At 40.4% G+C, this 72,089-nt stretch overlaps 4 protein-coding genes across 10 annotated transcripts in view; 1 reads left to right on the top strand and 3 right to left on the bottom strand.

Annotated features, from left to right (window-relative positions):
• The window catches only part of wwc3 (WWC family member 3), a 53,331-nt gene extending 50,934 nt beyond the window's left edge, over positions 1–2,397 (bottom strand). For all 3 annotated transcript variants that reach the window (XM_072684223.1, XM_072684224.1, XM_072684225.1), the window contains exon 1: positions 2,020–2,397. In XM_072684223.1, coding sequence (XP_072540324.1) covers positions 2,020–2,165 — 146 coding nt within the window. In that variant the 5' untranslated portion in view covers positions 2,166–2,397. The remainder of the gene's footprint in view (positions 1–2,019) is intronic.
• A 5,235-nt stretch (positions 2,398–7,632) lies between these two features.
• Positions 7,633–8,954, top strand: cldn33b (claudin 33b). The gene has a single exon (XM_072683007.1). The coding sequence runs from the start codon at positions 7,865–7,867 to the stop codon at positions 8,531–8,533; it is 669 nt and encodes a 222-aa protein (XP_072539108.1). The 5' UTR covers positions 7,633–7,864; the 3' UTR covers positions 8,534–8,954.
• A 16,508-nt stretch (positions 8,955–25,462) lies between these two features.
• Positions 25,463–28,711, bottom strand: cldn34a (claudin 34a). Its single transcript, XM_072683005.1, has 2 exons — positions 28,648–28,711; positions 25,463–27,580 (listed from the first exon to the last, which is right to left on the bottom strand). The coding sequence occupies exon 2, from the start codon at positions 27,488–27,490 to the stop codon at positions 26,735–26,737; it is 756 nt and encodes a 251-aa protein (XP_072539106.1). The 5' UTR covers positions 27,491–27,580; positions 28,648–28,711; the 3' UTR covers positions 25,463–26,734.
• Positions 28,712–31,476: 2,765 nt separating this feature from the next.
• On the bottom strand, positions 31,477–68,460 carry shroom2a (shroom family member 2a). 5 transcript variants are annotated; one of them, XM_072684218.1, is made up of 13 exons: positions 68,367–68,460; positions 67,209–67,866; positions 56,455–56,603; positions 46,356–46,457; positions 45,714–45,731; positions 45,286–45,408; positions 42,647–45,191; positions 42,202–42,284; positions 38,302–38,886; positions 36,970–37,548; positions 36,299–36,479; positions 33,592–33,864; positions 31,477–32,767 (listed from the first exon to the last, which is right to left on the bottom strand). In XM_072684218.1, exons 2-13 carry the CDS (start codon positions 67,449–67,451, stop codon positions 32,495–32,497), a joined length of 5,154 nt encoding a protein of 1,717 aa, XP_072540319.1. In that variant the 5' UTR covers positions 67,452–67,866; positions 68,367–68,460; the 3' UTR covers positions 31,477–32,494. The 5 variants fall into 5 exon arrangements, with proteins under 5 accessions (XP_072540319.1, XP_072540320.1, XP_072540321.1 ...); XM_072684219.1 differs by having other exon boundaries at positions 68,413–68,454; XM_072684220.1 differs by lacking the exon at positions 45,714–45,731.
• Positions 68,461–72,089: the final 3,629 nt, after the last annotated feature.

The raw sequence follows: 72,089 nt of genomic DNA, 5'->3' as shown, positions 1-72,089 counted from the left end.
ACAAACAATTAGTTGCAATACGTTCCAACTTTCTCAGAGGCTCCTCTACTCATTTCACGCTGGGGCGTCCAGTGAACTCCCGTCTCAACGAGGCCAGCTGAAAGCCTGGTTTCAGCCTGTTTCTCTGCTGGTGAAAATACAGACCTCACAAAGCCCATCCACAGTGCTTTCCCAGTGGCCCAGCTAGCATTCCTCGCATATTTGCACATGGAACTCTGGGAGCTCCACTTCAATTCTCTCTTTCATTTGCACTCTGTTTACATTATGTGGCCTTACTTTTTTCCCCCGAAAAACAGAAAGAAAAAAACGCAGGTCACTGGTATGACAATGGTACCCAAAGACAGGAAAATGCAGTTTGTATGATTTGTTATGGGCAATAAGGTGGGCAGCTGCTTGGAAGGGATGGTACAACGATGGCACTAAATAATATTTACCCTTTAATTGACAAAGTTTAATAAAACTCCATTATTCTGATCAGTGAAGAAGGCCGTCATGACCTCAGCCTTTTCGAGATGGATACTGAGAGTGCCTTTCTAACTTATTCTGAAAGAGTTCAGATGATGAGTGTGGAGCTGTCCTATACAGAGTCAGGGAGGCCTACAGCAGCTCATGCACATTCACCACTACAGTCTCAATGAAACTGAAGGACTGTGCCATCACGGACACAGACTACATCTAGTACTCCCTGAGAGAGCGAGAGAGATAGAGAGAGAGAAGGAATGAGATAGTGATACAAATACAGATAGAGAGATAGAGGGACAGAATAGAGAAGGGCTGCCTAAAATCTTGCGATGGACATTTGATTTGGCCCACCTAAAAAAAAAAAAAAACCTCTAACCCCACCTCCTCACCCAATGTGAAAGATTTATACAGTGTACATCTTTATACTGTTCTTTGAAATGTGCATTTTATTGTATTTTAATTACAAAATATAGTATAATATCATAAAATATCGTATTTATTGGCATCAGGACATTAAAAACATTGCACTTTGGCCCCCCAGGACTAAAAATTTGGTATAGTGTAATGGTATAGGGTTCATATTAGTGCATAACACCAAAACTTTGCCATGTATTTACAGTATTATACAACACAGACTAGTTTTCTTAAGAAAGGTCCTCAGTACTGATTTTCAGGTACTGAGTCTCTCAGAAGACGCTGACTTAGTCTACATTAGCTTACTTAGTTCTTATTCCTCAGAAATCAGAAATACAGACACATTTATTAAGGTTTACAAACTCATTTAAGGGCTAAAATATCATTAGTTGTGATTTTTTTTTTTAGTCTAAATTGACTGATTTTATGAAACTCAAGTGTCATTACAGTCCAATGCAGCACAGTTATATTAGATTAAGGGCTTAAACTGATAAGGTTGTTGATCAAATGATCGTAGGAAGGTAGCTGAAGATCAGTGTTCACTCTGAAATGCACAGCAGGGCAACATCCACCTCTGCTTCCCCCCAAATCCAGGAGCTCTCAGTGGAGCTACAGGTCAGAGGAGTTAACGCCACTCTGACGGGTCGACAAAACTGACCACTAAAATGACCCCAAAGTGATTTCACAACCCCACAGAGGTCACTGGTTTTATTTTAACGCTCATCTGAAAGCTGTGAGCTGCCAGGTCTTTCCATGTTAACGTTAGTTAGTGTATCAGTCTGTCAGAAACTGAGCTTGCAGAAACCTGCAGTCAGGCTCCTCCGGAACAAAAAGCGCTAAAACACAAATCAGGACAAATAAAGTTCATCTAACGTTAAAACACAGCCATGAACAAACCTGTCGTAGCAACAGAGACGGGTATCCCTCCTAACACTCTGTACACTCTGTAAAAGCTGGTATAACAGAGAAACGGAATCACATAACCCATGTTTTGTAGCGCTTTGCTAGCTTTTGTTCATCGTTTAAGGCTCAGCCTCCGCCCTCCAGCCAAACGTCTGGCGGATGCAACAGGCTGCCAACCCCGAGGGGTATGATCCGACTTCGGCCCCGCAACGACGGAGACCGTCCGCGGAGTCTGTTTACCTGTCTCTCGGGTCGATCCACGAGGTCTGTCTAGTGTTGTGGTCGATGTAAAACACCCTGCCGTCGTAGTCCCTCGCCTCCTCCCAGCCCGCGGGCAGCGGTAGCTCCGAGCTTTCTCTCCGCTTAGCGCCGCTCTCCCACGGCATAGCGCACGGCTCGCCTGCGCCCTCTTCCCACCCCTCCCCGGCCTTTTCTCCACGCGAAAAATGTCAACTTTTCCCTCTACTGCATTACCAAACGCGTGACTCCCATCGACTCTCGAAAACGCAGAAAGAACAACAAGCCAGGCGCCACAACTCGGGAACCGAACGGCGTTAAACTCCTGCATCCACTTTGCGAAAAGTTTGCTCCTCCATGTTCGCCTCTCCCGCCATGTTTCATTCCACACTGGGGATGTACCGACTCGCGGGCGAATCGGTTCTTTGGAATGGTTCATTCCAAGGCATCAGACGAAACGATTCACAAGTCCAACTGAGTCGAACTATTTGTAGCGTCAACGCAGTGAGTTCATTGCAGCGACCACATGCGGACTGTAACACAAGTATCGATTAGTATGTTAACATTAATTAGCATGTCGATTAGATGTCTTTCATAGCTTAACCTGCTAACAACAAGTTCACTGTGTTTCTGAAGTCACTTAGCTAGTTACTCTAGCTCCCCCATATTGTGGCCCGCATTGATTTAGGCTACCAGAAAGCTGCCCATTTCAAATCGTATCGTTTAAGTAATAAACTGGAAAATGAGGGTGTGATGCTATTAAATTAATATACTATTTATGAAACCTACATACAAAACGCCTTTATTTGTATGTGGTTTAGTCTTTGCAATTTGGCCCCCAATTTGGCACCCCTGCTGTAGACTGCAGCTAGCTGTCTTTCTGCGATTGACTCTTTTATTCCACAGGTATTTCAGACATCAGACTTACCAAATCAGCCTGTCATTATATATGGAGGAGGTGAGAATTAAGCTGTCGTGACTCAGCACTGTGGACTCACATTAGACTCACTCACTGAAAGTCATTCTGTGCGGAGAAAATGAGAAATGAGCCAACTTGATTAATCAGGAAGAAAGCGAATCGTTGTACGGATCGTTCGATTAATTGAACGGACTGTTCAAAAAGAATCGGTTCGATAAACTGAATCGAACTTTCCATCACTATTCCACACAGGCCATATTCGGGCAGAGCTCATTTACATGCTGTACGCCTATAAAAGCTGACGCGGTATTTAAATAAGTCCCGTCTGACCAATGGCGGGGCAGGATTTTACCTCCTCGCTGCTGGAGCTTTAAATGGCCACTCCCTCACTTAACTGTAAACGCACTGCACACTTTCTCAAGGTCCCTAAGAGAACTCACAGAACTCCACAAAAACGGGTTTCCTGGAGTTTTTTTTTTATTTATCGTTTTGTGAGTAGATTAGCTGAACATGATTATAGTTATTTTTTGTTAACTCAATAAATTAAAAAATAAATTACTGTCATGTGTCCAATAGTGTCCATTTGCCTGACCCATTTGCCTCGAACTAATATATACGCGGCCGTAATGGCGTATTGTGTATAATACAATAATATAGTAGCTTTATACAATGCTATAATAATACAATATATATAATAATATGCATATAACAGTTGAGTCTGGCAGGGCATAGGTGTATGTTTACTATAGTAACAGAGCGCCATCTCGCGGCTGTAGACAACAACTGCATGACCATCTGCCACTAAGGAGGGATTTACACCTGCATCCATACGCAGCAAGCAGCTATAAAGTTCAGTGTTCATTAGGATCTTATTAGGCCCAGTTCCATTTATGTCATTCAATTAATTAATTAATTAATCATTTAATTAATAAATAATGGCAAAGTAATCGCCTCAACCAAGTTGGTGCTCTAATGTAGACTAATGTTTACAAATGCAAAAATGGCCATTAATTATGCGAAAGGCCTCCAGGTTGCCCCTTACAATGCACTGTGATTGCTAATACTATAATACTCAGTGCTCACCAACTCTCCTCCTGCACATCCACAAAATCCAGAGTGTGGTCAATACTGCACGGGATAGACAACATATGCCACCAGTCCTGCAGGTCCCGGCACTGCACGTCTTGCCAGATATTACCATTGACTAAACTGCCAAGCAGGTGGAGTACAAGACTAGATGTGGGAAACACTGCTGTAACTAGAAACTGGCATAAGACTCAACAGGCAGGTTAGAAATGGGTTGTTTACCCTTAAGATGAACTCCACTGCAGTATGATGGTACCTTGGCTGTTTCTGAACTTTGTAGGCCCGGAGCAACTTCAGAGCCCCTATATAATAATGTGATCTTTCACCTTTTCCACCAGTAAAAAAAACATTTGAAGAAAACTGTATGTGATGTTTCAATAGCAAAGGCTCAACAGTCAGGTTGTAAATGACCGCTTAGATGCGCTCCACTGTAGTATGGCAGTACCAGAGCTGTTTCTGAACATGTGTGGGCCCAAAGGAACATTGACGTCCCCAATGCCCAACATGCTGAAGCTGGTATTAGCACTTTAGCTGTCACACATACTGTTGTTCAGCGGTATTGTCTTAAGTGCTGATAGATAGGACATGTTGGAAATTACACTAAATAGACAAAAGTATTGAGACACCTGCTAATTCATTTTTGGTCTTCTAAAATCAAGGGTATTAAGAAAGGGTTAAAAAGTTTATCCTGTTTTTGAGTTTTCCCATTTGAATGACCAAGAAAGTCATATTTACTGGTGGGAAATTCTTGATAATATATGAGTTTGCGACATGTACACCAATCAACCATAACATTATAACTACCTGTCTAATTTTGAGTAGGTCCCCCTTGCGCTGCCACAACAGATCTGACCATTCAAGGCATGGATTCCACAAGACCTCTGATGGTATCTGGCACCAAGTTGTGAGGTGGAGCCTCATCATCATGGATGGCATCAGTGATTCTTAGGTGCCCCTGATCATGTCGCTGGTTCACCAGCTGTCCTTTCTTGGAGCACTTTTGGTAGGTACTGACCACCGCACACCCGAAAAACCCCACAAGACCTGCCTGATATTTGGGAGGTGTTGTGATTCAGTCGTCTAGCCATCACAATTTGGCCCTTGTCAAAGTGGTTCAGTTCCTCATGCTTGTCCATTTTTCTTGCTTTTAACGCATCGCCTTTAAGAACGGACTTTTCACTTGCTGTATATATCCACCCCTTGACAGATCCCACTGTATGAAGATAACTGTTTTTAGCATCACCGGTCACCAGTGTTAATGTTATGGCTGATCGTTGTATAATAAGACTTACTGAATAGTTTGACCTTCCACCTTTTTCCCCAGTTAAACTGGTAAACTTGGCCTTGAAATCAAGGACAAATGAAATACAGGAAACCACAAAACAGGATGGCTATTCTCTGGACCTCCATGCTTTTGTTTTTTGTATTGGGGGTGTATCTCTTTGAATGAGCACCCAAATGGAGTTTTAGTGCTTCTCCAGCTCTTAGCTCACTATACAAACCCTTCTTTGAAGTGGGTGCATTAGAGCAGGGATACACTGCAATTTGTAGGACAGGGGGTGCTGTGGGAGCCTGTGGCCTAAGGGCACAGTGTGTACATTTGCTTTAGCCTTCACTGGCTTCCTACAGTCGCACGCATCAGATGCTTGTCTGCAGTGCAGTAAATGGACCAGCCGTTCTCTGCTTTATGTGAAGGTCAAACCCTGATCCGTACAGAAAAAAATCTTTTAAATTTTTAAAATGTAAAAAAAAAAAAAAAAAAAGACAAGGGCCTAAGCAACAGGTTTGAGCACCATTCACAGTCAGTAGTTAATAACACATCCTTTAGCAAATATCATATCTATTAAAATGCTTTTGGAGGCGTTCAGCTTTTGCCTGTTCATGCGTGCAAAAGGCTTTTAGTTCTGTGGGATTCTTGGGCTATCTTTCAAGCACTGCTCCTGTGAGGTTGATCCACAGTTTTACATTTACATTTACATTTACTTATCCAGAGCAACCTACAAAAGTGCTTTGCTATTTACTTAAGAAAAACCTCAGCTAGTTTGCATAGACTAAAAAATCAAAGATACCTCTAAGCTTAGACACTACTAAACACAAGTCAATAAGGTGACCTACTATTTGCCCAAGTATTCTCGGAAGAGGTGGGTCTGCAGTCTGCATTTGAAGACAGTGAGCTACTCTGCCGTTCGGACACCCAGGGGAAGTTCGTTCCACCACTTTGGTGCAGGACAGAAAAAAGCCTGGACGCTTGTCTTCCGTGGATTTTAAGGGATGGTGGGTCGAGCTGAGCCGTACTTGAAGCTCAAAGGGCTCTTGGTGCGGATCGGCTTTTTCACCATTGCCATCAAGTATTGCCATCAAGTACAGATCTTTAATGATGTCTAGATTGAGGAGCTGTGAGGGCCAGGGCAAAACCTTCAGCTTGCGTCTCTTGAGGTCATTGTGTATTTGGGGTGTGTTTGGAATCATTATCCTGTTGAAGAAGCCATCCTTTTCATTGTCAGCGTTTGTCAGTCAGTGTGATGTTTGCTTCCAGAATTTGCTGGTATTTAATTGAATCCGTTCTCCTTCTCTCTGCCAGTGAAATGTTCCCAACACTCACCCAAAGCATGCTAAAATCGCCCCTGTGCTTAACGGTTGGAAAGGTGTTCTTTTCAGGAAATTCAGCACCTTTTTTTCTCTAAACATGTTTTTGCTCATTGCAAAGTTCCATCTTAACAGGATCACAGTGCATCCGGCTTGTTGTGCTAGATGTAGCAAAGATGCAGGAAGGGTTTTCTTCTGAGTGATCATCCGTGAAGGTCTTAACTGTCTCGGGTGTCGCTGACTTCAAAAACTCCTACCAGAAGATCTCTAAGAAATTCTTGGTCTTCTAGACCTCGACTTGACCTCCACCGTTTCTTTCAATTGCTGTTTCTTAATTGCATTGCAACACTTTGCGACCTTCTGACAGCCTTCTCCTGCTTTGAGGGCATCTATCATTTTCATTGTCATTGAGTGCTAGGCAGCTGCTTAGAGAAGCCCATGGCTGCTTATTGTTAGGACTTTTTCTAATCATGACTGAAAAAGCTACAGTCCTAATTTTTTTTACCTCAAATGAGAGCTCAAATGTTTTAAGGTGAACAAACTTTAAAGTTGAAACCAGACAAATGTGCAGATGATTGCAAGCAGCCCTCAAATGCTTCTGTACAATTAGCTAGTTCCTGGTGTGTAGGACAGCCTGCCAGGCATTCAAAGCAGCTTATCTCCTACACTCCACTCTTGGCAACATGGCATGTTTTCCCCCTAGCTCCCATGAAAACCCCTTTAACCATCCACTCCAGGGCGGGGAGAAAATGTTTTGCCGTGGAGAGATGCAAACAAACTGAAATGGGGCGCTGAAAGCGGTCACTTTCTCCTAAAAACCACAACAATCCGCATTTTAATTGCATCCTGTCTAGGCTTTTATGGTATCCCATGCAGTGTCCTGCCTGGGACGGGCGGGGTGAGGGCCTGCACGTGTTTTTTCCTCTCTCTCTTGCTCTCTCTCTAGGATGGAGCCTAGAGGGCAGGGCTAATGTCAAAGTGCCTTCTCTTGCTCACTCCCTCTCTCCTCCTCCTCCTCCTCCTTCTTGTGTTCTAGCTCTCGAGTTGAGATGATGTGGGCTTCTTTGAGTGGAGACTAACGGGCTGTGAAGTTAGCTGGAGTGGACGTTTGCTAATAGATCCAAACACAGCGTTGCTGTTTCAGGGCCTTGTTGCTTCTCTCTCTTTCTCTCTTCCTCTTTTTGTTCTACACTTTCTACCTCTCCTCTGTCTCCCTCACCTCAGGAGGTTCTTGAGGTGCTAGTTGGGCAGTTGGCCATGTCTAACCCCTGCATCAGTCTTCTAGAGGTGCTGGGATTGGTGGTGGGCTTCGGAGCCTGGTTCTGCTCGCTGGCCGCTACGCTCATGCCACAGTGGCGCAGCCAGTCCACCGAGCTGCTGGCCATTGAGAGCTACGAGGTGGGCCTTTGGGAGACCTGCGTGGTGCAGGAGGTGGCGGGCACCGAGTGTCGTCCATACGACAGCATACTGGGCCTCTCGCACGACATCATGCTGGCCCGCAGCCTCATGTGCTTGTCGGACGCCTTGGGCCTGCTGGCCCTCATCATTGCCATCCCCGGACTCAAGCAGGTGAAGAGCTGCCGGTGGGAGGAAGGCTGGCGGGTGAAACGCGGGCTGAAGATCGCGGCGGGGGTCCTGTGCTGCATGGCAGGCATCTTGGCACTTATCCCAGTCTCCTACATGGCCCATGATATGGTGGTGAAGTTCTTTGACCACTCTGTGCCAGAGGTGGTGCCTCGCTTTGAGTTCGGAGACGCGCTCTTTGTGGGCTGGGCAGCAGGGTTCCTCCACGTGGTGGCGGCGTTTCTGCTCTTCTCCTCCTGTTTCGGGATGGGACGCACCGAGCCAAGGCTGGTGTACCACCGGCGCCAGGATGAATACAGGACTACCAATGAACATTCAGGAAAGCGCACAGAGTATGTTTAACAGACCTTCAGTGAGTCCTCCTCAAGCTGTTTCTAGTGCTGGAACATTGAATCTCTGACAGGACAGTAAAATTGATGGCATTTTAAATGTTTGCTGAATGTGTGATTCTTAAAAGCTTGATTGATGGTCTTCCCTCCTGAATTCACAGTTCTCTGGAAGCTACACAGCTACACTTTTTTCTTTGCCTTCTACAGAGCAACAGGTAAACTGTTTGATGAACCTGCCAGAATGTGGTATGCCAGCACCATTGGTTGTTCATTTGTGCTGTGTTCCTGAGTACAGTGTTCTGTAACTGCTCATATTCATGTGCATATCTTTTCCTGGATAGACGCCAATATCCTTGCTTTCCACATATTGCTTCAGATCTAAACATGTATTTAGTGATGTGTATAATACTTTACATTAAAAGATTTCTTTTTTATATTTATTGATATTTTTGGTGTATTGATACATACAGGTACAGTGCCATCAGCCAGTGTAGCATTGTACACCCATTGGAAAAGGTGCTTTATGTAGGTTCTTATAAAGATTACTGAATGTCGCTAATTTGTAGCTATGCAGGAGATTTCAGGCACTCTTTACTTCATCAGTGGACCAGCATAGCAACAAATGGGCTATTGGCAGTGACTGTATGCTGTATATATCTAGAGTGTATACAGGGCTGGCAAGTGTACAGACAGAAAAAATAGAAAATGTCCCTAAATAAAAAGTGAAAGTGCACACATTTAAACCAAAAAATACCAAAAATAAAAACGTAGCATAGTAAGAAGTACAAATAATTCATTTCATTACATTCGCAGTACTTGCAGAAGCTTTAACTTGTGCTAACCTCTCTATGTCACTTACAAAAGGAACATATGTTGTTAAGTGACTGGGAGACAACAGCACATCAAGGACCTGATGCTTATTCACCAACACAAACACACACACATTTCTGTCGAGGTCCCGCACGTGTCAGCTGTTAATCTGTTAGTGTAGGAAATGGGTTAAATAGCTGTAGATGAGGTTTAGAAGAAGGTGAAGGGCCAGCTTGAGTCTAATTGTGTCTGATGGCCTCTCCATCAGCATGTGGATTAAGCTGTTCTTAATGAAGGCCCTAACGAGAAGCATGTCCTGCGAGGAATGTCATGCAGAGACTGCCCCGCTGCCTCCTCTTCACAGTTATTACTTTGATTTGACCTGGTCAAAAGTACGGGGGGTCAGTTCTACTCGGAACTCTGAAACAGTAACAGCAGAAGGCACAGGTTCCACAACGACGAGATACTGGTAAAACACAGCAGCAGTGGCTTGTCTTCAAGTTTCAGTGCCAATTTATTGGTGCTCTAGAATGGAATACTGAATTTTCCTTGGCACAGTTGAATAATAAAAGTTTGGTACATGGATGTGACATACTGTGAACCTCTTACACTGTTGTCTTTTTATTGAAAAGCAAATCTGGCATAACCAGCAAAACAGAGCTAAAAAACAGGACAATTCCGGTTTGCATAATGCTCTTGGCTCATTTTATGTACAACCTCAAAATTGACATACACCCAGCCCACTAGCAAAAAGCCTTTTGAGGCTTAACGCAATGGCTACTTTGGAAGAATATGTAAGCAAGGCTGAAAAGGCTAGTGGTGGCTCAGCGGTTAGAGCGCCGGGATATCGATAACAAGGTTGTGGGTTCAATTCCCGGGCTCGGCAAGCTGCCGCTGTTGGGCCCTTGAGCAAGGCCCTTTACCCTCTCTGCTCCCCGGGCGCTGGAATTGGCTGCCCACCGCTCTGGGTGTGTATGTACTCACTGCCCCTAGTTCACTAGTGTGTGTGTGTGTTCACTACCACAGATGGGTTAAATGCGGAGGACATATTTCGCTGTACAGTGACAAATACGTGTACCTTTAAAAGCCAACGCTAGCAAACTAAATCGCTGCTGGGAGTCGAGTCATGGGGAAGCTGATGAAGCTAGCTCATGTCATGTCTGAGGCAAAATAACAGGGTTGTAAATAGGCTTGCAAAACCACATTTGAGCTTTTTTTTACCCCAACCAAGTCTCTTTCTTACTATTTATACATCAAATTAATAAACAGCTTAATATACTCAATAAATGCATTGTTTGGCTTACTTGTTTAAGATTAGGGCTGTGTCCTGTAAAGCTACAAACAGTTATTAATGTTTTTAAGGTAATTGTTTCACACACAGTTGGTAATGTTACTGTAATTACTTTTAAAGATACAGCTTACTTCTGTGGGGGAAGGGTGGCGCTAGTGAGATACGTACACCTAGGGAGAACATACAGTACTCCTCAACAAAGGAGGAGCTAGAGGACAATATCGGCCCCACCACACTTTCAGGAGACCTGTTGTTCAGTAAATGGATGAGTGCTTGTGTACACCATACAAATACATACTGACATACAGGTGTCTTTCTCGTCTGGATGTGACTGCGCTATCCCGGCACTATCTAGCATGCATGTCTGCGTTAAATCATTGAACACAGCAAACTGCATTGCAGACAATAGTTCATTTTTCAGCTTTTTATTGCAGTTAGGCTTTGGATACTAGGGGGGAAAAGCCCCAGCTGAGACCAGAGGTTCTCAGACTAGAAGACGCCAGATAAATGGGAGTGTGCCCTTATGACTTCCTGCGATGGATAATGATCAGAAAAACGGAGGCACAGAGTTATCGTGAAAACGAGCACTGTTTAGACCTTGCAGCAGATTGCGGCCTTTTTTTGCCCAGCTGTGGGAGGAGAACGCCACGTATCTGCAGAGAAAAGGGAAATGAGATTTCAGCACATCATTAGCAGCAACATCCTAATGCAATGGCCTATAAACAAACAAGTGAAAGCAGCAGATACTTAAAAACATGAAAACCTGAAGTCCTGCAGTAAACAGAGCACAGGCTAATCTATGCATGCGCATAAGACTACAGTGTTGTCTCTTTGACAATGATCACAGAATAGGTTGAATATTCCTAATTGTAGTAGAATGGCACATAATGCCACAAAATAAGCAATTTTTAAATCCCCGTTAGTCATTAAGTTAACCCCTCCGTACTTGATCTCGGGTAAAGACAAGCATTCCTCCAACCGTGCACACGGAGCTTGCCACTGCATGTTGTTGAATTTCTGGATATGCAGCTTTATTGCAACACATAATACAAAAGACAGTAAAAACAGCTCCATATACTTCCTTATTTTTGTATAATATGGACAAAAGTATTGAGACACCTGCTCATTCATTGTTTCTTAGTAGATTTTGGAGCATGTTGTGAGGATTTGATTGCATTATGTGACAAGAGTGTTAGTCCATCATTCCAAAGAACACAGTTCCATTGCTCCACAGGTCAGTGCTGGGTGGCTTTATACCCCACTAGCCAACGCCTGGCATTATGCATGGTACCAACAGATTCAATGTTTATCTGTTCCAGAAAGTCCTATTTTATTGGCAATACATCTCTACATAGATTAGACAGGCATTTGCTGCATATCTGTGTCATAACATAAAGTAGCTGAATGATTTATTAGAAAGAGAGTTTACAAACATTGTAAATGTAAATGTAGTCAATTACATGCACATATAGGTTCATAAGTATTTTTATTTTTTCTCTGTGGACCACCAAAATGGATTTGAAATGAAGAAGTCAAGTGTCAGTGTTCTGCTTTAATTTGAAGAGTTAAACAGAAAATTAAAATTACAGCTATGTTTTACTAAGTCAATTTATTTTCACATTGTCAAAAGTAATTGGACAATACAAGAATGAGCCAGGTGTGGTCTGCTTCCTCATTATTTGGCAAAAGAAAGTCTGGAGTTGATTTCTAGTGCTGAACTTGGTAGCTGTTCATTATGGGCAACACTTCATATGCAGTCCAAAGAGGTGGTGGTACAAGTAATAGAGGCCATCATTAGGGTGAAAAATACAACAAAATCAAAAAAGATGGCAACACTGACAATATGCTACATTCCTAAAAGAAGGAATGCACTGGTGAGCTTAACAACACTAAGAAAAAACTTGATGAACAAAGTCGGAAGGAAGTAGGTGCGTCTTCATCGAAGTCTACAATCAAAAAATTGTTTCATGAAAATATTAGTGATATTGTACTTTTCAGATGTGTTCAGATGTGTTGCACCTGTGTTAACCATGGTTTTATGTGATTTGATTTGATATGGCTGATAGAAACCATGCCTGGCTATCCAGACTGAGGTACAGCCTCCACACGGCTACAACTAAACCTCTCCAGAGGAGAAAAGTCCATGTCCCCATATTCAATCACTTTGGTGGACAAATTCATCTAGTGACTGTACACTGGACAACATGGCTTTGGAAAATGTGTGTTTACCACAGGGCGTGACAACAGTTATTTGAGTTACTTAATCATGTGAAGCTGTTGTTTACTTGTGATGACCTCAGCAGAAACTTTAACATGACACAACCTTAACTGATTCCGTGTGAATTGAGCCAGCCAGTGCTTTAACATCAGGTGGGCAACTGAAGTGAACTCTTTCAGAACTTAGAGGTCTCAGTGAGCTTCCAGGTGAGGCCTGATTAGGTTCACTGCAGAAAATACCACATCAACAACCTGACTGGTTAAATTAAAGTTCTCCAAAGTGTCTCCAAAGATCCAGCTGTAAAGATCCTGAAATTTGCAGATGACTCCACTCTGGTGGGCCTCATAGCCAACGGTGATGAGTCTGCTTACAGAAGGGAAATTGAGCAGCTGGTGTCCTGGTGCAGCAACAACCACCTGCTGCTAAACACAGAAAAGACTGTAGAGATGGTGGTGGACTTCCGACGCAATCCACCCACCCTTCCCCCCCTCCACATCAACAACACTGCAGTATCAATGGTGGAGTCACTCAAGTTCCTGGGCACCACCATCTCCAGAGACTTGAAATGGGAGAAAAACACCATCTCCATCATCAAGAAAGCTCAACAAAGAATGTTCTTTTTGAGACAGCTCAAGAAATTCAACCTGCCACAGACCCTGATGATCCAGTTCTACACAGCGATCATCGAGTCCATTCTCACAGCCTCCATAACTATCTGGTTTGGTTCCTCCACCTCACAAGAAAGAACCAAACTCCAGCGCATCATCAGGACAGCAGAGAGGATCATTGGATGTAACCTGCCATCACTTCAGCAGATCTACACCAGCAGGGTGAGGAAGCGGGCTGGCAAGATTACATCTGACCCCTCACATCCTGGACACCTCCTCTTCCAGACACTCCCCTCTGGTAGAAGACTGCGATCCATCAAAACCAGCACAACACGCCATGCTAACAGCTTCTTCCCCAGAGCTGTAGCGCTCCTCAACCACAGTGGACACCTCCCACTGTAAACCTCAAAACATACAACTGAACTGTACCAAACCGGACTGAACAGCCATTTTGCACTCTGCCTATCTGCACTATGACTATTTGCACACCTGTACAGATGTTCTTTTCTGTAAATATATTTTCAGCTCTTTATTACCTTTAGTACTTTTTACTTTTTTTAATTTATCCCCTACCCTATTTATTGTTTAGTGTCTTATTCCTTTAGTTTAAGACTGTATTCTGTGCTTTTTTGTTACTTGTCATACGTGTTGCTCTCACCAAGACAAATTCCTTGTATGTGTAACATACTAGGTGAAATAAAGAGATTCTGATTCTGATTCTGATTCTGATTCTCAGACCAAGCAGTAATAAAGTACAGATCAAGTAAGGTTTGGTTTACTGTAGAAGTGGGTAGTTCAGAAGGTTCAGAAAGTAACACTCATCCTCAGGATTTTGCTCCAAATGTATACTGCATACATTTATAATACTAGTGTATGGAGAAAGGGGGTTTATTCAATTATAGGCTAGTGATCCTCCTGGTCTTCCAATCCTTAAGAATAGTTTTCTTGGCTATGGCAAAGGAAATGAGTATGGGGTAGTGTGATGGATGTGGGGTTCATAATTATGTGGTCAGTCAGCAAGCATAGCATGGGGGATAGTGGAATGCTATCCGTAAGCACTGGAAGACTAGGAACTGCATTAATATTACACGTCACTGGAAAGATGAAATGCTGTAGAAATGATATTCAATACTTCACAACTGTACACATGCCAACTCACACATACATACAAATTACATATACGCACACACACATACACACCCATACTGTTCCAAATGTTTTCTTACTGTCAAAGCCCTTTTAATGCCTTGGTAGTGACCATGATTGTCTACAGCATTTAACCCCAAGAGCAATATACCTCCTGTTAAGCATGGTGAAGGTAGTACAATACTCTAGGGCTGTTTTGCTAAAAGTGGAACTGGTAGATTTCACAAAGTGAAAGTAGAAAGGAGGACTTTTGCAGAATTCTTCAGCATAACCTCAAACCATCTGCTGGATGGTTGAAAACTGGGCACAACTGGATGTTGCACCAGGACAATGACCCTAAACACACATCAACGGTGGATGTGGAATTGATAAAGCAGGATAACATTAAGCCCATACCATTTTGCCCTTCCCAAAGTGCTTAAACTAATAATACACATATATTTTAAGATATTTAGGCCCCTTAAAGCTGTCACTAAATGTTACAAAACTAAAAGTCTGACTTTAGCAGCTAACAAAATGTAAAAACTGCCTAAAAATGAGCATTAATTGGCTTTTTTTATGAGTGAGTGTTCCTGAACCCAGGTCAGCGCTAACTGCTGTTTCTAGCTTTTAATGCTTTACTGTGTAGGCTTTTTGTCATCAGATATATTAGCTGTGGTTTCAAAGTGGTTTCTGTGAAGTGGCCTGTCATGCTGGGAGGCACTGCAATAATCAACAATGCGAAACTTCAGAATGTGTTGAGATTCCTGACCTAAGGCTACATTTCTTGTGTGTGGCTGTACGTCGATCAGCTATAACATTAACACCACTGACAGGTGAAGTGCCAAACTTTGATTGGGCAAGCATAAGGATCTGAGCCACTTTCACAAGAGCCAGATTGTGATAGTAGAACATCTCCAAAACATCAGGCAGGTCTTGTGGGGTGTTTCTGGTATGAGGTGGTCAGTACCAACCAGAAGTACTCTAAGGAAGGACATCCCTTGATCCAGCGACAAGGCCAAGGGCACGTAAGACTCATTGATGCGATCCATGGAGGCCCAACCTTACAACTTTAAGGATCTGCTGCTAACATTTTGGTGCCAGATACCCCAGAACGCCATCAGAGGTCTTGTGGAGTCCATGCCTCAAATGATCAGGTCTGTTGTGGAGGCAGAAGAGGGACCGACTCAGTATTAGGCAGTGTTCGGAGGTGTTAATGTTATGGCTAATCTGTGTAGATAATGCTCTCTGTCTGCTTTACGTTTGACAAAAACACAGGCTTGTTTTGTGGGCAGTGGCTTAAGTGTGTAACGAGGGATCACTGCAAAATGTGAGGAAGTGGAGGGTTGGGTCCCCTGTGTCCCCCCACGGCTGCTACACCCTTGGTCTAAGGGTGACTGTTGTCAAACTCTGAGGTTACATGAGGAGTTTATGAGAAATTATAAAAAATTCCTTAGTGACACAGACTAGTAACAGAGGGTGGAGTTGTTTACAGCTATATGACAAACACTCAGGGTTAGGAGGGTTACTTTAACCCCTTAAACAGCTTAGGGCCTGCCGGTGGACCGAGCATGTTATTACAAACCAAAGAAAAGCCTCACCAGTATGTACAGAAGACCCTATATTTACTGCATAATACACCTTAGTGTGCAAAAAGCCAATTCCAGTCCTGAAGGGCTCTGTTTTGGGGCTATTTCTGCACAAACACTCATGATTCAACTCACTTGTCACTTGCCAGGGTTAGTAGGTCTGTTAGAATAAGTGCTGGCTCTAGTCCCTGTTGCCTAGCCCTGGTCTACACCAAACAATCTTATGTCCACATGGAACACATCTCCTGTCTAATACACATTCATCAAGAAGGGTTTGAGCGATGTAGAACCATTATTGGTTCCATAAAGAATCTTTTTTGTTAATGAGATGTGAGTATGAACTTTTAATAGATTTAAAGATGTCATAGGCGTTAAGAAACAGTTCAGTTAACATTCCCAGAGGAGAAACGGTGGCATTTGATGATTTATCCTTCCTTATCCCTGAAATAAACTTCATTACTGACCATATTCATTCCAGTATATCCATATATTAGACACATTAAATATCACATGCAAACCGTATGCGTGAAAACTGGCAACGAAAATTTGCAATCAGTTCAGGGTACAATGGTTCATTTGGCCATTAAGACATTCAAACAGCTGGATCTGTGTAAATCTGCCTGGAAGAGGATGTACCTGGATTCTTCCCACACACACAATGAAGAGGATGCTTTGAAGAGCAAGAATTCCTCACAGCTGGACAATGGCAGGAATTGCTTACATCCTGGAGTCCCCATGTAAGACTTACAAGATGCCCCTCCGTGCCAACAAACTAAACGAAAAGAAAGCTTCTGCTGTCGTCAAACTACATACGTAAGAGACAGGATTTTGCTAAACATTGCTTTAATTGCAGCTGGGGTCTATGGTCCACTGAGACAAAAATAGACCTGTCTGGCAGCAGAAAGACGGTCTGTTGTGCTTTGGGAAGAAAGAGTGAAGGTCTTTGAAGAGTGCTTCAGTGCAAAGTGCTTGGCCTCACATAGCACTCAAACAGCACTGCAGTAAAATACTTGGAAATGAGGCTCAGAGGAGAGATATACTTTTTATTGATTGTCCTTGTCTGTGAAGGTGAAAAAGTGCGTCAAGAATCTTGGCATCATTTTGGATGATGACCTCTGTTTCCACATCCGTAGTGTGTGTATGAAATGATGTATTATCACCTCTCCACTGTAACATTTCCCTCCATTTAGTGAAAAGACAAATTGCATTGGGAGACTTCTCAAGTTGGGCCTTGTGCCATGTGTCATGCCTCAAACAAAGGAGAGTCCAATACAACCTTAAAAAAACACAAAAGAAAAAAAAAGATTTATCTTATCCAGGCTGGATAAGAACGCAAAACCGTTTGTTAAATGTTTGGTCTCCACTGATCTACTGACACACAGATACATACAAATGAAAGGAATTTAGCACCACTGTTACTCTCCCAAGGATTATTCTAAACAACACTCCAAGGACACTGTGAATGAGAAGTCACAAGTAACACCAGGGGCACATCTAAGGACCTTGCATTGAGTAATGTCAGTGTCCGTGAGTTCACCCTCGGGCAAACAAGGATGATGTGCATGGCATGCATTTTAATATAAAAGCCTCATCTCAACTGTGTAGTACCATGCAGTAGCATGGCTTGTGGCTTTCTGTTTGGCTCGGGTCCAGGGCAGCGTGCCATCATCAGTGGACTTATGAATTGTGGATTGTGCCTACAGGAAAATATCAGGGTATATGTCTAGGAGCTGAAGCTTACCCATAAATGGGCCATGCAGCAGGACACTGAGCCTAAGCCCACAAATAAATCCACTAATAAATGTTTTGGCCAAGTCACTGTTTAAACCTGCTGTAGAATGACCTAAAATGAACATCTCACAGAAGAGGTTCCCAAACTTTCTGGCAGCACAGTGATTTACCAAATGTATTGTCCTTTAGTTTGTCCATTTGTTTCCTTTTTTGTTTGCCATTTTTATTATATGTGTATTATGACCTCCCCATTTGAAAAAAATGTTCAAATAACAGGAAATCTTAGATAAGAATATGCTGCCTCTTCCAGGAGCTGTAGTCTGGGACTTGTTCATGTAGTACATTAGGACAACGACCCACAGCAAATTTCTTAATACACGTCACTGTTTATTTAATTTAGAATGAATTTATTATCAGATAATTTATTATCAGATCTGCTGTTTATTACTGATGGATATCTTTTAATGGCAAGAAAACAACTAAAAAGTAATGTCATACATGCTGTGTCTAAAAGCCTACTGACCACCATCCCAGTCCTATAAATCCAAGGGCATATTTTTGGGTTGAATTTCAGTAGGATTAAAGGATTATCAGCTTCATTGTTTACATTTTGACTGTTTAATAGAAACGGTCAGTAACTAGTCATGTAAACTCAAAATTTATATAGTTAGTTATAGTTATAGTTAGGTTAGAAAGGTCTGTTAGTGGACGACAGTCCCCAGGTCTAATCAAAGTTACGTTTACTAAAAAATTCTTCAGCAGTCTCTTCCATATGCGGTTTGTGAAATTCGCCTGAAAGTGAAAATGAGAACTACTCTTATCTCAATAGACCTGTATTAGTGAAATTTGACCTTTTCAATATGGCGGCCACACAGATGCATTGCTGCGCCTGAACAGCAGCCAACTACTCAACAGCTGCTGCTAATTGCTAGCTGCCACAAGCACAGATCATGCTAAAACGAAAGCTTCCACCTTAGATGGAGCACTAAATACATTTTACATTTTTGTATTGATTTACATATTTTAATACACTAATATGCCAAGCTTCGCCCTAAACAGATGAAAACATGACAGAGCAGCTCTTTAAGACAAGCCTGCCGAGGGAACTTCAGTGTGTGTTTTAAGCTCCTGTCTCCTTGAAGTGTAAGAAAATACCAATATATCTAAATTTCAGTTTTATGTTTTGCTATATTGTATCGGTTCTCAAAAACACTGTAAATTTTTTTTATTAATAATAAAGATGGGGCTGTGCAAAATTTAGAATTCCAGATTTGATTCAATTTAATGAATGAATTTGAATTGAATCCACCCTACAGGATGTTAAATTGAATTTGAATTGGATTCCCGGGAAGTTGAATTGAAATCACTGCAATTTAGAGAAATTCATTCTTATCACATATCAGTGTCAAAATGATGCTTTTAACATTCATTTTCTGTGGTTTCCATGTGTTGTGGGAATTGACTCACCAAAATGAACGAGCACAGTACAAACCAGCTCTGACCCTCAATTAGCTCATTTTACAAGAAAGTATTCAAAACCAACTGTGCTAAATATTTGGGCAACCATTTTAAAGACTTGGATAAAGCAAGCTATTCTGGAAAGTGAAGTGCTGTCCTATAATTTCCCACAATTTATAAGTTATTACAATTTTAATGATCTGTTTTATAGAGTATGTTTTGAATAGTAATTATTAAAAAAAGGCATATTTACTATGATAAAGTATTGTGTACATAAAGTCCATACAATAATATCTGTATGAAATTTATGTTGTAATCATATGTAATATATATGCTCTAAAGTTTAATTTTTAATATACCTTAATAATGTATTATGAATTTCTTTGAATTTCATGGAATATCAATTCTACTTCTTGCAATTCAAAAAATCTCAATTCAAATTCGAGAATTGAGTTGGAATTTAGGGGTCTTTCTCAATTCAGTTGTTCAATCATGCTACATATCTTCATCCTGATGTTCTGATTGCATAAAAAAACATTAAAAAATCTTTTGATACAGATATTATGCATATGATAGTGTATTTTTATACTATGACAGTTTTCCCAAAAAGTTTCTTACCAATACACAGCTTTCCTGCTCTGGATAAAACCAAGTCTTTGGAATGAAGGGAAGAAGGAACAAAATAATGTTTATTAAATCAGTGACTAATGCTAATAATGTGTGGTTTATTGTATCAGCCACTATTGTGTTATTTTGTAATTGTAATTACTGGTGGTTGTATGGCTGTTGCCATAATTGATGGAAAGGTTAATCCCCTGTCCTCCATTGAAATAATGCCGGAATTTCCTTCAAAAACCTGTGGACTCCTGAGCTGTAGGATCTGGAGAGATTTTTAGGGAGGAATGGCCTCATAAGCTGTGCTGCTATCTCATCAAAAGAATGTTACACAAAGTTCTGCATGCATGGACACCAGTGTGGAACTTTGCTTGTTTTTGTGTTGTTTCAGTACTGAGCAAATCCCACCCTCTCATTTCCAGAAACATGCCCAGATTTCCATTTTAACAGATGTGTTCAGTGTAATGCTATCTCAGTCATTTAAGAATCATTTTTGTGCTAAGCTGCTTTTGGAAAACTCACACTCATTAGCTAAAAAATGACCACGGCCTGCTTTCAGCAGAGCTACTGACAAAGCCTCTGCTAGTGGATTTTTAAAAATTTGACTCTGAAGAGTTTCGGTGGGGGAAATTTGGCTTCACTAGTCACACTGTTTTAATTACAGCAAACTAAATCAAAAAGCAAGGGTGAGAAAGACTGCGGTGAGAGTTTTACCGAAATAATAACTAGTTCCCCTTATTGAAATATTTTGTTTAAAGGAATCTCTTTCATGGCCTCTGGAGGGAGTGTAGACGCTTGTGCAGACTAGCACTCAAGGCCAGATACCAGCATGTGTACTGCAACCAAACATGGAAAACTCCCTTCATTTCATAATCACTCACCACATATTCATGCCATTCCTCTCCCACTCAGACCAACGTACTGTACATACTTAGCCCAAGTCTACTTTATTGTCCCTCTGCTCACAGTTGTATGCAAAAAAGGAACCCCTGATTGTTGGCAAATGTACAGTTACTTAATATTTGATTCAATGGCAGAAGTTGCTTGTCTGGGCTAGCTTGCTTGGGTCATCTTGGATGCACATTATGTTTGGGATGTCCAAGTCCAAGCTTACAGATTATATTTCTTGCAGTAGTTCCTGGTGGAGTTGGAAGTATTGTGGATCATTGTCATTCTGTTGTAGAAGCCAGCTGCTTTATAGCCTCAGTCTTTTGACTGGCTGAGTCACATTGCTTCCAGATAATGCTGATATATTAAGTAAAATCCATTCCTCTGTCTACTCTTGCAATGTTTCCTGTGCCACAGGCTACCACACAATCATCATATTATCAATCCCTGTGCTCAACAGTTGGCAGGGTATCATTTTTACCAAACATACATTTGGTGGATGCGGCCGATTCAATTCAATTAGCTTAATTTTCAGGTCCTCGGCAGCTGCTTGGAGGAGGTCATGGTAGTTGAGCTTTAGCACAGGGTTTAGAGAGTTAGAACATTTATTGCACTCTGTCATTTATTATCTTGTCATCAGCTAATGTTTGATGCTCTGTTCTGGATCATAACCACTGTGAGTCACCCTAAACATGTGGTTTAATGATCAGCAATTCAGTTCACGCATGGCTCTGATGGTAACTGATAACCGATGAGGTTTTGGCCTACAGCTAACCAACGCTGATACTGAAGGCTCAGGCAAAGATTCTTACATATACACATTGTGGTTCTACTGATATCAGCGCTTTCAGTCTTACTTAGCATGACGCACCACAGACCCTGCTAGTAATGCAACAAACGAAGCATCAGAGCCACAAGGAAAATTCTAGCATACTTCTTGCATAATCCTAAATGTGCCTACAGTCAATTATCAGTGATTGTATCTTTCAGGCTAAATGGTCATGTTGGACTATATCAGTCTTTACCCTTTGATCTTATCATAAGCTATATGATATGGAAAAACTGAGTGTGTGAGTGTGTATCAGAAGAGATGGTGGTAGTAAACTGCAGTGGCTGTAAATGATTACTTTATGCACAGGCTCCGCGTATTACAGGTCAGACATCTGATCACAACCAGCATGAATCTTGGACTACTTCTACTTTTCTGTTCTTATATATATCTTAAAGGGAACCCTGAATGTTAAGACTTGCCTTTTTTAATGATGTAGATGTCTACTAAATGATGTAGATACTACTAAAATATGATATATAAATCAAATAGAAAGTGATGAAATAGAAAGAATGTTTTGCTTATTATAGCAAACATGGCAATTAGTAAAACCCAGTACTGCGGAAAATAGGACCATCAGTAAAGTTTGTCTTGGATAAAGAGCTCACGCTGTATCTATATTTAAGTTTAATTCACTTTTTAGCTCACTGGTCCTCACACAGCTGACAAGAGAAAGAACACAAAAAAGACAGGAATTACAAGCCTTACATCCCCAAGCATGCAACCGCTGGATAAGTTTGATGGACAAGTCTGAGTTTGATGAATGCTAGAAGGATGTTTCCTGCCTGACTGCACTGTGCCAACGGCAAAGTTTGGTGGAGGAGGGATAATGCTATGGGGTTGCTTTTCAGGGATTGGAGTACAGCAGGGTACCAAGAGATTTTGGATGATTGCATGTTTCCAAACTGTGTGAAAACAGTTTGGGGAAGGTCCTTTTCGGTTGAATTTGGTGTGGAAGGACTTGACTGGCCCGCACTAGAACCAAGATTGTGAGCCAGGCCCTCTCGTTAAACATCAGTGTCTGACCTCACAAATGCTCTTCTGGATGAATGGGCAAAAATTCATGTAGAAAGTCTTCCTAGATGAGTGGAAGCTGTTATAGCTGCAAAGGAGAGACCAACTCTATATTAATGTCAACGCACTTGGAATGGGATGTCATTTAAGCACCTATAGGTGTAAAGTGTAGGTGTCCCGATACTATTTTAGTGTATGATAATAGTACAAGCCATACACACCATAGTGAGGTTCACATTTCTCAACAGTGAGAGTTCCCTTTATAAAATAACTTAGATGTACATTTCTATGAAAAAAACTTTATATGGTAGAGGTGCTGTACATTCTGCGGATGTTCTTTAAAAGTTATTAACTTTAAAAAGCTTTAAGAAGTCCTAATGGTTAACAGGGTAACAGGCTGGGTGGGAGATCTCTCTGATTCACAAAGGCTTTATTAAACAGCCCTGGTTCTGTGTGCTGATCAGTCAGAGTTCAATACACAGCTTCATCAACCATCCTCAGCCTCTGCTTTTCAGTCACAGGTGGTGAAAGGCTTAACGGTTGCTGTAAACAGAAGAAACAGAGTGAAATTAAACCAGACAAACACAAACTTCTACAGTCATTTAAATAACAAATAAACAGAACCTTACTGATTCATGCTGGTTATTTAAGGTTACACCATTTTTTTAATTAATAGAAATATCTGAATAACACATCTACAGTGACATGCAAATCCACTTTAACTGATGCCCCTCGCTATTATGCATGTCATGGCCATAAATTCCTGCTCTGCTTATTTTTTATCTTAAGTTGTTTTAGGGAGCCACATGCTGCCAGTGCTGCAAGTTTTTTTTTCATTCTGGTGTCCCAAACACTTCCTCTATTCAAAAGTACAAAGCAGACCCAAGCACACCACAGTGCTAACATGGAAAACAAAATCAGATTAAATTGGCAATAAATAATTTCCCTTTATCATGTAATCAGGGGGCTTATGTGGTTTTATAACAAAAGAAAATCATGTAATTCACAGTGGGATTTGTCAGAATTAATATTCAGTATTAACAAGATTAAATTTCAGCAAGCAACCAACTAGAGCTGCATGCAAGGCTGATAAAACACCATAATAAGGGGAGGTTTCATGCTGTGGGCTAATGACAAAGTTCATTCCACTCCTAGCAGGGATCACAAAAGCCACATACTTAGGCTAGGAAGTATTTTATCCCTCTGTTCAAAAATCAGCTTCTGGAGAGCCAAATTCCAACCCAAGCCATAATTATGTAAGTGAGGACCGTGCTTAAATCTTCTGATCTTTATCAACAGCAATTGTGGACAAGATACATAAATAACCCAATATGCGTCACTTCACATGGAAATGATGTTTGTTGGCCAATGAATGCAGACAGATAAGCAGGCTAAAGGTCACACTGCTAGTTAGGTTCAATGATAAAAATCATCATGCAAATGTGTTCATAAAGCTAAACATTGATCACAGTGACAGGAATAAATCACAGCGAAACAACATCATGGGTCTATCTATATTATATGTGATAATATATAATATAATGTTGGTTATAGATTTAGATTAAAGAGCTACAAAAGGTGCTGTAAACCGCTGCATGAGATACCAGCTCCACTACATGAAACACCTGTGTTGAAGAGCCCTGGTCCAACTCAGTGCGTTTCTCTGATCTAGAACAATTGAATATCCTCTACTCCACCTTTGAAAATAATTGAAAATGTGGTTCAGATTAAGAAAAGAAGAGTCATGGCCTAAAAATTGGAGACTAATAGCTTGAATCAAAAATGTACGAGTCATGGTCTAAATCGTGAATTGAAGAGCCATAGCGAACACCAAGAAATGAAAAGGTGCTCTTCCAAATTAAGCATTAAAGAGCCCTGCTCAAAATAAAGAATTGAAGAGCCATGATCCAATTTAAGAATTGAAAAGCCACAAAAATCAAAGAATCCTGATCCGAAATTAAAAATATGAAAAAATATTATGAGTGCTTTTCCAAATTAAGATTGAAAGAGCCATGGTTTAAATTAAAAACAGTCATGGGCTAAATCCATTACCCTTATCCTAACAAAAATTAAAGACCCAGATCTAAATCAAGAATTAAAGACCCGGATTCAAAAAAGGTAGAAAGAACTCTGGTCCAAATCAAACATTGAGCCATGATTTAAATGAAACATTTAAGAACCACAATCTAAATCAAGAATTAAAGAGCTATGGGTCAAACTAAGAACTTAAAGAGTCCTTTTTTAAATAAAGAATTAAAGAGTCCTTTTTTAAATCAAGTTTGGAGCACTCTAACAGTCAGAGCTTCTTAGAGTTCTTATCGCATTAAAACAGTGATCACTGTGCAGCTGAGAATAAAAGCAAACACCATTTATAAGATATATTCAATACAACCTTTTCTTTTCCACTTCTTTAAAGCTTTAGTTGCATTTGCTATGTCTCTCTGCCATTCGCTAGTGAGAGGAGTATAGTCAATAGATGAGTTAAGTTTGCCCGCTAGACTAAATAAAAACTACACCCAGTGTAATGGCACATCCTGTCATTTTACAGCACAGAGGCCCCAGCATGGGACACACTAAAATGCTGGTTTACGTGTTTGGCTGCTTGGCCTGTATGGACAGAAAAACAGAAGAAATGACAAAAACATGTCCCACTCAGACCATTATACGATTACAATATTCACACAGTGTAAAGAGCAGCGGCTGCAGTCAAATAAAATGTAGGAAAATGAAAAAGAATAAAATGTTACATGGTTTTCATGACAGCAATAAAATGCTTTATTACAGTTTCTACAAGAAAGATCCTATTTACTAATGAACTATAGCTTCATAACACACTTTGGCTTGAAGGGAGCTGTTTTAAGCAATTAAAGGGTTCCCCAGTCATCCCATTCAGTTCAATTCCATTTTATTTCTATTGCACGTTTTTTTACACAAGACATTGTCCCAAAGCAGCTTTCCAGAAATCTGTGTGCAGAGCTGTAAGGTGAGGAATCTGTGCTCCTCTGAATTGCAGCAGGCGGTGGATTACACAGCTTTACAAGTGGATTAAAAGGAATACAACTTTACAGGGAAAACAGCAGCACTCAGGTTATATAGAGGACAGACCCATGAGAAAAGCCAGTGAGTAGTGTTAAAGGTCTGTCAGAGCCACCAGGAAAAGGGACTGCCTGGTGCGAAAAGAAAAGCCATGACAAATAGTGAAGCACTGAGTGTACTTAGTGCGTCAACACACTGCTAACAGTAAATACAGTTTGAGGTGAATGTTGCTGTTAAATAAAAGGGAAATAAATAAATAGATAATTATAGTTCATTTTTGTTTTTTCTGATTGAATAATCCTGTTCTGGCCAAAAATGCTTGAAATACTGAATATAACATCTAAGCCTACCTTTGTTGTCTATTTTGGAGCATTTCGATCTGCATTGTAATTCAGTGTTGCTGTAAATAAAATAGCAAAAGTGATTCCAAACTTTTGAACAGATGACCGTATGATCTGCTTTAAAAAAAACAAAAACAAATAAAACACCCTTTTTGTAATTTGGAATAATATCTTTTAACTAAGGCTGAGAGAGCACAACTAGCCTTGCTCTCTAAGGGTAGGTTGATGAAACTTCCTCCCCACATCACTCCCAGCACAGGCACTGTTGTATAGGAGCTGGGGAGCCACGCTTTCCTCCAAGCACACTGGCTGCCTTGCGACGCTGCATCACCGGCAGTTTGAAAAGAGCCAGTGGCTGGCTTCCTGTCGGATAACCTCCTAGTGATAGGAGGAGGTCACATGAACACATTGGGTAGAATATGTGGTCAAATGTAACTTTCAACTATAGAAGAGAAATGCTAAAATGTATATAAGCTGATAAATGCTCAAAAATGATTGCAATTGGACAGATGATTAGAACGGAGTGATATTTCAAACCAGTATTTGAGGATACATGTATTGTTCTTATCAGTGTAGATGTAGGTCCAGTTTTTAAACATTTATATGTTGGAATAGGTAGATATGTACAGGGGAAAGAGAGATATCCCATATCACAACATCTTTAAACTTTGTCCTCAGCCTTGAACACTGGGTTATCGATTCCTTCCTCCCCAGTCTCTGCAACAGCACCCAGAAAGTCATCAGTCCTGGGGTTTGTGACGCCTGGCCCTTTCCCCACTGTACCCTCAGCCTCAGTGCTGGGTTTCTGGAGTTTAACTCGTTGCCTGTAGACCAAGAAAAGCAGCCCACTGACAATAAGCAAGGCAGAAGAAACGATCCCCATTACAATGCCCAGGCCCACTTCCTGTCTGTATGGAGCAGGGGGCATAAGGAACTCTGGGGGGAAATCTATAGTACGATTATCCAGCACAGAATTTATATTCCAAATGACAGGAACCAGTGAGCATGTTGCCGTGAAGAGGTACAAAGCTCCAGCCAATGGGAAGGCCCATGTGATGCGGCTTGCATTAACGTTGAAGTACACATGCCTCACGGCGTATCCTGCTACCAGGTTTCCTGCAATTCCCATAGGAATGGCAGCCATGCACAGCACCTGCGCTGCAGCGATCTCCGGAGGAGTGAAGGAGTCTGTGATGCCGATGTTCTGGCAAACCTCGAATGTGTCATGAACGTGGCTGTAGAAGCAGGCCCTCCAGACACCCACCCAGGCCATGTGGGAGGTGATGACGGACTGTTCGTCCATGTACCACACCCGCCAGTCGTTCATTCCACTAGTAGCGGCCGTCAAGATAAGTCCAAGTACTGCCAGCACCAGACCCAGGAACTGCCAGTGGGCATTGCCAACCAGGGAGGCCATGACTCAGTCACTGATGACCACACACTGCCATCTGGAACATGGCTGCCATGCAGTCATACAGCTTGTGCCACCGCTTAGTGCAAGGGATACCTAGTAGAGGGCAAGAGGGGAAAATGTCACTCCTGATTAGCTCAGATGTTACAATCCCTGGTAGAATATATCTACAGTTCTTAAGTTAACATTAGCTACATTAGTTATCTCCATCTACAGTGAGTGTCCAGTGTCTTCATCTGTCAAGGGGTGGATATATTAGGCAGCAAGTGAACAGTCAGTTATTGAAGATGACACTTTTACCAGAGCCAGACTGGGAAGGCTACACGACTGGGTCAGCTTCTCTAAAACATCAGGCAGGTCTTGTGAAGTGTACCCAGTATGCAGTGGTTTAATACCAAGCAAAAAGAGTCCAAGGAAGAACAACCAGTGAAAGGGTCATGATGGCTGAGGCTCTTTGATGTGTGTGAGGAGTGGAAGCTAGACTGTCCAGTCTGATCCCACAGAAGAGCGGCATGCATTGCTAAAAATGACTCAACAGTTCAGAACTGTTTTGGCGACACAATATTGGGCACAAGAAGTTTAATGTTATGGCTGATGGGTGTATTCAGACAGTTTTCTGGCTGAAGGGCTGCACATGTTACCATGCTGGTTGGCGAGCTGATCCAGCATAAACCAGACCAGCATAAACCAGGATAGACCATTGGAATGACCATCGGACTGTGCTGGGATTCATGCTGGTCTAAGCTGTTTTTGTCAGCAGGGATGTAAGGAAAGGCTGAGGGATCTTTAAGCTTTGATAATATTGATAATGATAATTGATAATATTTAAGATGTGATCCTCTGATCCTCTTTAAGAACGGACCCATCTGCCATACGGTTTCTTTGTTGCAGAAAAACAACAACAAAAAAAAAACTACATTTGTATCATAGGCACTACTTCTGCTTCTGTCTTGTACCTCTGAGGGAATGACAATTTCCAAGTATCATTCACACTAAGATCAAAACAGCAGAGTATGTGAATATGATTTTTATTTCATTCTTAGCTCAATTATGTCCAGATATCCACTTCGGAAAACACTAAACCTCTACAGGTTAGACTAAACCAGTACAAAGCCACTGTATTAAGTGACTATCAAAGTCTATACACTAACAGAAAGCTTTACCTGAGTAAGTGTGGAGGTCTGCAGAAGCCACAAAAATCCATCAAATCCACTGCTGTGCTGAGCTGAGCTGAACTGAACTGAACTTCACATCACCTGAAGTTTAACAACACGCCTCTCAGACCTGATATGAAAAAGACAGTTAATGATTGATTCACCATACCCACTACAGTCAGTCAGGAATGGAACTCGGGAATGCAGTCGAGAAGGAATGCTCACATGAGTCTAGAAAATTCTGTTAAATACTACAGCATTTATAGGCCCTGTAGCCTTGAATGAGGGAGACTTTAGAGAGATATAGATGTATGCACAAAGCATTTAAGAGTTAGAGGGCCACTCAGTGCCACTGTCACAACAAATGATTTTACACTCGCACAAACCAAGTTAAAAATAATGGTGATTCAAAGGGTTCTTTGAGCGATGCCATAGGAAAAAAACACACTTGGTACGATTAAGAACCGTGTTCATAACAGAGATGTGAGTGTGAGGAACCTTTAACTCTTTAAAGCCATGTGTCTCATATTTGAGTATCATTTACACTGAGTTTCTAAGACCTCGGCCATCTCAATGTAAAAATGACAAGAGTAAATAACTTAAATTAATGATTAATTATAATATATAAACAGCAAAAAGAGAATGAGGAAATACATTTATTTTAAGTTAGAGTATAAGAGGTTCAGCATTTTATTTTTCAATAACCTGCTATGAACACAATTTTTTGATTGATCAACTATGGTACAGAATGAAAGTCATATCTGCAATTTCTTCTTTTTTAAACAATTGGTCAAAAGCTCAAATAAACTTTTTAAATAATTAAAAGAAATCTCTGGCAATTTTTAAATGGTTCAAGCTGTAAAGGGTTGGTAAAGAACCTGAACACCTTTAAAAGGCTTTTCATATATTTTCATTTTCACATATCTCTATTTTCTGGCAGTCACGATGTAAAGTCTTCAGTATTTAGCAACCTCACTTTTCCTTAATCCATCACTTCCTCTTGCTTGTTTATCCACTGTTTTCTGTAAGATAACGATCTCTTGTAACACCCCCTGTTATTTGAGATGTCTCTGGTATGGCACTCCAGAGCTCAGAGAGCTTGAAAAGGTGCTTGGGTTAAACACTGCTCTGAAATGACTTGGCATTTCCTATCTGCTGCTTCTGCACTCCAGCCACACATTAAAAGATTACGTGGACGCATCCTGCAGATTTCTGGAAAATCTGAAAATGACCGTGCTTCTGTCTGCATATGATGAGGATCCTTCCACATGCCATGTCTGCAGTGTATCATTAAAAAACAACTCAACATCCATCGTATTCCTCTCTTCACACATGAACATATTCTTCTTACTTTGGTAGTGTGGAAAACAGGCTGATAAATATCACAGAACACCAGTAGATCCTCTGGTTCTCTAACAGTTTGTTAGGCATCTCCTTGTTTAAATGACAAGGTTAATTCCATCAGGTAAGAATTTCACCAGTCACCAGAAGTTACGTCCATTTTAGCCCACTCCTCCACTAACCAAGTACACACAGAGGCTACCTGGATTTCACCTGCTGTTCCAAATAGAGAAGTGGAATTGGGGTCTGGTTATTCTGCTGGTAGGTCAAGAAATCCTAGCGTTCGACCAGGTCTGTTAAACTAATTACACAGATATGGACCTGTGCATCCTACAGGGGTTATCCTGGAACGTGGGAGTGTTCATGTTGTGTTCTGCTTGGACATGGAGAACAAGAGTGAACCGTGATTGGCTTGGTTCCATCATTAAGGAAAGAGAACACGTGCATGTTCAGTATGTAGTATCACCCTCTTGGCAAGGATCATTGCTTGTAAACGCTTTTTGTAGCCAGCAAAGAGTTTTTAATTGTTTGGGGGATTTCCGCCTATTCTTCTTTGCAAAAGGCTTTAGGTTCTAGGAGATTCTTGATGCTGCACCTTTCTGAGGTCTATCCACAGAATGCTGTGAGGGCCATAGCAAAACCTGTAGCTTGTGCCTTTAGATGGAGTCCACAGCATATTTTAACACGGTGTGTTTAGGATTATTATCCTGCTGCAGAAGCCATCCTCTTAACTTTTTTTTATTGTAATGTTTGCTTTCAGAATTTGCTGAATTCATTTTTCACCCTACCAGTGAAATATTCCCTGTGCCACTGGCTGAACCACAAGCTCAAAGCAGGATTCTGAGGTGAGGGCACAGGACTTTTCCAAGGAGTCCATATTCGTGCAGATGTTGCTGCACAGTAGAACAGTGCACCACCACTCATATGTCTGCTAAAACATCCTTAAAAGAATGACAAAAGAGGATTCTGTTTAGCCTTTCTAGCAATTATACAAGCAGTTTTCTTGAACAAGCTGAAATCAACTGCCATTTCTCACATACTTTACAAACTGAGGAAATGGCAACCTCAAAACACCTTGCCATCTTCTTAAAGCTTTCTCCTAGCTCCTAGTGCTAGGCAGCTTCTTAGACGGTGATTGCTGATTGTTTAGAAGGTTTGAAGGATTTTAAAGGTTTGAGGAGTCAGGTTATGAGCTTTTGAAAGTTGGCCATTTCCTGACGAGGTTTGTGAGCTTTTGAGCTTATAAAGCTAATTATGGTCTGAGGAGCTTGGTACAAATGATCTGAGAACAACAATCTCTTGGGGTGCCCAAACTTTGCACTGTGCAGCTTTGCTTTTTTTTCTTCCTACTTAAATTGTATAAAAATAAATTAATACACCCATTCAAAAGGATAAAATGTCTATAACTTTAAAGCTTTTCAGGGATCACTTCATCAGTGTGTGTATAAAAATATATATAAAAAAATAAATAAAATAAAAAAAATCACAGACACAAAATTGAGCAAAAGGCAGCCAGTACTTTATAGACAAGCGTTCAGTCCTCAGCAAGCAAATCTTGTATTGCTCAGGCAAGTCTCTCAGATACTTTAAATGAAGCAATATGTTGAGGCAGCTCTAAATGTAAATGTTACACTTCAAAGTGCGGAGATACATTTCTATATTTAGGGGGAAAAAAAAAAAAAAAAAAGCATGTAGGCTAAAGGGAAAGCTTAAGCAAACGAGTAAAATACTAGCCTACCCTAGCTTTATTTACAGATTTAAAGGCCTACAATAAATTACTAAAAAACTTCATGGAATTATTTTCAGCATTACAAGTACAGGAACCAATGCTATATGAAATAATGCACCATAATAAAAATCATTTGAAAGTTAAAACCTCCTGAAGTAAGTGGAACTTCAACTTGAACAAATGAAACATAATGAGACCAATGTTACAAACATAAGCTGTAAATGGTCAAGTTAGAGTCCTATAGGTTTATGCTACTGTGGGAGAGAGGAGTAAAAAGTAGTTTGTGCTATGGGTTGAGGCAAAAAAGAATCAAAGAATCATCTTTGATTGCCCACTAGTGGTTAAACAGAGACACTGCAGAAAGAAAGACAACGTGATTAATATGTAGTGGACTGCCCTGGAACACCATACAACCAGAACCATGGTCTCAACATGGTCCATTACGGTAAGCGCTTTGAGAAATCAACTTTCTTCCAGTATTTTTTTTTAAATTCACATAATATAAAGGATTGAAAAGACCGAAGCCCAAGGAGAGTTAAACTTAGACGAGTCCTAAAACAGCCAAAAAGCGATACGGCAATGTTCACACAGTGTTCATAAATGCTGATTGAGAGAATTCTGAAAGCGCCCAGCACCATCAGGGTCTCAGCAATGGCAGAGAGTCTCATCAGAATCAGTACTTTAAATATGGCCAGAATACATTTTACTTAAAAGTCAATAGCACTTAACAATGCAAGACTTGTCAGGCTCCATCCTCCTGCAGCAGTGAGGTGAGGATCACGGTCCTCAGATGAGCATCCTCTGGTCTGGAGGTAGACTGTCCATCAGACACTTGAGCTGCTCCTCTCCGAGTTTGATCTTGTCCTCCAGTTTGCGTTGCTCAATGATGAGGGCAGACTTCATTTTAACAAAGTGCTCGTAGTCAGCTAGGCTCTCCTCTTGGAGGTAGCTGGCCAGAATGTCATAGACCAAACGCTCGCGGCGGTCCAGGTTCTCCTTCAGCTCCTTGGCGTCCTCGTGCTGGCGGATCAGCAGCTTACGCTTCTCTGTCAGTGTGCGCTGTGGAGGAGACAGAACAACAAGATGTAACTCATGCTAAGACAGATTTGCTTCTTCAGTGCTCATATATGAGCTCATACAATATATATGAATAGAAGTTTACCAATTAGCATTACTGCAGGTACAAACTGCAGGCCTAAATCACATTCGTCATAAACTGAGCGTCTGTCACTACACTGTTAATATGAAGACCAGTCAAAGCTTTAGATGAATTGTACTCCTGCTTTTCCCAGCTATGCACTTCTGTTAATTTTAGTAGATCATGACACAAAGCATCTGGAATAAAATAAGCAAGTCTGCTTGAAATAACGTAGCAACACCTAGCTTAAGGCAATGTGTGATAATTTAGCAATGTAGTGTACATTACGCTACACTAGCCACATATTAGGTCCAGTGCATGGTACAATGATGTTCATTAGAGTTACAAAATAAAAATTAATTCAAAAACTTCACTGCCAAATAAAAAGGTTTTCCATATTCTTTCCAAATGATATTCTGCATTTTCTGCATTGCGCACAAAAACTGTATTTTGCTTGCTGTGGAAAGAGCCAAAACAGTAAAGGAATAACACAACCATCACTTTTAAGTGTTGGAGTTAGGCTGCCTCTACACCAACTTCATGTTTCATTAATCCATTGTCGTGTGAATTGAACTTAAGTGTTTTTAGAGCGAGTCTTTATGCATTAGCAGTCATCGATCTGATGCCCTGATATGCTCTTGTTTCTCAAGGCCAGCATGTAAGCGCAGCATTAGATCAATTTACATTACATGCCAAGTTATCAGCAAATTCAATCCAGTCTGTTATTTGTATTCTGTATCCTCACCCTCTCCTCCACTGAGGCATCCTCCTCAAGGCTGTTGAGGGCGTTCTCCACTCTGGCCAGACGTCCAGACAGAGACAACAGCAGACTGACCACTTTGTCCAGGTCCCCCACAAACATGCGGAACTTTTCCAGTTCGTTTGGTTTGCAGACGGCCTGCACGGTAACCTCCACCTCTTCTCCCAGGGCGTTGTTGTCCTGCATGTCCTCTTGTAGACTCTCCCGAGCCTCCCGTAACACCTGCAGCTTCTTGCTAAGGCTCTCAATCAGCTCATGCTGCAAAAAGGAGAGAGCAAAGTTACTGGAGTGCATTTCTTGTATACTCTACATCATTATAACCTAGAACGAAATATAACCTAAAAAAGGCTGAAACAGAAATTTATAGGCATGTCACAATAAACTGTCCAAGAAATAATTGTGCTAAACAATATTTATTTTAAGAGCATTAAGATAAGATAAGATAGTCCTTTATTAGTCCCGCAGTGGGGAAATTCCCAAAAACTTTATATGAGTGGCATTATATGCCACTCATATAATGATAAAATAAATCATAATAATCCAATTACATCCTTTAAAAGAATAATGAACTTTTCATAATTAAGAATATTCAGAATATATAAGAATTGTAATATAAAATGTTTAAATATCGTAAAAACAATAAAATAAAAAATAAAACCAATGCTTTAAACAAAGACGACATATCGGCTTGTTCACGTTGTTAAGCTCTGATCGCTCACTGCTTAAAGACAAAATACCATGGATCAAATCAGCAAAAAAAAAAACAAAAAAAAACACAAAGGGAGACAAACTTTCCACTGAAACATCAGAGTAATGTGTGACCATTCTCTATGTAATACCATTGTAATATAAAGACAGACCAATCACCTTTTGTCCGTTGGTGGCGGTGTTATGCTACTCATTATACAGTGATGTATAACATAAGTCTTTACCCAAAAGGCTTGCACGTTTTACACATTTTACAGTAGCTTTGGTTGAGTTTGAGACAGACATGATAAAAAAAAGAAAAAAAAGAAAGACATTTACTATCGGAATACAAATAGAAATAGATCATAAAAATACGATTTCTACATACGATTTTACAGCGTTTCTGCAGCCACGTGCGAGGTCAGGCACGGTTTGAATGACTGTGTGGAACCTTAAGGTGACGCTTTTGGGTTTCACAACAGATGCAACACGCACATGTTGCGAGGTGGCTTTAGTTTGTCTTGCATTGGAATACAAGCTACAAATCTTATATATCGCTTGAATATAAAGATGTCGCCGTTTACTCTCAGAATCCTCTTGTCTGCTCTCTGCTGGAGGCGAGGATAACAGAACAGAGCGACTTGCTAATCAATATCTCTGATAAAATACACACAAGTAAACACAATGGCCAATATCGTTGCACATTTTTGCTACTCCCCTGACAGAACCAGCTAAATATTTAAAAAAAACAACAAAAAAAAAGACACCACATTTCTGGAATGACAGAGAAAGCTTTTTCAAATACATGGCTCATTTACTTCCAATGAACTTCATACAGTTTCCCAGAATCAGTTTTTCACAGGCCCGTACTGACATGCTGGGATCAATCAGTTTTCACTCATATTATTCCACTTTCTCAGGTTACTTTGTTTCAAAATAGCGTCACTGCAAAACCTGTAACAGCTGCCTAAGCACCACCTTAAGCAGCAAGCAAGGACAGAGAGGCTTAATGTAGTAGAGTTCCCAACTAGGTACAATGTTGAGAGTACATTTATTTATATATAAAAAAGAAATGTGAAAAAGTGTAATACATCAATGAATTTCTTTCTATTTTTCTCCATTAGTCGCATAATCACGGTCATGCTAGAACAGGGTCTGCTGTGTGTCATTTTGCCTACATTAAAAAAGGCGGCATTTCATTCCAGCCACTTCTATGCATTGAACGCACAGAAGAAATGGAGGACAGAGTTAAATTGTTTACAAGTTTATTACTTCTTGTTTTTAACATGATTTATGATTATCTACCCCTTCTCCCAGATGTACTCAGTCTGCCAGGACAGTTGATAAGACGGATCTAGAGTAACATTGCTAAATCCAGAATTTAGCTTGTTACCTCTGAGAGGTTCTGTTATCTTATCTTGGTACAAACATATATATACATATATACATAAATACATACATCTTAGTATATTTGCACCATAAATATAACAAAAAGTTACGTAAACAAGTTTTTTAAAAAAAAGGTTAAACGGACAGACCTCATGTAAACATTTTTTTTTACAGAGTTATAGTCCTATTATGCCTTCAAACCGGACGGTAACGCAAAGGGTAAGATCAAACAAGTTTATTTTAATTTTTTTTTTATATAGGTGGTATGGTATATACATCTGTCATACCATGCTATTCCACATAAATTTGTCTGCATAAGAATGAAAATCTGGATGCATTCTGAGTAGGTCGAGACATGTTTTGTTAGCAATGTTAGCCTAGCATCTCCTGCGCTAAACAAACAAAACAAAACAAAAAAAAAGCAACTTTAGATACCACATCTTGGCCGATTGACTTCATCTGGGGCAACTGATGAATCATGTAAATTTGATTTTTACTAAACTATTCCCTTTATGTCTGAGGGGGTAGTGACTTTAAAAACTGGAAAAAATAGAATAAAAGGAAATATTTAAAAATTGGAAGCCACTGCAATTGAAGTTGGGAGACAGGGCACTACCTTCTTGTTGGCAAGTTCACTGTCGTTGTCCTCTTCAAGCTCTTCCTCTGAGTCAAGCTCCACAATCTGCTCCTGCATGTCCTTCATTTTAATCAGTAGCTCAGCTTTGGGAGCTGAGGTGCTGTAATAAGCTGAGCTGGTCACCAGAGCTGCCACTGATGCCACAGGGTCATCCTCCCTCCTGAGGAATCAGAAATATAAAGAATGAATGAATGAATGAATGAATGAATAAATATGAATATGCTTCTAAAGGACATAATCTACTTCTCAGGAGATCATCTTTTGTGAACATGTTTTTCTAAAGTGCAGGTAAAAAGGTAAAAATACTAAGGAACTGTCATTTAGGTTTTAACCAGCAGGGGGCCACAGTTTAGAAACATTCATTGTTAACATGGATATACCATATAGCATGCATGCATAATAACTCTGGAGGATGTTGTATACCATCAAATGCCAATAAAAACATTCCCTAAATTAAATTCTCAGCTGTTTGCAGTCTGAAAAAGCTCAAAATATTTTCCGTTCTGCCAGGTCTGCACAATATGTGCCCATGTAGGTTTTGTATGTCTGCATGTGTTTGTTGCAAACACCCATATGGCATACAATAAAAATCTGATTACCTGATGTATTGTATGGAATATGGCTGGGGGATGGATGGAAATAGGACTGACCTGTCCTCAGAGCTGCGTGACGAGGCTTGCTTGGGCACAACTTTTCTGCGCTGGTGAGCTTCCTCCATCAGTTGCTCTCCTTGGGGGAAAATTCCTTCCATCAGGTCCATAGTGGTCCTCATTTTACTCTGGTCTAAAATGTCAGCCAGAGACCTATCTTTGTCAATAATGTCCCTGGCCAGTACCTCCCTTTTCTCATCCTCCTCAGAATGGATGGAGGCACTAAAGCCAGCTGAGGAGACTCCGTTACTGTTCTGATCGACATTCTGGCCTCTCTGCAGGCATTGTTGATCCTGGGGCTCTGCAGCAACGTTGTGAGGTTCTTGTTCCTTCTGATTGCCCATAGCAGTGTCTCCTACTTCGGGCTCCTGGTCTCTTTGGCGTGTATATGTGCAGAACGGAGAGGACGACTGCTCAGGGGTTGCCAAGCAAGAGAGAGATGAGACTGTAGACCCGTGGGAGCTGGAAAGGTTATCGTTGCTTGGGTGAAGGTACTGTCGACTTTCTTTCCCTGTGTTACTTTCAGTGCGGACAATCTTGATGGGCACTTTTTTCACTGTGGTGTTGTCATCAGTCACCCTGTCCACCCAAAAGCAGAATAAACATTGAGAAGGTCAAGTTTATTCAGACAAACAAAGCACACTAGCTGCTTGCCATCAAACATGCAGACCGCAATACAAAAAACATCCTGGAAAATATGACTTTTTCGAAACAATATTACTTTCATGAGTCAACTGGAAACGAAACATCAACTATTTGGGGAAAAAAGCTTTCAAAAATTGAGTTGTATACACAGAAAAACCACAGTCTTAGAATTTCAAATAGCGACTGCAGTTACAGTGAGCATATCCATACACGCCGGCTGATTAAAAGTCATATGACATGACCGGTTTTTTTTCCCCCATGCCCAACATAATGGCATACTCCGACCTCTGGACTCCTCCCCATGAAAGGATTTCTGGGAACTAGAAAGTGCTGCACAAAAATACTTCTGCTCAGCAAAAGAAAACAGACAGTGCAAGAGAGATTCTCAAAACCTTGTATACTACTTTTCTTTTCTGGAGTCTAGTAGTGATTCACATTTGCTGAATTTAAACTACTGAAGCATTCAGTAGGCAGAAGCATATGAATAAGTCTCTTGTACAGGACTGAATATAATAAGGAGAGCAGTGTCATTAAATTACTGGGCTGAAACATGGGACAGTTTCCAGTGATCATTTTAAGTAACAGAAGTAAAAGCTAAGCTGTGGTCTGCCAGTGGAAAAAGCACCAACTCTGCACTATGCTTAAAAAAAAAACAAAACCGTAAACAAATCTGGAAATAAATCTTACCTTCCTGCAGCTTCATCTTGAAGAGAGATGGACACCGGGGGTTTGTCAGTCAGTCTCTGGGGAGCAAACTGTGGCGACGGAGAGCGCTGCCCGTCCATGGTGGGCCGGGACAGGTCAGTGGCTTGTTGGACAGGCGGAGCAGGAGGGGAGGGAGGGGAGGGAGGGGCAAGAGGTGCGATCTCCAGTTGTTGCTCCTCCTCCCTTTCTGAAACTCCGTTATCCTCTAGGTCTTTCCAGAAAACCTGGGTGGGGACAGGGGTGGGGGTGGTGTCGCTAACAGGAGAGTAAGAAGTGGTTCCACCCTGAGAGTTTGAGAAAGAAGGCGTAGTCTCAAGGCATTTGTACTTGTCCAGACGGGGCAGGGGAGGTCTCTGAGAAATCGAGCCCTTGCTTTTGGTGACGAAGGAGGGTTCAGGGAGGATGCTGTGGTCAGGCAAGTAGGAGGAAAGGCCAGCAGGGTTGGGAGGAGATTTATGATGGGCTGGCAGAGGGCCTGAGAGGTTTCTCTTCGGGTCTCCTTCAACTGAAAGTGATGGTGGTGGGTTCTGCTTAGATGCTAAGTCGCTGTATTCTCCTTCATTTAACCTGAGGAGTAAGACATACAAGACAGTTCTGTACTTGCTCAGGGCAGAGTCAAATGCCCGTGCTGGCTCTGCATTCAGCCAGTCACACACACACACATCAAAGGGTGAAACTGTGAATGCTTTTGTCATTTGTAGTGCACAAAGCGCCACTGTGTTGTGTAAATCGATAGGAGAGCACACATTTCTCCCACATTTCACCATCTCTCCATGGTAACTCTCAGGCTGGCTGTCATACTCTGCATATTTCTGTTCCCACAAGCCTGTCATGCTCTGGATAATGAATGCTCTTTCCCTTGCAGTCTCCAGCCAAGAGAATGCTTCTCCCACTTCTCTTCAATTGTTTTGGCCCTTTTTCTGTCACTGTTTTTAGATTTATAAGTAGTAGCAGCAGAGAAGGACACTTTACAAATTGTGTAGAAGTGTTTTGTGAAGGAACAGAAGATCAGAGAGGCCTAAATTATTCTTACTAAATACATTAAATTAACTTTCCCTGCTTGGTATAAATTGTAGTAGAAATAAGAAATAAATGAATTTTGAAGACTGCATGGATTGACAAATGTCAAGGAAAAGCAATCAAATTCAGAAATATTACAGTTTATACCACTGTGCCCACTAGTTCACTTTCTGAAAGGCTTTTTGAAATAAGATTCAAGGCAACCGTAACTACCATAATGCACAAAGACGGCTTATCCACAATTTATTTTTTCATAAAGTTCAAGTACCTGTCAGGCACAAAGAACCAGCTGCCGTACTCCATAGATAGAGATGAAGTGGGATTTTGACTGAAGGATAGAAAAGAAAGGAACAAGAAGGAAAAAGAATACAGGAAAGAGGCAATGAAACAGAAGCGATGGGAGTTAGTACATGCAGAAACGTATACAATAAATAAATAAATAAAATGCCAGAGCTATTAACATGCCAAAGCTCACTACGCTACTTAACTACTTCAACACTTTACATGCATCGAGCAGAATACATGTATTTATCGCCAACATGCATGAGTTTTCCCCATTTAGTGTCAACAGTCTGTAATCACAGAGTCCACAAAGTCAGGAAAAAACACAAACCATTAATCACTCTGGTCAATGCATAATTCTCACCTTCTAATAAGAACCTCATAGAAAATAAACATTTTAGTGTAGTCCTACAATCACTCACAAGTTTAATGTAGGCATTACTTAATCTTCACTGCCTTTACTCCATAGCAACTCAGTATCAACAGCAATCTCCACCTTCTCCCTTTAAACAAGCAAACGATCCCAAAGAAAAAGACGTACTGCTTACTACTAAACTTGAGAAGGTAAGAAAATAAAAGCTGACAATCCAAATGAATTTAAACCTACGGATTAAGACCAGGAATCAAACTCTACTCACCATGGCCGACTGGGTAATCTCATAGTACAGAAAGGTCTGCACACATCTGAGTGTCTGCTGTGACAGGTGCTTCCTGGAGCACTGTATGTGTAAGCTCACCTGGGTGGGGCTGCTGGCTCTACCCTGGATTTACTTAACACTAGCTTTTGTCATGCAAGTTAAGTCATATTCTACAGTGAAGTCAACGTCGACAGGCTAACTAGACACTTAACACCTTTGCGCGAGTTTCACTGCAAAGTCCTTTCTGTTTCACCAAGAACAAAAAGGCAAAACTACATGTAGTTCAGAAAACTGTCAAAGACATTTGTGATTCTAGGACACAAATGTTAGTTTAATAATAAAAAAAGGAGTATGAGAACAATGAGTCATTTATATCCAACAATATTTACTGTGTGCCTCACTACCTGGTAGAAGTCACAGGTGAATATGAGAAGTTAATTTAACCTGCTTACTGTTTAGCTTCAAAGCTACTTGTGGACGGTCTCGACAGTAAACATGCTCTTCACAACACCTTAATTACAGACAGGAGAAGACATGAGCATTTTATAGGGTGCAATTTAACAAGCTTTAGATGATGGATGCAGGGTTTAGTGGGCAACATGCTCATTAAAGTGAACCACCCCTTACTTTTACCCAAAAGGAGATAGAAAGAATGAAGAAGGCCTGCAAGTACAACATATGTAGAATGAAAGAGAAGAAATGAAGATGCCTGCAAGGTCATCTGATTCATTACACACAAGCAACAGTTACAACCATTACATAATACACCTCATAAATTTCTCTGATGTGACAGCATTTATTTTACTTGTCAGTGACTGACTAAATTAGATCAAAATAACAGAGCAAGTGACACCAACTGTCATCAGTTGTCACCAGCCTATCAATGAGACACACTCCCTAGGACTCTTTGCCAGGAACGTTTACATAAATCAATTAGCTACCAAAAACAATGGCAAAAAAAGAGAGATGGTACACATCCGTATAAGCTCTTAAGGGCTTCTGGTTCTACTTTAGCAAGTGAAGAAATATACAAGACATCACAGCATTGAGACTCAACTCCTCAGACAGTACAGCAATACAGTCATACCAAGCCTGTACTGGCTCAGTTATGTGCAAGGTTAATGCATTAACCCAGCGCAGAGCTACACAAAAGCCTTCTATTTCCTACATGGTATCACATGGTTTTGATATCCAGATGGTTTTGTATGGTGGCTGAAGCTTCAGACTTCATCAAATTAAACATTTAAAAGCTTTTCAGTTTGGCATAAAATAAATACTCCTTTTCAGATGGACCTGGCTTTCTCTTTATTGACTCGAAGAGGCAAAATGCAACATTTTCCCAGAGGAGACAAAACTATTTACAGAAATCAATTCATTATTCCTAAATGTAAAAAGCAGACTCAAATCATCTTGACAACACGTACAAAAACATACGGTACGGCAGCACTGTATCTTTGACTGGTAAAACACCACCGAAAGTGGAACATTTCCTTAACTCCGTTTCCAACCGGCACTTCAAAAATATTCTCGGAATTAAATCGGTCAACACTCAAATGCCTACATCTCAGTGATCTCCTCACCACATAAACCCCAGTCACTAGGGATGGTTGTGTTGTCACAGCTGGGTCAAGGCCATACTATAGTCAGGCTTGTGGTGTCCACAAAGGGACTACTGTTCCTCTCTGACCAAGCTAGCACTGAATGAATTGCCTAACAGCAGAGGTCATTGTACTGGCCCAGTTTCACAAAGACAGCAACGCCATGCAAGTTAGACCTATTACCATTAACTTTGTTTACATTTTAAAAGCACATGTGGATAACTTTGATGTCAACTTCCATTAGGGCCTCTTGGCCATTCCTAATAGCGCTGGATATTTTATTTATTTAGTTATTTATGTGGAACAAAAAGTGGAACAAATACAAATAATACCCCACAACTTACCTTGAGCTAGAGTGTTCATGATCAGAGAGCTTTCTCTCAGGTGGAGGGTACTCAGCTGACTTCCTTCCTTGTACCTGGATGTTCTAGGAAAAACACAGCACATACAGCTTAACTTTAACAATACATGTTCTACAACCGAAGGTATGCATCAACACATGCTCTTGCCTCATATTAAATGATGTAACAATTCAAGTTACAACTTTAATGTGTGGTGTGCTTCTCATTGTCTGAGGGTGTGACTTTGTGTGTAGACATGGATTAATGTTTGACCAATGTCCTGCCTTTATTCTCACATTACTCATTTAGCAAACTGGTCTGAACAAGGGCAAAAGCTAAAGAGCGTTCCAAAAAACAACAACTGTAAATCTGCACATATCTGACAAACAAGAACACATGGGTGTGTGAATGTATTTTTAGTAATTATGTCAAAAATAAGAACACTAACCTGCCCATAGAAGTCATCAGAAGGAGAAGATCGTGACCTTTCATGAAAACAAGAGGGCTTATTTCGGTCCTCCACCCCAGAATCAAGGATGTTATCTGCTGAGTGGTACCTTCCAGATGTCATTTGTTCCACTGCTTTTCTCTGTGTCTTCCACGTGGCTTCATATTCTGCGAAAGTGCCCAGTCTTTGCAAGGAGTTCGGGCCATCTTGGTCTTCATTCGGGATGTTCTCAGTAGTTGTTGCCTTAGCACTGATATCATTCATGGGGGTATCATTTCTTGCAGCTTGAGGTTTTCCTCCAGGCTTACTTAGCCTGTGGTCGTCAGATACTTGTGGATTTTGCTTTGGCATGGGCTTAGGGTAGGCAGGTTTTCCTTTTGCCTCAAAGAATGTTCGCCTACTGACTAAAGACACAGTATTATCTAGGGCAGTTGGCTCCTCATCAACACCCATTTCATTAATTTTATCAGGCTCAGAGAATGACCGTACTTTCTTTTCTACTGGAAACCGTTTTCGGCCACATATGCGTGTCACCTGGTTACCCCCTGAAGCAGCTTTGCTTGATGGGACCTCAGAGACACTTGGTAGGGAGGGTGTATCCTTCCGAACAGATGATAGAACTGAAGCTCCTGGGTGCTCTAGTAGCACTGGCTCCAAGTCTCTCCTTCTAAAAGAAGTAGCTTTAAGGACTCGTGCCTGAGCCTCCTTTAGATGATCCTTATAGGCGCTAGTGAATGCACCATCAGTGGACGAAGGGCAGTTTTCTGTGGACTTCCAGAAAGCAGATTCTTCCTCTGTCTCAACTGACCCACTCAAGGTTGCTGCACTTCGACTCTTCTGGAGCTGAGCTCTCCTTATCTGGATTTCATTTCTCAATGTGGTGGCAAAGCGATCACTACGTCGCACCTGCCTACCTGTTTGGGGATCAATGGACTCCTGTTGTGAACTTCCACTTTCCATCTCATCTTGGTTATCAGTCAGTTGACTGCTCTCTTGGGAAAGTGAATGCAACAAAGGGGTTTTTTGGGGGCATATCGATGTATCACTTTTAGTCAGCAAATGTTCTTGGGAAGGTTCTCTCAACTGGACATGCGCAGCAATTCCTCCCTGCTCACTTACAAAATGGGTGTCTGGATGTGTTACAACATTTTGCTTTTGGATTCCTCTAACCTCTGATGTTTTAGCTGCTGCATCATCACTGACTGCTGTGTATGCCCGATGCTGGCTGTCAACTTGCTGCCTGTAATATCCATTGCTGTCTTTGTTATTTGGGAGGTGAGGTGGTAGTTGAGGTGTGCTATACTTGTCTTTATGTAGCCCTTGAGAGCTTAAGAAAGTTCTGTTCTCTCCACTGTGAGGTCCGTCTGTAGCATTAGCCTTCCAATCTTCTACTCTCACTAAGGATGCCTGCGACAACCCCTGATGGTGTTGTCGAGATGTGACACAGTAATATCTGGAGTTCTGCATGTCAGAGTTTTGGTCGATTGTGGTGCTTGACAGTGAAGCAACAGGCCTCCTAATCTGGTTCAGGCTATAGTGCTGAGCATGGCTGTTGGTGGGTAACTCTTGCATACTGCTATAACCGCTGCTAATGTTCTGAGGCTTAGGTGCAGATGAGGTTCTGGCTGGAGCACGGAAAGTGCTTTCATCGCTGTACTGCCGTTGATGGTAGGGCAACTGGGAGTAAGAAGGATGCCCTACTCTGACATCAGTGGTGGACAGCGAGTATGTCTTGTTTGAGTTTAGATGGTCAGCTTGTTGATTATAGCTCTCAGCCTGTATATATGGATTAAGCGCATCACCTTTGGGTGGAGGGTTGTAGTTTTGACAAGATTCAAGACCTGACTCGTTGGCATGGTAAGTTCTTTGAGTACCTTCAGAGACCTCTGATGCTTTTTCTAGTCCTTTCACCTGAAGCTTTGGCTGAACATGAACCCCAGGACCTTCTGGGTAGGTGGGAACGAGACCCTTTTCATGTACCTTGGTAGCAGCAAAACTATCACTGCGAGCTGGAGGTGCAGGTGGTGGAGGTGAGGGTGCCATAGTCTTCTTTGTGTCTGGAATATGCCAAACAGGTCCAGCACTGGACCTTCCAGAACTAGAATGGCGGTAGCCTGGCTGCTCCTCTGTTCTTGGACTTTCCCGGCCATTGGTCCCTGAAGGTAGCTGCAGGTATCCAATCCTGTCATCATGTCGCATGCTCTCACTTATACTCTGACTGTGCCTGCCATTGTTAGGCCTATTTCCAGAGTCCCACTGGTTTACTTTGTACAACATATTCTCTGTGGAAGCAGTGTTGCTTTTGGACAGCGTATAATCTGGCGTCCCTGAGCTTGTTGAAAAAGAGCTATAGGCAGAGTCTCTTTTTCCTCCTCCTAAATGTTCAACGCTATTTGCATTAGACTTGCTTGGAGAGAGACGGCCAGGTGGATAGGGATGTGAGCCATGCTCTAAGCTGTCCATGCTGCCCAAGGAACTGAACTGGTCTGACACTCTGCGCAAATTTGTCTGGTCCCAGCCAGAAGTAAGGTCGGAGGAAAATGAACTGAAAAGAGAAAAATAAATTTTATTCATTCAACATTATATTCAATCCAACCATTTATATTAAGAATAACAAATGTTTACACAAGCTTCTCTACCTTGCATCATATCTTGTTTGCCAGACTGCCGAGGGTGTGGGCGGTGTTTTGCCAGTTTCGGACTGGTTCTCGTTGAATTTGGTGGCGTGCCAGGAGTGAGGTCTGCTCATGGATTCATTTTTCCTGAAGGGAAGAAGCAGGTAAAAACAAAATAAATAAATAAATAAAATCAACAAGCAGCCAAAATCAACTACATTTTCTATATTTCTATATCACAACATGATGTACATAATTATGGTATCAAAGGACAAAACAAAGCCCTCATCTCTAATTTGTTCAGTGGTTGACATTCAAAAGAAACAACAGAAATGTACAGTTAACAAAGCTACCAATTACTAAAACATGCTAAGAATCTTACAGGTATTTCACAGCTTCTTTAAATCCTGCTACCACAGTAGTACAGAAACAATCATGCCACTGAAACATACCCTTTAAAGCGGTTCTTTCTGCAAAGCATGCAGGACACAAATCAGAAATATATTACTATGTCAAACTCATCAAATTTTCAAAACACACACACACACACACAAAAAAAAAAAAAAAAACCTAACAAAAAAAACGAAACGAAATCACAAGGATGTGTGGCCACATGATATGGATGAAATAATAATAATGATTGTGAAATGTCTGGCAATATATTTCAATATTAAAAGGACCCTAATGTGACCGGACTAAAGATTAGTCTGCATGATTTCCAAAACTCATCAGTAACATCTAATGCTTTTCAGACAGCCCAGTGAAACATTTTTGTTTGTGATTTGTTCAAAGATTCATATTGCAGACACTTCAATATCAGAATTACGCAAGTTACACAGTTGCTGTAATGATTGAAAAACAGTGTACTTTGTACCTACCACAAACTACAATGAACAGCTAGATCAGCTACAGTTAGTTCAAATCATGAAGTTTATGTAAAAAAGAAAAAAAAAAGAAAAAAAAAAGGAATTTTTGAAAAGATGACCAATGTAATTGTACAGAAAGAAATGGAGTCATGGTGCAGATGTGACTGGACTGAATGGGATGGTTCAGGAAAAAGGATGGGTCAGCCAGTGATTACACCTATACCATACCTCATTGAACTTCGCAATATCTTCGTAAGAAAGCTCCGGGCCACATGAACGTCACTCTCTGATGGCATTTTCTGTGCTACAATATCCACCATTTTCATCCTCCTGAAGGGGGGGTTAGAAGGAGGGGAACAAAGAGACTGAATCTCTAACCTGCGGGATAGGGGCTCTAGTGCTACTCCTTTAAGTAAGACAAACAAGAATGCCTCTAACAGTGAAAGGGCACAACAATCAGGATGACCAAAATTACAAAATGACAATGCTTGCCACAGTCACAGCAAATCTATGACACACATTATTTTGCAGATAACTATATAGTTTAAAAATAACAGCCAATGCCGTGTACCTACAGCTTAATATGATTAAATGGACATCGAGGGAGCAATGTACTCAGACGTTAGCCATATGGCTCAGAGGAACAACAGCATGCCCAGCATGGCACAGGGGTTTAAGGGCCTAAAACTCTCTCACACCACTAGGTCAGCCAACATCTAACTCTTTCCAAGCTGTTGTCTGTCCCAGCCACGTTCTACAAATATGCATATACGGGACACGTCACTGGGCAAACTATGACAGGAATCACACAGGCACAGGGAGACATCTTGTGGTGGAAAAAAGAGAAAAATAAAAGCACTTTAACGACCAATTGTAGTAAAACACATAAATGCAAGTAAATATTCAAAGTTAAGTTTCTTTAGCTGTTTTTAGAAAGCTATTTTGTTAATTAATAATTTTGCTAGTGAACATGAGAAATGTGTTAAAGTATCATCAATTTGAAGAAGAGTCAGGATAAGCGGCATTTTACATTTGTTTAACCAAGGATTTAGCTGCTTTCCTTAAACCATTGGTAGAGACTAATAATATGGGGCTTGCCTGCCTGCCTGCCTGCCTCAGGCACACAAAAGCCGAAGTTGGTCCAGCAGGAAATATTTAAAATGTGGAAATGTGGATCTATATACTTTATATAGTTTCTGTGCATTTTAGTGCACAGAAACTATATAAAGTATATAGATCAGATTTTAGATAACTAGTCAATATTTAGCTTTCTCAAGGTGAGCTTTGGAAATTGTTAACAACAATCAGAGGGCCTGTTTACATCTGGTATTAACATGCCTTTTATATCCGGACAGAATGTGGATATACTTTGACTGAAATCTGTTTACACTTGTCATTAAAATACACCCCCAGCATGACCAGATGAGATCTGATTTTACTTTCCTGCGTAAAAAGCTAGAGGAGAATAAAGTGTTCTCTGAAATTATGGTGTGCCTTCTAATACTTTTGGGAGTACAGAGTTGAGGATGAGGTGGGGTGGTGATCATCCAACACCCTGACCTCACAAACACTTTTGTCACTGAATGAGCTCCTTACAGCAATGCAAATCCAAAACCTAGTAAAACGCCTTTCCTTAACAGTGGAGACAGTTACTTCAACAAAAGCAGGATAAACACTTTAATACTCTATTTCAGAAACCATGAACACGCAGGTGTCCCAATACCTTCCGTCTGTGAGCCTTGCTTTTGACTTCCCTCTGCAGGTTACTCTATAGTTTAACACTAAATATTCCACTTACACTCATCCAGTACACTTGCCTCATCGTCACAACCCCACAGTCAACTTAACTTTGTAAATGTAATATTTTTAAACTAGGTTTTCCAAAAGCAATGAGGGTTTTTCCTCAAAAAACTCTCGGTTATCTCAGTATATAACTTGAATTCTACAATTACTACAAAAATAAATAAAACATTAAACTGTCTTGAATGCAGCAACAAGTCATTAAGAAAAACTACAGAAGAGAATAAGTGACAAATTGAGGAAAAAGAAGCCCCCAAAAAATCGTTTCCCTGCTGTTCTCTTTCACTGTGCAAATGCTTCAAGTGTCTATGCGCTAGCCACACATGGCGCTAGTCATTCAGATGCTAATGTAGGTCCCTTTATTAGACGTATTGTCAGGGCTACAGCTGGTTCAGCACAGATATGCCAGAGGACTGGTTCAGTGGAGCCCAGGCAGAATGGAGGCCAAAGAGGGGGGCAAGGAAGGGAAAGTCCCCTTCCACTGTTTTCACAGTGAGACATGTTCAAAAACAAACAAATCACTTCTGAAAAGGCATCAGCCAATCCAATTCCTTCATGCAAACTATTCAGTGAGGATCAGCTCTGGCAGTCGGTGAGGGGGGGGGGGGATACCAAATTCCACAGAAAACGCAGTGGTGTATAAAGAGTTTGCTGCTACCTTTGTGCTTACAAGGGGTATCTCTGCAGATTATCAAATAGTTGAGAAGAATAACAGCCTGAAGCCTATTCACAGCTGCTTATGTGGGTCAAGGTACAGCATGGTGCCTGGTATGAAAACCAGGCCTGAATATAATGCGGGTCAGAATACACATGCAACAGGTTGCACATTGCAACGACTCCCTTCAACCACTCAAGAGGACATGCCGAGGGTACAGGTATTCTCTGTGAAATTCTGTCCCACTTTATAAAAGCCCAAGATAACAAGGTAACAGATGGTTAAATAGAAGAACAGAACAGATGTGGAACAAAGGAGGCAGAAGCAAACAACAAAACAAAATAAGTCTCTGAACTCACCAAGCGGACCCTCAAGGAAACATGAACACAAAGAGAAACATTCCTAATTAGGTTCCCAGAAAAGGAGATCCTAGTTTGTGAGTCCGGGTTTGCTGCAGTGGACTCCTCAGGCACTGCATTCCACATTCACATCAAAGACTGGGCTGAACAAAAGGTCCTCCACAGATGACCAGTGCCTGGTCAGAGCGAGAGCCTTTTAAAAACATCTGCTGTTTCCATTAGAATAATGTAGTAAAAAAAAAAAAAAAAAAGAAACGGCAGTCTTCATGAAGCTGGTTTAAATACCTGCATGAAGTCTCTGTGTGTTACGGCTAGAGCAGATCTCTACAGGACTGTGGTGGTTTTACCCCTGGAAGGATTTGGGGAGGGGGCTTTTGTCACAGCCAGTCCCCTTTAAGTAATCTAGCAGCCTCCACCTCCCCATTGGCTCAAGGATGGTATGTTAATATGCAGTTGAGCAGGCTGAACTCTGCTGTTCCATCCCCTGTTGAATGGCAGTCCAACATGTCTTCCATTACTATGGCAACATGTTAATTTTTGCAGCGTGTGTGTGTGTAAGTGTACTGGTTTCTTAAGCAGTAGTCATCAGCAATAGTAATTGTTTTTTCCCCAGATCAGCGAAAATGTCTTAATGCAGAAGGGGTACCTTACGCAACTGGGTTCTCAAAAGCACTATGTACAGAGAAAGTTTTCTATGTACTGAGCTTCTTGACACCAGTGCTGCCCTCTTCATTCTTGTGTGGGGCGCCCGTCTCAGGCAGCACCAGACTTCACCAAACATGCCCCCTGACCTCAGCCTCCCCATATGGATCAAGTGACTTGCTCGGTCAGACTGGATGTCTCAAGTTCTGACATGGGCCATCTGCTTTAAGAGCAGGTTAGTACCTTAAATAATCAACCTGCAGTGCTCCTCTTTACAGCCTCTAAAGAACCTGTAAAAACCATCAATAAGAAGAAGGCAATATCATAATAAGCGAGAAGAGCCTGACTGACAAAGTTTAGAATCTGATTAAAAACTGCCATGCCATCGAAACAAGTGGCAACATCAGATTACAGAAGAACAGCAAATAGACGAACGATCGTTTCAGACAGACAGACCAGAAGTTCCCTGTAGAGGCAGACGATATAATAATCTTTGATTTTGTGTTAAACATTATGCTTTCCTGAGAATATAATGGAGAAGTTTTTGAACATGGAACATCTTAGGCAAATTTAATATGCTTTAATTAAATGTGGTAAAAAAAACAAAAGGTTCTCTCTCAATCTGGCACTACCAGAGCACTTTGTTCACATGTCAAAATACTGTACAATAATACATATCGTGTAATGTGAAAATGAGAGCACTGTGATTAAAATATTTAGCCATATTGCATTCGCCTAGTGCTGCGGAAAAAAAAAAAAAAAAAAAAAAAAGGATCTGATAAGAATGGCAGGATCACATTTAATAGGCTTTGCTCAATAAGCAGCAGCTAGAAACACTAGAACTTCATTAAAGGTGACACTAGATACGAAGTCTTAAAAAAAAAAAAAAAAAAAAAAAAAAAAAAAAAAAAGCTGGTAAAGTGCACAGAAGACTTAGCTACATTGGGCCGAGCTATTTTCATAGTTTTTGAAGGTCTATACAAAGGCTTTTTTCAGCAACCATCTCAATCAGACCCCTGATACAGGGCCGAGACAGACCAAGCGTAAGCTGCCTGTAATGACCAACACATTCCTGGGCTGCATGTCATACCAACTGTTGGATCAGTGGCTGCACAGTTGGCTGGATCCCCACACTCTGAAAAGTGGAGCTTGTCCGTCTGTATAAAATAAAAAAAAAAATGTTTTTCAAGATCCCAACTCGCATACACTTCTTCATTTGTTGGGTTCAGTAACAAGCTCGCAAACATCCATTTGAAGTAAAATCCTAAAAGAAAAGACTGAAAAGGCTTTTCAAATGTTACCAGTATTCTTAAGTACAAGTACCCAAAATGCATAATCCTTATGCAACAAACATTTATTTAACATTATACCACCTACATGTTCGAAGTCCCAACAGCCTTTACAAAATGTAGCTGCAACACTGCAGGGAGGTCTATCAAGAGGTTGTTCATGTGAAACATGGGTCCTTAAGCCTCTGAAATGTGCAGTCAGACAAATCTCTCAGCAGCATCTTATATCATCATCTCATATACTGATCACATTCCAGCCTCGACAAGAATAGAACGTAAACAGACAGACTAAGAGATATCCTAGAATGAGGAGGTGAAGAGAGTTGATGAATACTAAAATACTAATCTTTAGTGTGAAAAAATAGCCATTTTCATTTGAATACATGCCACAAAAACAAACCACAGAGTAACATTCACTGTTAAAATCAAGAGAGAAGATAATTGTAGTTTTACCACTTTTTAAAAAGTTTTCAAAGTATTTTTCTGCTGCCAGAGAACATGCTCGACTTAGGTAGCCAATTTGCACTGTAATTACCTGTTAGATTACAGCGCCTGTAATCATCCCCACTAGATTACACAGCCTTCTTGTAAAAAAACAAAAAAACAAACAGATTTCACTTTAATTTTAATGCAATGTATCTAACTTACTGGCATCAACTCACCTTACTGATTGAAAACTCAGTGGTAAACAGAAAACCGCAGCAAAAGGAGAGATATGTAGCTTTAGTCCAGGTCTTTAGGGTTGTAAATAGTTCTCTTCAGCGTTCCGCAATAAATAAACTTGGTAATAGTTTTCAGCAGCTGTGCCAAATAATGCCAGCGTTTCCCTCAACATCTTCTGCAAGTCATTAAACAGACAACTGAGCACATCCCCTGCTTTGATTAGTACCCTCTCAGCTTATGTGACTGAGGAGCTTTGGTGGATATAATTGGATTTTGAACCCTACATTGACATTGCTCAGGTCAGTGACAGTGCACAGCCACATGATTCTATTGGGTAGGGACATGGACTGACATGAGGCAGGCATGTTGGAACACAATTCACAACAAGCTGGACCTTATTAGATAGCAAACCAAGGACTTGTGTAGCTAAGGGCTAAATGATCAACACAGGCTACACACAGACTTTGTTTTGAATGCTATTGCTGTTGGGCATTCACTGTAAGAAAATAGCCTATCCTTCATAGTTCTATTTTGTTTCCTTCCTAAGTTCAACTTTCTGTGCAAAAATGTTAAACGGGTTTAGCTTGTTTTTGCTAGTAAATGTAGGTACAACAAAGCTCTTATTTATCTGGATAAACTTGCCTTCTTAGCCACTAGATGGCATTAACGACTTTATCTCAAGAACTAAAACAGAGAATTCAGCAGCATGTTGAATGGTCTGTTCATTCTAGGTGCCAACCAGTGCTCTGACTTCAGTGATGCCAATAGGCATGTGTGACTGTGAAATTATGCTAAACAAAAATGCTTTACAAAAAAAAACAAACAAACAATCCTTATATTAGAGACTGGGGAGGCAATCACACTCTTTATAAATACATCTACTGTATAAACAAACACATGGCCCATTATCCATTTTTGATAGATTAGAGGCATCTTCAGCAGTGAGTTTCACTTAAGCCATCATTCCAAACTTTGGATTATCAAGAGCAGACTCTCTAAAATAACATTAATCAGTGTGATCGGCAACACAATTAGCCAAAGGCCTAGCCCGTAAATTAACACAGGCGACAGACAATGACGTAAAGCTCCGTGGATCTGTACTGAGTGACGCGCAGATGAGGAGCTGGACATTCTGCAGTCACGTGAGGTAAATGCCGACTGCCACCTACCAGCTGTCTGTGTCCTCGCAAGCTCATGAAGGAATCCAAACAAACTAAGTCGACTGGGCACTGTGGTTGCCCAGAGCAACAATGGAGCCATCCACAGGACACTTTTGTTTCACTGGGTCAGCGCACTCACTCGACTGGAATGGAGATTTCTTTTGTGGCATGCTGTTAGAAACACTGCCAAGTGGATAGCATACGTTTTTATGAGCAGTAGTAAAAGCTGTCTACATAACTAACTTCAAAGATTTTTCAAACCAGTAAACAAATGCTTCAGTGCACCATGGACTGAAGAAACTGAATTCATTCTTGATGTTACTTGCATTGTTAACACTTAGTACTTTGGTTTAAGTAAACATTTTAAAGACTACAAAACAGTTATTTCATGTAAATAGTCCATAGAAACACCAATTAAAAAGCCGGTCAACAATATAATTACACTGAATAAATCTAAAGTACACTTCTGAAAAACCTATGCAAGCCCAAATATAACAGTTAAGACGGTCAAAATTTGCAGCCAGTCTAATATATATATATATTTTTTTTAGCAGACTACTACACTTAACTAGCACTGGGACATCTGTAAAATTAAAGTGTTGGTGAAACATCCCAACATAGTAACCCTACTCTAAATCCCTTCACATTCCCGTTAAGGGGGTTCCTAAAACTGGACTCATTAATAATGACTAGGAGGGTGTAATCAGAACTGGATCATTTTGCCTCTTAACATGCTTGTCTCATTCTAGTTGATAAGTGTTGTGATTTTAAGGTGTAGCTAGTGTTAATTAACTGATTAATTAATTAACACTGCTAGGAGACTCATCATGTAAAACTGTTTTTACCTGCAGTGTGTTTATACTGTAAACACACAAGCTTTTGCACATCCTCTGCTATTCTTTGCTGTACACTCCATAAAAACACAAACCTTAGGTTAGCTTTCCATTACAAAGGAGACACGCTTGTTATGCATGTGATGCACCATTTAATGTTGGAGAGAATAAGAAGGCTTCAGAGAAAGCTTCAGCCCCATGTCGAAACTGACAACTGCTAGAAAGGTGCTGGGACTGGGATATCGATAAAATTTATATGGGTGGTTATTCATGCATCTGCATTCTCTGAAACACTCTTAAATCCAGACTGTCCATGTTTTAGTTAGGACTACATTTCCCCATCATTGGGTTCAAATAGCTGCAAAATGTGAGCTGAGAGGAAAAGAAGTGTATTAATGACATTGTTCATTTATGTATTAGTAACTGTTATACTTACAAACACATTAATAAAAACCAACACATTTAAATAAAATAAATGTACAATTTAAATAAAACTGCAATTCGGCAGTAAACGGTCAAAAAACTCCTTGATCGTTGCAGTGCTCTTACCAAATGCAGTTACATTTAGGAAGCAACATAATCAGGAAAAAATGAAGTAGCCCAAAAAGTTCATCAGCATTCTGCACTCCACTCACTCACGCAATCTTTGCACCTTTGCAACATCCTCCCGCCTCTAGTGTTTGTACAGTACCTGGAACAAGCCTGACAACTCTTTCCTTTCAGTCTGACTTAACAGTTTCAAATGAGGTCATCATATGCAAAACACAGACAACGCCCTTAGACATGCAAGTTTCCTCATTAGTCAAAGATAAGCCAGCCCTTGTGGAAACTGATAACATGTATGCCCAGATACATCGCCCATTCAAAACACTCAAATTAAAGGGATCTGACTCATTACAGTCATAATGTCAGAGGCCTAGGAACCCAAAACAGATCACAGAAGCTACCCTGTAGCTATAGGTTAACAAGACACATCAACCTCAGATCAGATTTATATTTATATGCCTGAAACAGGTGAAATACACTATTTATTTGAAACCTCATTTCTCCACAGTTTGACACAAATCTGCTGCAATGAGAGAAACTCAAGATGTTTACAAAAACACAGAAGAAATCAGTTCAAATGTCAAATCACAAACCACCACCAACGATGACAGTTATGAGAAGTAGCCTTGTTTCATTTAAACCCTGTCACTTTCTACACTTCCCGGTCATACCTCCCATTCAGGTGTAGCACTTACTGGGAATTGTCGTAATATCAAGGAACAATCTGGCCAAACTGGCCTGTCAAGACCAAGGCACCATATGTGGAAATACTGATCCACTGAACAGTAATCACAGAGTTATGCTGTATCCCTATTCACATATGCAAACAAGCCAGAAATGTGAAGGAATGCTTCCGTTTATGGGTCAGGTGAAAACATGACTCAGAACTGAGAGAACAGAAAAGTTGATTCCAAACTCTACTTACAAAAACGATTTCCATATTTAAACAAAAGATTTGGATCTTTGAACAGTAGTCATGAGTGTTGATTTGAAAAATTGAAATCAAATGGTAAATTAGATTTGAAAGCCGTGTCTTACTAGTTTGGTCTCAGATGTTTGAACATCATACACCACCAGGGGGCAACACAGAACCTGCATCCTATGATTCAGAGTTTATCAGTTTGGTAAAAAATGAAGAAAGCAAAGACGGACTCTGTGCCACACTACTACAGGCTCTCTGCTGCCAGGTAACACACAGTACTCATGTTTAAATGGAATAAATCTTTTTGTTGTTTGGACCTGGCAAACCAACTCCTCACATACACACTGCTTTGAAGATAAAACAATGTGTGAGATGAAATACCACGCAATCAGGCTTTGGAATGCACCAATATGGGAACTGTAAACTATATCCAATATTTTTCATATATGTTTTACATAAACATTAATACAAATGTAGGAATTGTGACTAAACCTACTTGGATTAGTGTGTTACAAATGCAGGTAACTAATAGAATGCTGACACTTCAGTGCAGCATTACATTAGAATAAGCTCTTTCGGTGAACAATAATAATAATAAAAAAAACTAATATCAGTTTGTAATATTGTTCTAAATATCTGTCTAATGTTATTTTTTAAGCAATGATCTGATTATAGCCAATATGTGTGAAGCTTTACTAAACTTTGTTTTTTTCTGTGGGGGACAATCAAGATATCAAATATGACTGAAACAATCATCCCTAATAAAAAATATTATTTTTGAGGTATAACCAAAAGATTCAACAAGGTCTGATTAGAACCTTGTAGTATTCAGACATCCTGATTTAAGGGATGTACATAATTAATACTAATAATAGTACACTACGCTACGCTAGTACACTCATTCAACACAACAGGGAAAATATGCTACTGGAGAAGCATGAAAAACAGGCTACATTGAAATGTTGACTTTTCAGACTACGTCTTCCATGAGTCATGGACCTCCTTTCTTAACTCTAGAAATGAAGGACAGCAACTTCTAATGTGAGGTTTTGCCAAAACAAAAAAAATGTTTATTACTAAGTACGTTTTCCTTAGATATCTGGATAGCTGGTATTACAAGCACATATGGAAAATGTTCAACTTTCTATATATTTTGTATTAAATCAATAAAGGAATGACTTTGACAGAATGAATGTGATACATTCAGCATTAGAGGGGAAAAAAGGATTTAAATGTATGTCATTGCACTCACAACACAGACTTGATCATGTCTGCATTTCACAGAATTGTACAGCAGCACAAAGAGCAGGTCCCCATATCACTTCACTGCCCATCCTACTATGGTCGGTCACTATGGTAGCATTCAAAAAGTAACCATGGAGACAGAAGCTCATGGCGCGTGGGGAACAGGTGCGTGAGGCCCAGGGGTGGATTTGCGTGTCTGTGCGTACAGATTACCTTTTCACCACCAGAGTGAGAGTCTTGTGGGAGCCCTTCACTAAGCAGATAGCCTCCTGCCTGTAGCCACCGAGGGAAACGTCATTGATGTTTATTAGCTCGTCTCCTGCCTGGAGCCTCACAGCCGCGGCCTTACTGCCTTCTTCAACCTGCAAGAGAGAGTGTCCAGTTAAGGCTTCTTACGCAGACATATAGTTACTTGCTAGAAAAGCTTAAACATTCACACACCATCTGGGGTACCCATCTAAGGGTTTATGACAAACATGGGTCTCCTTGACTGACTGGAGATTACGAACACCAATGCTCCAACAATGATCGTGAGAAGGCACTTTAGCATGGCTGCATCAATTTAAAAAGTATCACTATGGGGCACGAACACCATGGATATAAACGGCATAAGAACAGGTAAAGAGCTAGCATGTCTGGATCAGGCACTAACAGCAGCAACTAATCCGATCCAATCCTGTAACAAATATAGTTTAAAATGGCTCAGTCCCATGTAGTGATGTCTATTCAGACTGATTTTAAGTTACTTTTGGTTGATAATACTAGTTTTAAGAGGCAAATGCATTCAGGATGGCAACAGTTTAAGAGTATTATTTTATAAATTACTAAGGAACACAATTCAAATAATAATAATCTAGGTCAGTACCACAAAGGTTAATGTGAGCCTTTAAAATGTACCCAACTACTGTGTACTGATAGTCCCCTTCAGTCCCCTTTGGTCCCCCTTCTGTCCCTCTCTGGCAAAGAAAACAAAGGTTTGCAAGGGCTACACCAACATGATCTCTAGTTCTCATCTACAAATGAAGGTTAAATTAGTGTGTGGGTGTAATAGGGTATTCACTGTAAGAAAGGGCAGCAAGTTCACTTAAGCTGCTAATGATAGCTCTTCAGGCTGCCTAGCATTATTGCCATAAGAATTCTAGTCTGAATGACCAGAAAGGCATGTTTTACTTATTCACTGGGGGTCAGGCCATAAGCTCTGAGCAGATCACCAGCAGAGCAAAGTTAGCACTAGGATAATTGTATGCCTTTTAATATTCTCTGATAAAGGGTGGATTTGAGAGGCCCATGGGGAAGGTGAGGGGTCTGGTCTAAGTGAATTCCTAAAATGATGCGTCATGCTAAGCACTAAAATGGGAGTTGTGTGTTTGAGACAAAACGCTGGTGGTTAATTTTTAAACCTTCGGCACACTGACGTATTCCAGTAAACTGCCTTACTTCATCATGACACAATCTACTGAGGCACTCCGGTAGCTATTATATACACTTCATTTGGGCATCTGCAGAGACAATGTAACCGTTTTAGGTGGTAGGAGACTGCATTAGAATGCATTCATTTTGTTGAACGTCACAAGGTACTTGGCAATACTACTTATTACCTGAAGCCATTTCATAATTGACTAAAAGACTTAGTTCTTTCTAAGGCCACGTTCACATTACAAACCTCATTACTCAATTCTAATTTTTTTTGTCAATTCACATTCATAAAAGTGACCTGTATTTCTGATATCCTGAATACTTTTTTGATGCATTTATGCATATTACTTCCGTCAAACACTCGCTTGAACAGATTAATTTCCCCAAATATTAAGAACATCAACAACCTTTGTCCTTCCACTGACTGTCAACTACTGTTCCTCTCCTCCATTGTAGAGGATCAGATCTACCCATTCACATTCATGTCACTTGCCCATGAATAAGATCCGTATTTGATCTAGGATTTGTAGTTGGTTTTAAATGCGTCTTGGGTGCGTTTCTATATGGCTTGGCCTTACAGGTGTAAACAGGGTCAAAGTGACTCAAATCAGATTTGAAAAGATACGATTTGACATGTCCACACAGCCATGATTCGAATAAAGGAAGCATTCTAGGCCTGTTTTGAAGCAATGGCAGTAGAAAAAAAAGATAAGAACTTGTATACATTTATCACTCAATCCTGCTACTTAGTAGCACATGTACATTTACAATATTTCAACATGGCTTGACATGCAATTCAGCATATAAAAAGCACCAGAGCAAAAAGTTCTTTCTTAAATACACTTTCATATGTTTTATTGTCTTCGGTTAAAGTTCTAGTAAATACCTTTTCTTATTAACCTTCATTTCAGTCTAGGAAAAAAAAAAAAAAAAACAACAGTCAATGCCTTTCTAAAATTCCCATGACAGTTTATATTTACTATGCAACGCTGTTAGTTCAACTAAATCATATGGCCCCCAAAATACTACAGTATTCTTTTAAGCTGCAAACCAAATCCAAAACCTGCTTGGCCAAACACCTCCAGGGGCTTCCTGAAGAACACAACATCCACAATCAAATCCAAGATGTGTGCGCTCACTGAAGAATGCACAACAGTGGTTATTTTAGTTCTGACTCGTGTACATCCAGGCTGAGCTGTGTTTATTATTTCAAAATGTGCAGGATTGTGCAAGTCTGGGTCCCCTCTGAGAATATAAAAAACAAGGAAAACGCTTGAGAATACTAGAACAAGCAGAACTTAAAATAACCTCAAAATGCTAATCTAAAACAGCCTCAAAAATGGATGCCCCCCTCTGGCATTCTGCGCCATACTGAGAAAATAAATGCCTGAGAACAATAGAAGAGCATCTGAACTAACTAAAGCACAGTCATCATAGGCCATGTACAGAGCATGGAAGAGTGTGAGTACATAACCGGGAAACACTGTATGAGCCCCCACCACACAGCCTCTCACTACAAAGCACATTGTCGTTGATTCACTATAAAATCCTGCACTTCTAGAATGTTTATAGCACCTTAAACATCTGGATCCAACATCCATGCCCCTCCATTCCCTGAGTGTGCAGTTTGGGGGGGGGGGGGGAGGATGTGGCTGTAAGGAATGTGTGTGTTCTGCTGACTGATGTCCTGTGTGTGCCGCTGACAAGGCGCTGAGCTCGTCTGCTGCACTCCTACATACACAATACAACCCAAGTCCAAACAGACACTCAAACACAAGCACAAACTAACACAATGCTTTTGTCTGCTGCATGTAAAACTACACAACACAAACCTGCCCCCTGGTTACAGTTTTTGTCAGGGTAGTCAGTAGCCAATAAACAATACTATGCGACCATATGCAGTAATGTGCAAAGATTTGACACCTGCGAAATACAGAACTGAAAATCTCCTTCAGAAAAGCTCAGAAAATCTAAAACCAAGATTTGTTCTTGAAGGTAGCTCACAAGACACCAACCGCTTTCAAGTATTTTTACTGTATGTGATAACTTGCATCTGTTCTAATGTGACATGGTGTTTTACAAGCAAAAATTCAAAAAATTATGTGCAACACTATGAACGGAACAAATCATTAAAAACCACCTGTTTATTTCTACACTTAATGTCCATTTTACAGTGTTCACACACTTTAACCAAATTTAAGGACGCTCCATGACTTTCAAGTACCAAAAAAAACTAAATTCCAGGACCAAACATTTTTACCATAATTTGTTTATGAAAATATTTAGTCCACACTAGAAGCTGAAGGACTGTCCAGATTAGCTTGAGTTTTATTTTTATATTATATAAAATGACAACAGAGGCTCATTACAATATGGTCCAGGACTTTAAAGTACTTTTTCAATTTTGTTATTTTTCAAGGACTATTCCGTACTGGATTTTAGCATGTTTATTTTCCATGACTTTCCAGGTCAGAACCCATATGAACCCTGATTTTATCAGCTCTATTTATCATATAGGAGAACTTTAGCAGGTATTATTTTGGGGGTACGTTCTTCTTAATTTCATTATTTATTTCTTGTATTAGTATGTATCTGTGTCAGTGTACAGTCTGTATTGTTCCTATAGTGTGTTAATGTGTTATGCTGTTGATTTTCCTTGGGGATCAATAAACTGACTGTCTATGGACCAGATACAGCAGTGCTGCTTGGGTTTTTAAACACATCAGCATCAGTGCTGGACTGAGAATAGTCCACCAGCCAGGAACATCCAGGAAACAGGGCAGCATCCTGTGCCCACTGGTGAAGGGCTACAGAATGACCAACACAAACTGTGCAGCAACAGAGGAGTCTCTTGCTCTGACATTCCACCTACAAGGTCCAACTAGGTAGGAGTGTCTAATAGAGTGGACAGTGAATGGCACTGCTGTGTCTGATCTACTAACACTAACACACTGTCAGTCACTGCAGTGAGACTGACCATTGAAGAACAGGGTGAAAGAAGGTTAACAAAGTAAGCAGAGAGTCTGCAATTACAGAACTACAAAGTGCTCCTATATGCTAAGTGGAGATGGTCTAATGGAGAGGGAGTGTAAAAACAAGGAGGCAGTTTAAACGGAGTGGCTGGTTGATGTATATACATAAGATATATAAATGCAGATATATAAATAATACTGAAGATCATTATTTTGTTCCCTTATGTGCCAAGTTTGCTTTGCCTTTATTTAACCAATACCTGGTTATACAAATCTTTGGTTGGTTAAATGTTTTTACAACAAGAAGATTGCACTTAATTATAGAATACACAAACACATCAACAACTAAGTGACTACACACACACTGCAGACAGAGTTTCAGCATGGTAAAGAAAGAATTCTTGTGTACTTAAGCTCTGCTCTTCAGTAGAGAGCAAAATGGATGTGTTTGTCTAGAAGCAGAGTTCCAACAAGCCACTTTGCCAATATTTTGGATTCCAGGCAACAGAAGGCAGAGGGCCACTGGATGTTATCAGTGTTACATGCAGTCTATGCAGAACATAGCTGTAATTATGGATTTTTAAGCAATATTTGAAGCAGCCCAGTTGGTAATTATATGGTAGTTATCTTACCATCAGGGAAAACATAAGCTATAGGGTAAGGGTCCATAACACTTATGATATGACAATTTGACTCACTCCAGCATATGATCATCTTAGTTTAAATTAACTTAACATCCAAGCATATGTTAGGCGTATGGTCAGGAGCGAGGGGACTCCAACAACCTTCATCATATTTCACACGAGTACTCCAAGGGGCATCATCTTCATTAGCTGTGTGTATGTCAAATAATACAATGCCTATTGTCAAATCTAGAGATCTACTGCATCATGCAGAAGTGAACAAACTGGTACACATTAGTACAACTAAAAACTAGCAGTCTCGATTTGTTGTAACATCTGGTCGTTCACTTTGTCTTCTTTAAATGTGGTCTGTATCTGACATTTGTCTGAATGCTCCACCTAGAATGTTCTTTTAACACCCGTAGCGGTCCACTGCCTTTTCTACGACATCTCAGAGAATGTGTCAGTATTGCCAAACAAGCGGATATGAAACACAGGGGACAGATCTGAATGTTTCCAAAGGACCTGGCTTCACACAACTGCTATTTTTTCAAATCTGTCAATTACTGAGCTCTTCAGGGTTTGTCCAATTAAAATATAAAGGATAATTTTAGTGTAATTCCATAAGACACACCTTTACATTCAGCTTGTTGTTCAACAAGTTTTAACATGATGCGTAACTGTTTCAACCTCTGGTCTACAAATACATTTAGCACTTATGAAATGCCTGGCTCGTACTCACCATACTACTAACCACCACACTCAAATTAACATGTTCATATTGAAAACAAAAGACAGATGGGGCTTGTGAAGGTCTGCATTCATGGAGCACGCAGTGTAAAACAGGATTATTTGGGTTTATTGAAAAGGGGGATTTAAAATAAACATGATGAAGACCTTTGGCAAAACCAGTGGTATGAAAAGAATGCTGAGTATTTTAATTAGTTCCAGCCTTCTCTCCTTTCCCCCCCTAGAAACTTTTTCAGTGTAAATACAGCTAGGGTTCCTGCCGATTGAATGTTAAGGTGCCTCTATGTTCTTTTAATGAAACCAAAAAGCAGCATGGAAATTAGACAATAAAAAAGCCTTTTTTATAGAATCCAGCAAAGCATGGTGTAGTATACAAAAAATAAAATAAATAAAAATCAAGAACGACAAGAGAATTGAGTGCTTGGCACAAATACTAGACTATTCATTCTGTTGCTAAAAAATAGGAACAAGAGCAAATCCCTCATTGAGGGCAAAATGATTAGATTAATATTCAGGAAGATGGATGTTTGAGGGAAAAATAAATGTTCCACAAAGTAAGGATCCCTTCACAGAACACAATGACCTCTGCACAGCCTGTACACATTCTTCATTTAAAAAAAATCAAAGGCAGAATTTCAAGTGAAGGTTTTAACTTTGTCCAGGTTTTTCTAATCCAAGCTAAATTTGTCCCAGATGCGAGATCATGCCATTCCAACAGGCTTCAGGCTGTCAAACATAATTCAGTACATTTGGGGAATCCAAGAAACATCAACATTCCATCTCTGTTCCTGGCAGTGCCAGCTTTACTCCAGCAGCAACAGAGAAGGCTCAACGCTCATGTGAAAGGACAGCGGAACCAGAAACTGAAAAGGGCATTCTGAAGAGTTGGACAGGGAAACATAGGCTGAACAATCATCAACAGTAGCAAAGCTGAATGTAGGCGTTAGTTAAGGATGTACAATGATATCAGAATCAGATCTGTATTGGGAGGTTATTGTTGTTGTTTTTTTGTTTTTTACTGATCTTAGACAGATGTTTAGATCTAACTAATATGTGATGTATTTATCAAATTATAGAAGAACAGAAAGTTTAGGTGACATTTACTACTGGATTAAAATACCTGCATTTTATTCATTTTCTGTTGTATTTTTGAAACCCTCTTCTATGTAAAGCCAGTAAACGTAGTCAGAATTTCCACATTTTAAAGAACATGTTTATGTATCGTATCTGCAGATTGTTACATGAAACATGATAGTAGCTGGTGTACAATTCCTGTACTGGTGAACCTTAGTTCGCATTGGGCAGGCACTTGTCCTTTTGTACTGTGATATTTTAGCTGATCTCATGACTCAAAATGGTCCAGAACCTCTTACTACAGGGAAAGAAAGACAAAAATATAACTGCATAAATAATATTACTGAGCTAAAATGATCAGGGAGGTCAGACTGCATTATATATGTTTGATTAGTAGATTACACAATACGAAAACCTACCAAAACCATTAAATCAGTCTAGAAACTAAAATTATATAAATTGCTTACTGAACAAAACTAAATTCTACTTTTATATTGTACTAATATTAATTATCAGAACTGCCTACCTAAATTTGTATTATTTATAGAAACACCAGATCAGATCAGTATTAAACAATTAATGATCTACGGCATTAATGTAGATCAGACTGGTTATAAAAAACGTGGACCAGAACATTCTTATTTCTAAGAACATGAAATTGTCTATTCATATTTCATTAAAACCAGTATAAGAGGGCTCTCAAACAACTGAAGATGAGAGACACTGGTGATATCAAACACAAAAGAATATAAGCAAGCCTAAACATTTTTTAACATTAAACCATTAACTGTTAACGAATGACTTTCATAAAGACATACCTGAAAAAGGTAAAAACACCTTAATCCAGTAGTACAACATTAACTGATCTCACCAACTGCTGAGGTGTGACAGTCTCTCCAGGGGGTACGGAAAAATGCCAACATTTCCTGTTGAGCAAGACTCTGAGGAGCTGTATAACAGAATATCCATTCAGTCAATCAAACGCAAAGCCATTCTTCTAATGGTGCCAATGATTTATAAAGTCTTCAGGAAAATGTATCCCCCTTAGCTCCTTAAGAACCTAAGCAATGGTAGGAATTCCACTTCTACAGGTCACATGTCTTTCAGAAAGTACAGTGAGTTCACAGTCAATGCAGTGTTTTAGACACTGTTCCCAGTGTTTTAGAATCAGCCCCTGTAGAAAAGCCTATGAACATTTACTAAACAGCTGGACTTTGGAATAAGTTTGAGCTGAAGTGTACTCACTGAAAGTATGCAGCAAATTCTTCACCGAAAGTACAAATTGCTGCTTTTACCCCACCGCCAAAAAAATCAAGGCCTTTTAGAGTTGATAATTAACCAGTCAAAACACAGGAGTTTCAGCCTCTGTCCTGAACAAGTTGCCAAATAATGTGTTTTAAGACTAAAAAATGCTAAATTTCAGGCTGAGTGAATTTCAATACAAGCAGATCCTTTGGGTCTGTCTTCCAGATGCACACTAACTCATTTCAGACCACAAATTTCCTATACATATTCCCCTATCGATATCAAATTCCAATCCAACACTGGGTTTAACCTGTGTACAGAAAAGCAATCATTCACCAATGTAACTACTGCTGTTCACAAAAAACACCTTCTGATCAGCTTTTCTAATTCCACTGTAGATTCAGAAAGTCCTCTTTAAAAATCCAAGTTGTTTATGAAAAGCTGCACAGGTTTAATCTCATTAACAAAATTACAAAAAAAAGCAATTTCATCTTCCTGATGTTTCCAAACCCAAATCACTGTACCTTATTCTGTCAGATTCTGATCTTGTATCTTATTCTGAAGATAAAACCAGGCACAATTTTCTGTCAAATTAACACAGAGCTAGTGGTGGCGTCTGATCACTGGCGTCTGATCACAAGTTTAATAATACTAGTGCAACATAGACATCTGAAGCTCTTGAAAGTCTGCAAATAGAATTGGAGGAACTTGTTAGCTGGCTGATTTAAAAAGTAACTTTTTTTTTTCTACCAAACTGCCACAAATACATGCCTTTATAGTATTTTATTAACCTGGATGACCTTGTCAAGGACTAAATTAATTTAACTAAAAATCTATGTGGAAACAAATGGGTGCCCAATGATTGATATAGCGGGAAAGAATGCACAAGAAACATATCTATGTAGTAGAACCAAAAAACATGGGAAACTGTCTCTTCTGTAGCTTGGAATACACTGAATGTCTGATTACACAAACTAATGTACAATTGGAGTAAATTAAAGTAAGCCAGCTCTGAACCCCCCCCCCCCTCCCGACACTCCAGAATTCTTTAAGTGAATGTTAAATTATTGTATTATTGAATACATGCTGATACCAGTCCCAACACTACAACTACATGCATTATCTTGCAATGCTTAAATGAAGACAAATACCAGGCTTTTACTCTGCTATCATATCTTACATCTAGTACAAATGATTGAGAATACTGGACACTTAGCCTGTTGTGGCACTTAACCCACCAGCATTTGTACAAAAATTACATGCATTTAAGTGCAAAGCTGCATAGGGTTCAACTTTGGTGCTCTTCGATAAGTAAATGTCCTCGGCCAATATCGCAACTTTTTTTTTTTTAAGCTGCACTGACCTTTAAAAGGGTGGTCCTTTGCATTGCAGCACTGCAGACCCAAACAAAGGGAAAGCTAAATACATTAGTGTCGAAGCACAAACTTTTCCACATTTCTTCCCCACTGGCCATAAATAAAAACAAACATGCACAGAGTAGCAAGATTGGAATGTCTACTTCTGTGATTTTGCTGCTTATGGTGGAGGAGGTAACCCGCTTGATAACTGCTACGTTGACTCCTTGGCGCAGCTGAAGTCACTGCATTGCTGCCAACCACACTATTTCTCAACACTTTTTTTCAACAATTCAGAACTGTACAACGTGTAGCATTATATAGTTCTGAAATTAACACTTAATTACAACTATTACTATTATTGTAATACATAATGTTATAGTGTAAATGTTTTTCTATTTGCGTTTGTTTGCTTGTCTTATCTGCAAATTGTTATTGCATCACTAGCTGTGCCTCTTTCAAAATGGTAAATGGATAAAACCTTTAGAAACTACCACTTATGTATTTCAAGTGTTGAAGAGAGACTCTTGCTTTCTTTGTGTGTATGTGAGTATTATAGCGCTAAATACAGAAGGCTAATTACAAGTTGTTCTCTGTAAGACATTTAATCAGGCTTGTGGTTTTCTTTCTGTTCTGCTATTTTTAGTGTTATATTCACAGTGAACACCATAGCCTTACACAGCATTCATACACTTTTTTACAGTGTATCACTGTCAGTGTCCATGTTTTCTCTAACCTCGCTAATTGTGTTAACATTTTAGGAGGAAGGTAGGAAGCTGAATGAGTCGAGTTATCTTGAATGCACCACTTATTTTCCTCTCCAGGACTCCAGTTTAACCATTTGAGTTAACAACATGGCACCAATGGCATACTAGCAGTGAGATTTTGCCTATTTCCCTATTTGATTCTTACATTTATATACATTTATATTTTGAAAGCTCCCTTAAAAAAAATAAAATCACCCACATTCACAGTACTAATCCATCAAAACATTAGACAAGATTTTTCAGGAAGATGTGCGTATGTGTCCAGCCAAACTGAGCGGTCAAAACAAGCTTCTGGCCTTAATTTAGAAGGTGTTCTGGATCGCTGTGTGTAAGAAAAAGATAAAGTGGAAGGTCCTGAACCACAGAGCTTTGCTGACGGGTGCTGAAAGGCGACAAACCATTACTCATGTTCACTGTTTATACAAGCAATGACAATGCACTTCCTGGGTGGAAGAGGTACCAGCTAACCAACTACTTGTGAAGAGGTCCCTAAATTAGTCTTGGGAACTGAACGCCAGATGTTCATGCAGGTGTCACTGTGAATAACTAATGTGAGTGAATTCTACTAGTTGTTGTTAGGCCTGGCTTAGTCTGAAGACAAATCTAAACACTTTAACTGGGCACAGTATGGTCCCCCTACATACTTCCTGGCACTGAAGTGAATGGGCTGTAGTGAATTACGTTAAATCAACACAGACCACAGGCATCTGGATTACATGTCATAACTTTTAAAGGAAGTGCAATGAAATGAGATTTCCGATTTACCTTGGTGATGATGAGCGGTTCTCCATGCTCCCGGCCTCCTCGGAGGGTAAAACCCCAGGGTGCTCCTCCACACAGAGAGACAGCCACTAATCTCCATCCCTCAGCAGATTCAGCGCCGCCACACTGCTGTAAAGTCCGGCCTGAGTCATAAATGTATCTATCATCTATCATCACTGATCTATCATCTCGATCAGTGAATCTGGAGCCCAAGCTATGGTCATCTATAGTGCCCATTTCGTACATGGTTGATGCCTGGAAGCTTAGAAAAAAGCGAGGGAACTTAATTCATCCCTGGAGGGAATGAAAAAAGGTGAGCAGCGAATTTCCTCCAAAACCCTAAAGACGCTGGCGGCTACATATGGTCACTGCTGCGTTAACACCTGTTAGCCCACAAGACACTTATAGCTAGCTAATGCTCTTAAATGGTAGAATTAAACAGCAAGATGTCGACTTGTGAGAATAAATGGCCCATCTTTCGGCTTCCTGCCAGGCTGAAATGCTGAAATGTGGCTCTGAGAGCTGGGACGGCCCCTCGTCTTCGCTCCCCTCAGTGTTTTTTCCCCCAAAGGAGTGGATGGAGGGCCAATAAACCTTCTCCGTCGAATATTTATCACCGTCAGGTCCTTGGCATGGGCGAGGTGTCTACATAATAGCAGAGCTAAAGAAGAAAAACACACACAAAAAAAAAAAACAGAAAAAACAAGTGTTATGGAAAGTTTATTCACTAGGTAGCCATAGTCTGTAGCACTAGGTGGCTTTGCTAGCGGGGGTTTTAGCTAGCTGAGCTAGCTTGACGACGCAGAATTAGCTAGCCAGATTAAAATACAGCAGAGCAAACGCTAATCAAGAACCTGCCCAGAACTCCAATTAAACAAGGCAGTGATTAATGCAAAGCTGTGCCGTTTACAGAAAAACAGTTTATAGAGATTTAAGCTTGTGGAGGGTGCACAGAAGTTCAGACATCCAAGAACAAAAACTGAGGCAAAGTGTGAACCGAGCCGGTAAGGTTGCCAAGCTAGCGCTAGCAATAACTAACGTTAGTCTACCTCGCTTCTCGGTCCAGAAGACTAACCCAGCTAGCTACCTTTCCTCCCCACAACTGACGTTAAGTTCAACAACTACACACTCACACACACTCGGTAACTTTCCTAAACGTACCTCCAGCAAAGGATAAAAGAAGTTCAACCAGAATATGTTGCCTTACAACTGGAAGCCGGAGTCACTTGTTGCCTGTTGCCAAGCCTCCTCAGACCCGAGACAACCTGGAATGACCAGTAGAGGCGCGGCTGGGAAAACCTAGCTATACCTGTGTCCGTGCTTTTTTCCCCACCCATATTCCGACAAGTCCCGCCTTCCTTCGCTGTAAATGGCTGGATTTGTCATAACTTTGCAACGTTTCCTTGTTTTACTGTCGATTTACAGTGATGGTAACTTTTAAACGAGTTATATTTAAGAGAAAGCATCACGCCACTGCCTTAATAAAACTAAATAATACTAATAATAACACTGATAATACGGCTAGCGATGACCTGCTGCGCTTATTCCGGAAAACTCCGCCTGCTGCGCCGGGGTTGGCTGCTGTCTGTGAGTATGCCTTACCAGCCAATCACAGCTCAGAAGGCGGGATTGTCCGGAAAACGGGTGCAAAATCCAACACGCCTCATTGTGCTGGGCTTCACTTTTCCCATCAAATGAGGCGCAGTGTCTCCCCCTTCCGTATTCCTAGAGAGCTTGCAGATTCTAAGGATCGCTCAACAGAGGCAAAAGTCTGAGCTTCTTTGCTAATTAAATGACTGGATTATCATGTTCATGATTTGTTTATCAACGTGTATTTAAAAAAAACAGCAGTATACTCTCCACATTAAAGGAAACTGGAGTACTTTGGAACCCTCACATTAAGACATGAGGGGTTATGAGGTTAATATATGGTTACATATTCTTAACAGGTAATTACATTCTGATTTCTGTCAAGCATAAGCATCACCAGGTACTGATTATCCTAGCACGCAATGCTCTGACAGGCCTGTAGTTTAGCTTTTAACCTTCAGGCATGTGTTCAGGATTGGGCTGATCCACAATTTCTCATTTGCTTCTCGTTAAAACAGTTGGCTGTCCAGTGAAATTTGAGATGTTTGGGTGTTTGAGCAGGCAGATTTTTTCTAATCCTGCTGTTAGAGTCAGCAGTCACGTCCTAAATAAAAGTGATCCAATTGCAGTGTAGCTTGTAGAAATACCTTGAATGTGGACAAGCGTATTCTCAAGCGGCTCATTGGATATTTAGTGATTTTCTTCATAATTCAGAGAATGTCATATTATTTCTGGTGTGGAAAGAATTCATACAGTAAGTGCGCCAGAGGATTGGTCAGTGTTGACGTTAGCATTTGGAATGGCATTAGGCCATTTATTTGAATGATTAATTCTGATATATCAGCCTCTTGATGAATTCTGTTATTACTGAGCTGTATGGGTCTTTTACCTTTATTATCATACAAAGCAAACCATTGACAAGGAACATCCAAAGATGCACCATGCTTTTCTATGATTCAGAACACAGTACATTCTCTGTACTGTGAAAAACCTTGTGCTAACACTCTATGGGCTCCTCTAAGCAGCTGGGGGTCTGATAATGAAACTAATAGATGTCCACAAAACTAAAATATAATACAGAATGCTTCCAGCAACCAAAATGTTAGATGACTAAGACAAACATCAGATATGACTGATTGAATGCTGTCAGCAACTGCTTGTATGCTGACAGAAAGGACCTTCAGGACGATTTTGGTGACACAAGGTGGTGGCGCACTGCTCTACTGTGCAGCTTTTCCGACACAAACATGATCTGCATGGAAGAGTTATGACATGAAAATCTTACCTGCGACAAAACATCTACATGAATCTGGGACAAATGTCCACAAACCGCCCCCAAAATATGTTTGGGGAAAATACTTCTTGCACAGATTGTGGATCTATTATGCTTTGGGATTGTGTGGCAGTCAGTAGCACAGGAAGCATTGCACAGGAAGACAGAAGAATGGATTCCACTAAATATCAGCAATTTCTGGAAGCGAATGTGACTCAGACAGTCAAGAGACTCTAGCTAAAACGAATCTGAAAATAGGCTACAAAACGTATCCAAAATATACCTCACAATGTGAATTGTGAATTTCCCCACTGCGGGACTAATAAAGGACTATCTTATCTTATCTTATCTTATCTTACAAAGAGACGCAAGCTGAAGCTTATTGTCCCTACCTTGAACATCACTGAACATCACCTGTGAGTGGTTCTTAAACATGCTGTGCACCCAGGGAGTTTGCAGAACTCAAGAGTTTTGCAAAGAAGAGTGCGGTAAAAATCCTGGAACAGTAGTAGAATCTTCTAACTGGCCACAAAAAGGGCTCTCCAAACTGTGCACTGGCATTCATCATTCTTCAAGTTCTACAGTGTAGGTCTACTGCATGTGCCATTTGAATACAACAGTACAATCCTGTGGCCTGGTACCAATCTTATTGGTGTGGCCATGTCTGAAGCCCATCTTTACTGTGAAGAGTGGCTCTAATTGGTGCCAGGGTGTGAAGAGCCGGTCCTGGCAGTGAGACACTCCCACCCCCATAGTCCTTTCAGATGAAGCACTGATTGTTAGAGTCAAAACAAACACACAGCCAGTTGCAGTGTAAAACACTTCTGGAGCCCCCACAGTACAATATCAAGGACAAAATCAGTGAGTCTGAGAATATTATAAAGCCAGGCGTGAAAATATAATTGACCTCTTGCACTATATGCACTAAGGAAACTGACATAATTGATTTGGACACACAGGGAACAGTATGAGCCGTAATGACCACTCTCTAATCTCTTATCCACAGTAAGTAGTTTAATTTGTTCAGCTGCACTTACTCCAATTTAGACCAATTTGAATTTCGTTTCATTTCAGTCCTTTAACAAATGTGATAATATGTGTGGTAGTTCAGTATATATATATATATAATGCTGCTGTCCAATGAAAACCAAGTATCTCCATTTTAGTTTTCTCCATGGTCTGAAATCTGTAGCAGTTCTGTACACTCTGTGAATAATTCTGGATGACTGGACCAATAGAATAAAAATACCCGGAATACACTGACTTCAAAGTTAAGACCATTTTGGCATTCTCTTGCAAAGTCAACGTTTTAAAGATACACGATACTGGCATACCGGCTACGCTCAGAAGGGTTCAGCTTGGAGTGTGGATGAGCCTGTTAGCCAGACTGTCACACCCCTTACCTAATACAGCTATGACCTATCGAGTGTACCAGAGCAGTCAGAGGTACTGGAGTAAACAGTCTCCTCTCCAAATGGACCTGAATACTACAAAACATACTCAAGACAGGTACAGGTAAAGGGACCTTTTAATGACTCTCATAAAAGTGTTTATTTTTTGTGTGTCACATATTATATGCAACAAGTAATTCAATACAATTTGAGAAACTTAGTTAGACACACAGATTAAGCTCTTTTTGGTTTATGCTGATGGTTGCAAGTTGTGAAGGGGAGCTTTCATTTCACTGTAATCAATAGGCCTAGCTGCTAAGCCTGTTTACAGGTATTGGTAGAGAGAAAGATGCTGAACTTGTGATATTCAGCACGCTTTCACCTTCAGAGGAGACTGCAGGGGAGAGAAACTTACCCAGCATTTATTTCCGCTTGAACTCTATCAGCAGTTAATTCAACCCCTTTTTTTAGGAGAGTATGCATATACTCCTTTTCTAAATTTGACTTGTTAGTGAAGCGTCATTTCCAAAAAGGCATGCCAATGTAGCCCACCTACACATATTTTAATATGTTAAAACGGTTACAACTGCGATAAACTTAAAGTGGCTATTATCCACCTGCTTCTACCTA

The sequence above is a fragment of the Salminus brasiliensis genome, chromosome 7 (assembly GCF_030463535.1).
Source record: "Salminus brasiliensis chromosome 7, fSalBra1.hap2, whole genome shotgun sequence".
NCBI lineage: Eukaryota > Metazoa > Chordata > Actinopteri > Characiformes > Bryconidae > Salminus > Salminus brasiliensis.
Note: the sequence above shows the minus strand (reverse complement) of the source record. Positions and strands in the feature narration are given on the sequence as shown.

Excerpts from the sequence above, each read along its gene's own strand:
- cldn33b (XM_072683007.1), top strand. The coding sequence starts at position 7,865 with ATGTCTAACCCCTGCATCAGTCTTCTAGAGGTGCTGGGATTGGTGGTG.
- cldn34a (XM_072683005.1), bottom strand. The coding sequence starts at position 27,490 with ATGGCCTCCCTGGTTGGCAATGCCCACTGGCAGTTCCTGGGTCTGGTG.
- shroom2a (XM_072684218.1), bottom strand. The coding sequence starts at position 67,451 with ATGTACGAAATGGGCACTATAGATGACCATAGCTTGGGCTCCAGATTC. Across the intron at positions 38,887-42,201 it reads CATGAACACTCTAGCTCAAG|GTTAAATGAAGGAGAATACA; the intron begins GTAAGTTGTGGG and ends CTTACTCCTCAG. Across the intron at positions 32,768-33,591 it reads ATGCCTCAGTGGAGGAGAGG|CGCACACTGACAGAGAAGCG; the intron begins GTGAGGATACAG and ends TCTCCTCCACAG.